General features: G+C 38.5%; 3 protein-coding genes and 1 pseudogene across 3 annotated transcripts; 1 reads left to right on the top strand and 3 right to left on the bottom strand.

Annotated features, from left to right (window-relative positions):
- Positions 1-8,900: 8,900 nt before the first annotated feature.
- Positions 8,901-10,436, bottom strand: LOC137738154 (uncharacterized). The gene has a single exon (XM_068477783.2). The coding sequence runs from the start codon at positions 10,180-10,182 to the stop codon at positions 9,244-9,246; it is 939 nt and encodes a 312-aa protein (XP_068333884.2). The 5' UTR covers positions 10,183-10,436; the 3' UTR covers positions 8,901-9,243.
- A 10,221-nt stretch (positions 10,437-20,657) lies between these two features.
- Positions 20,658-25,346, bottom strand: LOC148691733 (uncharacterized; annotated as a pseudogene).
- Positions 25,347-34,808: 9,462 nt separating this feature from the next.
- LOC148691732 (uncharacterized) lies at positions 34,809-46,446 on the top strand. Its single transcript, XM_088683401.1, has 2 exons — positions 34,809-35,895; positions 46,427-46,446. Exons 1-2 carry the CDS (start codon positions 34,809-34,811, stop codon positions 46,444-46,446), a joined length of 1,107 nt encoding a protein of 368 aa, XP_088539527.1.
- A 5,241-nt stretch (positions 46,447-51,687) lies between these two features.
- Positions 51,688-53,900, bottom strand: LOC137738296 (RING-H2 finger protein ATL13). The gene has a single exon (XM_068477935.2). The coding sequence runs from the start codon at positions 53,374-53,376 to the stop codon at positions 51,895-51,897; it is 1,482 nt and encodes a 493-aa protein (XP_068334036.2). The 5' UTR covers positions 53,377-53,900; the 3' UTR covers positions 51,688-51,894.
- Between the last annotated feature and the right edge of the window lie 18,189 nt (positions 53,901-72,089).

Genomic DNA, 72,089 nt, shown 5'->3' with positions numbered 1-72,089 from the left:
AATTAGTAAATGTTGCCGAAAATGAGCGGTCTTGCCCCCTTGTTAGTGAACCTAACAATTAGAGCATTGACATTTAAGTCTGTAGCCTGTAACACCGATAACTTATCATCATCTCAACAACTAGTGAAAAGTTCCCGAGGATACCAAAATATCATTTTGTGCCTCCTGAGCAAATATGCCTAAATTGTCTGACTCGTAACTCGATCACGATACCGTACTGTCCCAAGGTGCACCAATTCGGCTGCTAAAAGTGTTTTGGCGTTCACATTCCCACAACTCAAAGTTGTTTAGAATTCTTTTTGGTAAGTCTGGTAAACTCGCAAAAAGATTATATTTCAATGGTTTCCTGATAGTGTCAATATGAAAGTGGCACAAGCACCCGCCAAGTTGATCTATCATGAATTCCTCACTAACCGAGCGAAAAACCATGTCAAGAAGGTTAAAAGAATACTCAAGAATTTGAGGGTCAAAACAAGTTCATGAAATCTAGAGTACAAGATAGATGGACTAAATGTACAATTTCCATGTTTAAGTGGTCCTCCTAGATAGTTTGTCCCAAGTCAAATATAGAAAGGTAGAATTTAAGAATGAGCTAACAAGAATTCTTGCTGATCGAAAAGTAACAACACAAGATATTAAAACTACCAAGGACCAAAAGTAATTTCCCAACATGTTCTTCTGTCGAGTGCTACCACTTTAACACCACATTACCACATGAGATATTTCTAGAGTCTAAACAAAAGTAGACTTCGCAAGAATTCAAATAAGTGATATTCTAACAAATACTATCAAGGAATCAAAACTAGCTAGGACTTCCAATCTCAAAAGGATCAACACTAACGGTGGAAGAATGGTGATGGAATTTGGTTGGTATACTCTCCATTGATACACGGTTATCAATACATTAACTTAGGCCACCAACTTGCTTCAAATCTACACAGTTCTTCCACAAGGAATAACTTTGTTTTAATTCTAAGGACAAACACCAAAATGATTTTCAAAAATGTCGTCAAGACCACAAAACTACCCAAAACTGGAGAAAAAAAAAAAAAAAAAAAAAAAAACTAACATATTTTTCTGTATTCGACGAGGTGGCAAGATTCGAACATTAGACACAAAACCAAGAATGCTCACATCACGCATGTGAAGAACACAATACTACCCAACATATACTCTAATACCAACTGACACACCCCAACCTGGAATGTCCATTAGGACCCCGAATCAAGCTGTGCTGGCCGACACCAGGAAGGTGACAAAGCCATAAAGTTTGATAATGTATAAAATGTGAATAAATTAAAATCTAAAAATGCCTAAGTACATGAGTGCGCGATGAGCGGTCTGGACCCATTGCACGCGTGATACAGAGTATAAGTATAGTACAGTAAGGTAAGATAATGATTATACCATCATAAGAAGACATTTGTAATGAAAAGTGCCACGAATCCTCGTCGATACAGAACTCTGCTACTAGAACCTGGAGGGGTGCAAAAATAGAAAGTGTGAGTGAGTGAAACAAAACTTTCCAAACCAATTTCAATTACCAAAGGCAGTAGCCCCTCACCATAACACCTTTATATTTCCCAGAAAATAGAATACATATCTATCTCAATCCCAAACACGGCATAACAAAGTCCACATGAATATCATGCCATAGATCTCAATAAACATATATATCTCAACAAGAATAAGTAACCAAGATGAAATAAATCAATATGAAATAGTATATCAACCGGATCCACCTATTGTGGCCTGTACGGCTGAATCAATAGCTCATCAACATACTAGTTTGAGTCACCTCACGTGACCTGTACGACTTATCCATATCTCATTAATCAATGCTAGCACATAAGTCGAAGTCACCTATAGTGACATGTACGACTTAATCAATATCTCATCACATATATCATCAATCAATGCTAGCATATAAGTCGGAGTCACCTATAGTAACCTGTATGACTTAATCAATATCTCATCAACCAATGCTAGTGTGACATCCCACATCGCCCAGGGGAGTGATGCTTATATGTATATTCCTATCCCTACCTAGCACGAGGCCTTTTGGGAGCTTACTGGTTTCGGGTTCCATGGGAACTCCGAAGTTAAGCGAGTAGCGCACGAGAGCATTCCCAGGATGGGTGAACCATCGGGAAGTTCTCATGTGAGTTCCCAAAAACAAAACCGTGAGGGCATGGTCGGGGCCCAAAGCGGACAATATCGTGCTACGGTGGTGGAGCGGGCTCGGGAAGTGATCCCCCCCGGGCCGGGATGTGACAGCTAGCATATAAGTTGGAGTCACATATAGTGACCTGTACGACTTATCCATAGCTCATCAAACATACCTACACACGAGTCGAAACCACCTCTAGTGGTCTGTACGACAAGACTAAGTGTAAATAAATACGCTCAAGTGCTACGATCATGTGAAGACTGTGCGAATAATCGTAGGTCACCTACGAGTCGGAACCATGAATGACAATGCCCCAAATTAACTGTAAACAGCACTAATTAATTCTCAAATTTTCCTAAGTTCATTGAATTGGACTCAGCGACGCAACCAAATTATTCTTCTCAAGTTCCCTAACTATGAAAAGCATGACAGAGATACATCTCAAAGATCATGAAGTTTTGTGAAAATCATAAGCATTGACAAAGCATTCGTAACTATGGAAAGCATGATACTCCTACCAAGAATTTACTTAACTTAATCATGACTAGTGACTTTTACTACTTGCAAATATAAGTTCATAACGATTAGGTGAAATTCCCTTATATTCTAGCATCAAATCCCTGCATGCAAACTAAGTTTGCATCCTTAATAAACATACAAGAGTAAGTTCTCTATAAAGCAGATAAGTAAATTGCATTCATGTTTTACGAAACAATAACTAGATGTAATCAATTTATATAAACCATATGATCATGACTTCGAATTCACCTCTAGCTAAAAAGAAACGTAGTTACACATGTTCATCATAATTGAAAAGCAATCTAAAATAAACATTGAACTTAAAACAAAGATAGAATGAACTCTGAAAATTCCAGCAACTTCAATGGATGAATGGTAGGCATGGCACACTCTTAAATCTCTGCAGGAATTTCATATATATAGGGGAAAATGGCTGAATCCAAGGAGGAAATGGTTTTGGTGTTTTTGAGTTATTTTAGGACTCTAAAAATCAGGTAGAAGTGTTGGAATGTGATTAGGATTCCTCCTTGCAGCTGGAGATAAGATAAGATAATGTTGGATAAGAAAAGATAATATAAGATAAGATAAGATAAGGTAATGTTCCTCTCCAATTAGGATTCCTCTTTCTTGTGTAATTCCTTGCCTTCCAAGCCTCAACTTTAATTTCTACAGATTTTAGCACATGTCTAGCACCATTTAAACACCAAAAACGTTCAGCCCATATGCTATCCACCCATGCTATCCAATCCAAGTCCAAAACTGCTCCAAATTGCTCCATTTGACTATTTATTATCATCTTTACCAACTGGACCTACAATAATACAAAAATAACATAAACTACCAAAATAAATGGAAATTAACGAAGTAAATGCAAAGAAATAAAATAACAAACTCGCATAAATATGCTCCTATCAGAGGAGGACAGAAGATTAGAGGAACACAGAGATAATGAGATAGAGAAAACCACCCAGGAAAAAGGCCAAAAAGCTCCATTTAGCCCACAAGCATACTCCAAGCCCCAAGCATCACCATCTATGCGACCTTAGTAATTTCCATAGCTTTGCATCAAATATCCTAGCCATTAGAAACCTTACTATCACCCTAGGAAAGGCAAATTATCCAATAAAGAATGCTATGCAACCATGCAAATCCCTTCTCTCTTATGTAAATTGATAATCTTCTAGTTTCCACATCATGCTTCACTTGAGCAAGTAATTATCTTGATCTTTCACATTATCTTCGAGTCGTTAATGTTACCAGGGTATTTCCTAAGACAAACTAACTCTTTAGAGATATCCCGGGACTTGTTATGAATCCATACCAAGGAAGACAATATGATGTTCTCAAAGCCTAGACCTTGACCTAAAAGTCCCCCAACAAACCCCACCTAAACCAATAACTTCATTCTCCCCAAACCTGCAGCTGTCATTATTCAACTTAACCCACCCATTAGGAGGTCTTAGCCAGCAAATGAAAGTTTCAGATTTCAACCCCACAGTAACATCATACTTCTCAACATTAGTCCACTCTTTATTAGCAATTTACTAACACTCTCAAGCTCAGGTTCAAACACGTGGCACCAGTGAGGGTGGAATGTGCTCGTGCACATTGAGGCTTGGGCTCACTGCTACTCGCATGTTACTTCCTAGAACGTTGGCCTTTTGGATCCTCTCTTGAGCCTGTATGGATTGGAGATTGGGCCCGTTCTTGGATTTGCTTCTGGACGCTACATCTGGGCTCCTGATTGGGCAGCATGTGGCACCAGAACGGTCTGGTTTTGATTTTGGAAGGCCAGGCTTTCTCTTGATGCCATGGCCTAGTGTAGCTGTTGTCCCTGGAGTTTTTCCTAAGCATTCACACCATGGGCTAGGCTTCTTCATCAGCTACTGTGGCTCCAGTTCATGCAATGGTCCGTATATATGTTCTTTGCGGTGGTGGCTTGTAGAGGTCGTATATGTTCTTGTTCCATTGATTGGTCCGTATATATGTACATGGGATGTTCTATTCGTCTTGGTTTTAGAATTTTCCATTCTCGTATCCTTCTCCAAGGACTGGTCAAAGAATTTTACAGAGTTTAGTGACTCTTTGTGGACCTACTCATTTAATGAGAGCATTCTTATCTTCGGAAAAAATCCACGTGTCATCTTCAGGATTTTTGAAATTATTTTTTGCTCCACAATGGGGATCATAGGAGAGCAAACTACTGGACAAGAGCAGCGAACCGATCTAATTAACCAGTTTGCTTCGATTTGACACACACACACACATGTGTGTGTGTGTGTGTGTGTGTACAGGCCCCTTCACAAGAGGGATCCCCATTTTTCAAAAAAATGGGGATACCCTCTTGACCGTTAGATTTGACTTTAATGAAATTTTGTGGTTAAGATTAAATCACAGACCACGGAATCTCAACCACAGAATTTCATTAAAGCCAAATTTAAAGGTCAAGAGGGAATCCCCTTTTCTTTTTTTTTTTGAAAAATGGGGATCCCTCTTGGGAAGGGATTCCTATATATATATATTCAAGTTGTAAGTTCATAAGCCAACTCAAACCGGCTAAGAGCTATAAATATGCTTTCAACTTTTGAAAACGACATTGTATATCTTGTTCTTTTGCTTCGACTTCTGTAGATAACGAATTTAATATCAAATTATTATGATGAGTCCATTGTATGACTTAGTTAAAATCTTCCACACATTAGTGGAAACAGATCATCTTTGAATCTCTTCCACCAAGGCTATCAGATCAAGTGATCCGGACCTTTGAAATTTCATCCAACGCCCAAAAATTATTATAGCTTTTAAGGGATCAAAACAGGTGGGCCGTTGAATGAAATTTCAAAGGTCCGGATCACTTAATTTGATGGTCTTGGTGGAAGAGATCCGGAGAGGATCTCTTTCCCGCCTTAGTATGTATTAAAAAAAACTTATATTATTGAAACTAACCACATTTTACTTTTAGCACCTTATCAAATAATCGGGCTTATCTAAGTGATTGGGCCATACCGTATGAGACATTGTTGGTAGAACTAACTAGACGGATCATTAAGTGAAAGGGACCCCTAAGAAACAAGTTGTAAATCAATTTTGATGGTTCTCTCTTAAATCAACACATTGTTTGTGGTATTGTCATTCGTGATGAGAGAGGAAGTCCTACTATCGTAGTCTTGTGGGTGACATATTTCGGAAGCAGTTTGCTTTGAGAGATGCTTTAAAATTTGCACTGCAAAAGATTTATAAGGATGTTCTTGTTTAAGACAACTCCAAACTAGTTAATGATTTGATTTTGGGATGGTGTGCGACTTTATGGGGGATAAATTTATAATCGAGGATATTAGGATTTTGTTTCAAAATTTCAACACGATTTCTTGAAACCACGTATATAGAGAGAGACAGAGGTTAAATGTTTTTCGTTGTTCTAAAGGACCTCGCCTAGCGCTGCTAGGCCCTACCTAGGCATTGCCACTAGTCACCGTCTCGATTAGTCTTTAAGCATTTGAAAATTAAGAAAATGCGTCTAGACCTGCTTAGGCGTCCACCTAGCCCGCCTAAACTCACCTAGGTCGTGACTTTCACTTAGATAGAAAATCCGATAGCTCTTATTCTTTTAATTTTATTTTGTCAATAAAATGTAATAGGCTTATTGAATATTTGGATGAGCACTCATTGTCTGCTTATTTCCCATGTTTTCAATATGTCCTAATATTTTATAATCTATATGTCATTTTCTTTTGCAATTTATGTATCACAATACAATTATGTGTTTCTTTATGTATAAATAGATTTATACAACATATAATAAATTTATTTGAATTAGATTAGTCCGCTTAGGCCCCTGCCTAGCCGCTAGGTCCCAACTCGTCACCCGACTAGTACCTAACGTCTTTTAAAACCTTAATTTTATTGCAGATGCAATTACGCTTTGTATATGTTTTATTTTGCGTTTATGTGACTAAACAATTCAAATTTATAAGGAACAAGGCCAACAAGGCAAAACATAAATTAGGACCCAAAAGGCAAACCCACAATATATATGGAAAACATTAAAAATACGATACGCACTGCTTTATCCTTTCGTCATTCTCTTTAGTCAGCTTAAGCTGCTTGACAGCTTCCGAGAACCCAACTAGTCATTGGGTTGGGTGAGACATGTGGGATTGGCTTGGGACTTGGGAACGAATCAAAACATAGGAATTGCATGTGCTTGTGCGGTCAAACCAAACACTGATCATAATTAAACGGAGTAATCTTATACTTACCATCTAGTTATATCATTATTTATGTCATTTATTTAATAGAGATGGAACCCACTATCTTTCAAATACAGATAGGACCCATCAACATATGTGAGTCTCATCTTTATTAGAAAGATGATACAAATTATGATACAACTAGATAATAAGAATATCATTTTTGAATCAAAATATTACACAGATTAGATTTCTTCATTAAGACTTGTTTGGGATCATCATTTCGAATAGGCTTGGCAAATTTTTAGGTAGGGAATTTTCAAACCAAGTTACAGTCCTAATCTTGTTCCAGGGACTTATGTACGACAAAAACTTCATATGGCGGGTCCAAAACCGATAATGCAACGTTGTGCGAGAAAATTCTAAAAAGCGGGGATGCGTGATAGGGTTAGGTTTGGACCACCACTACTATTTCGTAAGTTCTTGTTGATGTGTCATCTAATATTTATTCAAAATTGGACACACTCCATACCTCATTTATTTCTAACACCATTTGGCATTGACAAACACATCAAACAAAGTGAAAAACGCCTCTAGTAAGAGAGAAACTTTGATAATGTTGTTACTATTAAAACAACTTTCGCACTAGATAAGACATGCGTAAGTTTGAGTAGGAACAAAATACATGGAAATGTCATACTTTGCAGGAAGTGCTCTGTAGATGCAGTGGTCGGTTTGTCCTTACCCACGTTTTTATTCTATGGGTACAATGATGAAGCAAGAATAGTACCGGCGGCTCAAAAGGACTAGTAATGCTTAAAATTAATTTTTGACATTAGTGTTAAAACTAATGGTAATTATGTTGAAGGTTATTTGGTACGCATTAGCAAAAGTTCATGCGCGGTGTTGCGGGTGTTTAAAATGCTTTGGAAATATGTACATGCATAAAAGATTTGTAGTATTAAATTGCGCATTATTATCAACATATTCATAGTCCGACAACAAATTAATTACAAATTTTTTCTTATAAAAATTTGATAAAACAGCTGGATCCAAAATTGGCTATATAAAAAACACACTACAAAATTATTAAGTCTCCTCGATCATATCTATGAAACTAAAAGCTGACCTCTAAACAATTACATAGGCTATTAAGAAGATCCACTGTCATATAGCCTAAATTTACAATAGACCAACTTTTGAGGTCAAATTTGTAAACCGTATGATATGTCACCAATGGACAATAAATACGTTCATCAAAACTTAAGTAATAATCTATTATCAACAACCTCTTGATCCGCAATAAGCGTATGATGTGTCCTTCATGGCTGCTCGTTTAAGGAGGTCCACCTCTCGATCCATGGTAAGCAGGACCCCGCAGTCGTCCTCTCAGTAGACCCCTCATACTCCACACTGGTTAACATAATGGCTTTGCAACGAGGGTTCTCAAATATTATCATTGAATCTAATTCCTTGAAGGTTATCTCGTGCCTAAGATTGATGATAGCGGCTGGGAGGTGCTCCCCATCATTTTCCGCGTTTATGCCTTGGGGAACTCCTTTCATGCTTGCGATTGGTCTTGGGTTCCAAGATCAGCTAATTTTGCAACGGACTATGTGATGTCTCATCAGGGCACGAAGATGTGCAATAATGTCTAGGTCGAAAGACCCCCATCTTCGCTTGTTGGTATTTTAAACAAAGACGGATTTCCTTGTCCCCCAAATTAGTGTTTTGTTGTAGTGGGCTTGGGCACGTCATTTGTATTCCCTCTCTCACTTTGTATTTTTTTCTCCGCTTGTTTGCCCTTGCTGGTTTTTTACCCCTCATGGCTTGGCCCTGGTTTAATATATTAATTAATTTCAAAAAAAAATTATTATCAACAACCACGTCATATAGTTTATAGAATTGATCTCATATAGTTTATAGAATTGATCTAAAATATTGGTATTCGTAGCATTACCCATACAATTCCAAGGCTAGCTTTTCAATAAACAATGAGAGTGGGTGACAAATCTCATCCATCATCCAATCTTGTATTTACATTTATTGAAATAGTTTTCCCATTACTTGTTGAATCGCATTAGGAAAAGAAAAACAATACATGTGGATGTGAGGATGATCTATAAATTGGATTCAAATGCAAAACATCTCAACCCAAAAGAATATAGTCTGCCTGTCAGCTTCTTCAACTTGATCAACAAACCAAATCAAAACATTATTTCAATCCTATACCATTACATTTAAAAATGACAAACAAACTATGTATCTCCCAAAAAGAAATTTCAAAAAAGAAAAACCAAAAACCAAAAAAAAAAAAAAAAAAAAAAAAACCTCATGTGGAGTTGGACATGAAGAGCAGAGAATTCAGTCAGGGCCGTCCTCATTTTCACCACCTCCACTTACGTGGCGTTTCCTACTGTCGCAGTAAAAAACCGTGGTAACAACGTACCCCCAAAGCACCACTAACCCATACAAAATTACCCAACCCAATTTATCCTCAATGCCCACCACCACCCTCGTCAGCGTCGCCGTCGATGATCCCTCCATCAAATCCTCACCATCCATCACTTCCTCCAGCTTCCTCGCAACCGCCCACGTAAACAACACGAACATGCCCGACATCACCCACCCGCATAGCTTCTTACCCGCCATCAACTCCCACCCGACCCGAATCGCGTCCCACCCGTACCTCTCTTCCAAAATCGATGCCACTAGCCCCAGGCCCATCATCCCCATCAGGTATATTTCCAGACCCGACCCGAGAACCATGATGACCAATCTGGACCAGGACGAGTTGAATACAGTAGACAAAGTGCGGGGCACTAGCGCGGACGCGATCGACAGCGCGTAGATACAGATGGATGTGACTAACGGCCTTTTCCAAGTGATCTTGACGGCGTTAAGGGATGAGCGGAGAGTGGGGCGTTTTCCATGGATGGATGTCGAGGCGGCTGTCACGGCGGCGATGGAAGCGAGGAGTGAGAGGGCGTAGGAGGGGAAGAAGAAGAGGACCTTGATGCGGAGGAGCGAGATGGCGTCATCGCGGGACTCCTTCCAGACCTGGCGGGCCTCGAATCGCGTGGGGGCGAGGCGTGCGAGGGATTCAAGGTGGTAGATGTGGGATTTGAGGGGGTGCGAGGAGAGGGAGAGGGAGAAGAGGAGGAGGGAAAGCGGGAGGGTCGTAAGGGCAAAAATGAAAACGAAAGTCTGTTTGTTTTTATGGAAAATCTTGAGGGAATCGAGGAGAACCTTGACAATCATTGATCGGTGATCGTGGGAGAAGACGCCGTCTGTTTCCGACATTTTCTCTCGACGGAGGACTCCACCTTCACTGCCCTTCGAAGTTTATGAGGAGTTCAAGGAACGCTATCGACTGCCGTCTGGAAATATGGAATTTACGGTAATACCCATTTCGGCCTGGCTGGCCCTTGAAGGGGGTTTTTATTTAGGAACACTAATAAAAAAAAGTATTGTTATAAAATCAACGGTGTGTGCAGTGGAATAAATAAAATAAGACATAAAATTTACAAGGTTCCTCTACAGTCAGTGTGACTAGAGTACTTCCTCGGGACAGCGGTAGTGCTTCCATTATAACTTAGAATAATAGGAGTATAAAAGTAACTCTCTCTGTTATCTCTTCTCATTTTCCTTTCTTTTCTCTCTTCCTCTTCTTCTCTTTTCTCTCTTTCTCTTTCTTCTTTCACAATCTATTTCGTGAACCTCTTCTTCATTTCTCATCCATTTTATAAGCAAATAAAACACTATTAACTTTACAAATTTTCCACAAATAAATAGTGAAAATACTGTACATAAATAGTAACAAATTATTCATGTGGGCCATCCACATTATTCATAACACTCCTCTTGGATGACCACAAGTCTTTGATTGACTTGTTAAAATCTTGATCTGTTTTGGATGCTCCCCCTGATGAGTATCTCCCCTTGATTTCAAATCATTTAGGCTGATCGTTGATCCTTCTGCTTTAGTCTCTTAGCGAAAAGAGTTGCCGAAGGAGGCGCTTTACTTGTTGTTAACTTTCCACAGGCTCGTTCTTGAACTAGGCTAGAGGGTCTTCTGATTTCCTCCAAAGGTCTGAATTTACTCCTTTTATCTGGAGCTGAATTTGATTCAAGGGTGGTGGACACTTGATCTTGAATCAGACTTGTGATTTCTTCAAGGACCTTCGAGGCTTGATCTTGAATGAAATTGGACCATGAGGAGCTTCACGTGGCAAGTGATATTCAGCTTTGTCAGGGGATAAATCAGCACATGTTTGTTACGCTTGTCTCCACATGCTTCAATGTATCGTTTTTACTTGTCTTACTTGTTCCCCTTGCATAAGTGGTATTTTCCTTGGTTTTCCCTCATGCATGTGTGGCATCTTCTCTTGTAGTATTTGTTCACTGATGCAGGAGTGGAATGCAAACCTTGCATTTGAAATGTCCTTCACTTCTTAGTGACTCATCCATGCGTGGCAGCTTCAATGTAAAAAGCCATCAATGGGCCAATTATTTTGCGGTGTTGATGACTTGAGACCCAGCTCCACCAGCAATTGAAGATGAGTACTCGAGAGCAATTCTAGATAAGCAATCAGGAAAGGTTCCAAGCAGTCGGTTCCTTACCGGAAGTTTGAGTGGAGGTTCCGACATATTGCTTTCTATATCCTTGTTTTTGCAGGTAAGAACAAGGACAAAGGAAATGATAAGGAGATTGCATGATATGACACTCTTGCTCTCGTCCCTAATGATATGAGATAATGTTAGTCTGGTGTGATTTTTTTTTTAAGAGGTATTCTCGGAGAGGAAGAAAACTGAGTATTTCGAGATGCTTTGTTGAAGATGCATTCTCGAAGATGAGGAAGAGTTAGGTATTCTTACAAGTCTGCCTTGTTATGGAGAACGAAGGTCGACATATATAGAGATTTTTCAATAGCATGTAGTGGTGTTGTGTCTTTACTCTTGTCAGCAACTGTGGTGTAATTAGAACAGTAAGATTTACACATTTTCAACTTTGTCAGAGATCTTCGACAAAGTTGCACGCGATATCCGAAAAAGCTGAGATTGCGTCTGAAAAATGCCAACGAACTTTATTCAGGAAAATCTGGCTTTTGAAATTCGGATAGCGATGCCTCTTCGATCTCTGAACAAGTGGCTATGTTGCCTCTTCTTTTATAGAGACATCAATTGTGTTCAAGAGTATGCTCAGAAAGTTGTTGGCTATAGAAATTTTCCCCTTTCTTACACTTCTGAGATTTTATTTGACCTTATTTTTCCTTCATCATTTCTGAAAATGGCATGCCCATCTAACATTTGCTTAGATTTGAGTCTTATGAGTGATACAGACGAGTAGCGTCAGGATAATATATGACGCCCATCCTTCTTATCTTCTAATGGTCTTCTTACAATTGGGGACTCAGTGATGAAGAATAACATAACCGCTACTGTGGTAGCTAGGAATCTTCTCACTCCAAGGGATAACATAATCCTTTCAAAACTGTCTGATGAGTTGGCTGCTCAAGACTCCTTGGCTCTTAGTGTTAGTGTGTCAGCTCTGTTTCCAATATGGACCAATGTTTACTTGCTCGAACTCACCAAGTTGAATCATTGATGGTTTAGGTGGCAAGTCTTAAACAAGAAATCAGAGGGCTCAAGCACGAGAATAGAGTGTTACGCGTGCTTGCAAATAATTACTCAACGAGCATGAAAAGAGATCTCGACCAGATACAAGAATCCGAAAGTCATATTCAAAGTGAACACCAGAGGTTCGTTGGTAGATTCCGAAGGCAACTGATGCTTTCCCCTTCTAGTGTTTTGTCAAATACTGGGGTGCCACATGATCAATCTCCAATGCCTCCCCCTTTTAGGGTATTGTCAAGTATTGAGGCTTTACATGAGCAACCTTTGTGAATGCTTCATCCTGTTTGTTTGTTTTAACTCATGTGTATGTACATGTCTGTAATTTCTCGGAGATATCAATATATAAGCTTTATTTCATTCAATGTATTGTGCTAAATACAATAAAGCATATACTTCACTAAGATGTGGTACTTCTGGACCAAATATCAATTTATCTTTACCCTCACGAAGATAAATGATCATTCTTAGTGTCTAAATCATTTGAGTATTCAACGCATAATCTTCAATCCATATGATTCTTTAATATCATAAACATCATGGATAAGATTCGTGTTGGCATATTCTTCGATCTGCAGTTTAAGACAATATTTCTCTCAACACTTTATAATCTTTCTTGACTCTTCAGGAGTCCATACCATCCATTGGTATTGAGTACATATTTTATGCTTCACCTTTTCAGGACTTTCTTCAAGCAATATGAATCCTTCAAGGATTTTCTGCACTTCATGACACATTTTCCTTTGGAATTTATACCGAGCAACTTTCTTCCTTGTATATTTGAGGGATTTACTTATGGAGATATGATGTGTGCGACTCATAAGCCTTCGTATATAATTCTTCATTCATATGAACTCGTTTACAACCTTGTGTCGTATCATGTGAGTGTATTTCACTGTATTACAAATGCCCAATGTAACCTTCTTGGTTCAACATCTTTTGGCTATTTGTATTATATTCAAGTATATAGGTCTATTTTTCCACGTTCTTACAAAATTATAATGGAATTGCCTTTCTCCATTTTTGCCAATAATTTTGTTGACAAAAAAAGAACGGGACTCAATATCAACAGAGCTCATTAATGAATTTAGTAGCTACTTGTAAAAACCAAAATTACCATTGGTTATCATCAATCTGTGATCCCATATTCTCAAGCACATGCGCATGCATAATTTTTTTTCTTCTTCATTTCTTTGGATATCCATTGCCTCTTCAAGGGCATTACACTATCTCTTCTAGGATAGTCATAATTTAGAGAATGCTGATCATAACCTCTTCTTGAGCATTATAGAGCTTGGATTGTAATCTCAACTTCCGGGAGTTGAGTCATTGGAAAGACATCAAAATTTCCATGTCTGCGGATTGTCCTTTCTGGGACATGTATCTATGCGGCGACTGTCATGCTTCTAGCATGCAACAATTGTGCTTCGGGAATGCAATAGTTCGGTAGTGTCATATTCTTCTTCTTTCGAATGACTGAACCTTTTGAGTCTGAGGGTCTGCCACGCTTTAGGTGTGCAACAGATAAATCATTTGCTGCCTCACTATATTGTCCAACAAGGACATTAATTCTTGTAGGCACATTTGCAACAACTATATGTGATTTCATCACTTTCGTGGTATCATTCAATTATTCTTACTTCATTTTTTCATTGATCACTTCGTGAATCAAAATAAGACAAATTCTATTCGTTTTTCTGGAATGATCTTTTCTCATCATTCTTCTGGAATGATATTTTCTCATCGTTCTTCTGAAACGATGTTATTTTCTCCCCCTAACGGTGGGAAAATTGTCTTATCAAAATGACAATCCGCAAACCACGCGGTAAACATATCCTTAGTCAAGCATTCCAAATATTAAATTATAGATGGTGTTCAATGTCAATGCCCAATCCGCGATGATACCTCATTTCAGTACATTGTTTTAAAAGAAACAACATGGTAACAAAGCGACTAATGAACTTTGCGATATTCAATTTACCAGGCTTATCTAGACTTCTCTCAGTTGAAATTTGATTTTGAGTATCTATTATTTCCCAACTTATTGTGATAGCTTTTAGAAGCTCCAGTATTTTTTTTTTTTTTAATGACACTCTAGTGCTCGGTCTCCTCATTGTTCTTCATATTGCTTCTGATTACAGTGTTAATTTTGCTTCATGAAATAAAAGAATCATGCAGTCACATGTGGAACAATGAACTATTCCATTAACGAAAATTGCCAAATGGAAGAGAGCCAATATAATTAATACAAGGAAAATGGGTGTTCAAAGAAAATGAAAAATGGGTGTGCAAAGAAAAATCAATTCATAACAAGTAAAATAAGGGTATTCTTAAAAGTGTAGTAAATTATTTTTTATGTCAAAAAAAAAGTGCGACAGAAAATTTGGTATCTAGAAAAATAAGGATGTTCAGAGACGAAACTTGGATGTACACAGTCAGGATTGCACAATATCAGTGTTATTTAGGGTAAGTATTCAAGCTCAGTTTTGGAATCCTAATCTGTGTTTTTAAAATGGCCGGTTAGGGGTAGGCCGTAACATATTAGGGTCGGAAAGAGGAGCCCTTACTAAGTTGTCATGATGAGTTGGATCCCAAGTCAAAAAGCCGACAACCATCAAAGATGTGATAAACTCGACGCAAATCGAGAGTGAGGAGATGACGAGCACCATCTGAGCCTGAAAGTCATCAGTTTCTGAGTATTGCGAGGAGACATTATTGAGGGACTTAGCCAGTTTGACCATGGACACGGCCCAACCCATTATTTTGGGCCAAACAAACTCTAATAAAAATAAAAAAGAAATTGAAAATTGACATGGAGTTTCTTATTAGCCCATTTAAAAATCGAGAATCCGTCCATGGAGTTTCGGCTATCTAGTGTAAATCATCAGTTTCTGAGAATTGAGAGGAGACATCTTGTTGGTTAATTAATGGACGTAGCTAATGGTGGTTAGCTAAGCTACAACATGCAAGATATGGTAGCTGATATGGCTCTGCGTAGATTTTGTTTTGCTAATTTGGCTTCTTCTTTTGATGTGCGCCCTTGTGCCGGCTTATCCTCTCCTTTTTTTTTACGACATTGTGCAAAATACAAAAACCCGACTAAGAACCGGCAAATAAAAAACATAAACCCAAATAAGCGTGCATGATAAATTATATTTGTGTGGCTTTCTTGTTTTCACCTAATACAATCATACAAAAATGTGGCAACCAATGAGCTTTCTTCATTGAAAAGTTAAAAACTACGTACGGAATCCTGTCACTGATCTTAATCTCCTTATGCAGATCACTTTTGAAAATTTATCCCTTTCTCTTTTGTTTTCTGTTAAAATAGAGCTGATAACTAGTAGCGTGTAACCGATGTTGTATTTTTTGTCGTTCATTGGCACTAAATTTTTCATAATTAGAACTGTTTAATTTCTTAATCTTCATATGAAGATCATCTTTACAAAAGATCTCTCGAATTTGAAACCATGTAGTATTTAAATGCATCAAATAAGTCAACGGTTCATCACTAATAAGCTACTTGGCACCTACACTGTTGATTTATCTGAAACATATAGATGACTAAACGATGTTCATTTTGAAAGATTTTTTGAAGAAGTGATCTTTAAACGAAAATTAAGAGATGAAACAGTTCCGATTATAAATCTTTTACATTTTTAAAGAATGTTAATAAGTTTTGACAAATGTTAATACATTCAAAGGACAGTATACTGATGCATCACATTATACACAAATCCAGTGACTACCTTTCACAGATTCAGATCAAGAAACAACGGAATAAGTTTGGGGGTTGTCGGCTATTTACCTTCCTTTTGGATCTGAAAATCATGGACTCTGCCAAAACTTTTCTCCCTCAAATCGGTGCTTAAGTTTTCTTTTTCACTCGAGTTTTCTTGGGCACAGCTTTGGACATGCATGAGTTAGAATTTCAAATATCGCCAAGTGGAGACCATAAAAGCAGAGAAAATGCACAACGGTACAATCTGGGCTGGAATCAATGATCGCCATGGCTGGGTTCGGCTTTTGACAGAGATGGAAATGAATAGAGATACAGCTATGGAGGCACGATTGGGTATCTATGTTTGGGTTCGAGAAATCCAGGACAATTGGAAGATTTTGAATGACTAGAGAGCTAGGTAGGAATTGTTCGAGTCTTTGGTTAGAGAGAGGGCCGCGAGAAATGAGAGAGAGAGAGGCCTCTGCTATTCTTGGGAGATATCTCTCATCTTCTAGAGGGAGAAAAGGGAGAGAGGGCTGAGAAAAATGAGAAATGGCTCTGGGCTCGAGGCAAGAGAGAAGGTGCCGCAGATGCTATGGTTTTTCAATTGAAACATGAAGCTGCTAAATTAGCTTATATCGTAGCTGTTGGACTCATACGTGTTGGTTCGCGCATCTTCCCAAACTCCCTGGTCATGAGTTTCGATCCTGGCGCCTGGCAATTTTCTGTCTCATTTTTCTGTTCTATTTCCAATGCCTTTCCCTAGCTTCAGGTCCTGTCTTCGAAGCCCAGGTGTGTCAGTTTCTTTGTCTTTTGTTTTCTGTTTTCTTTCTTATTTTATAGGGTAAAGTACAAAACACTACCTCAACTATTGGTGTCACGACACTTTTATACCTTATCTTTTAAAATTGACAATGTCATACCTCATCTTTAGAATTTGTGTCAATGTTATACCTTCCGTTAGCTTGGCCGTTTATTTCTCGTTTAAATGCTAACGTGGCTTGATCCGGGACCCATTTTTTATTAAAAAATTAATAAAATATTATTAAAAACAAAAAATATCATGTAATATTATTTAAATATTAAAATAATAAAATAATAAAAATAAAAAATAAACCTCCCTTTCGCCCTCCCTTCTCTCTCTCTTCCCCATCTTCCTGCAACCCCAGAAAGAAGAAAGAGGAAGAAGAAGAGGAAGAAGAAGAAGAGGAGGGAAAAAAAAAAACCCCAAACCAAACCCAATTCGTCCCCCCCACCACAAACCCAACCTCCTGCAACCCAGAAAGCAAGAGGAGGAAGAAGAAGGAAAAAAAAAAAAAGAAAAAAAAAACAACCCCAACCCAACCCGAAGGAAGAAGAAGAAGAAGAAAAAAGAAGAAGGGAAAAAAAAAATTAAATGATTTTTTTTTTAATATTTAAAAAATATTAAATGATTTTTTTTAGTTTTTAATAATTTTTTAATAAAAAATGGGTCCCGGATCAAGACACATCAGCATTTAACTGAGAAATAAACGACCAAGCTAATGAAAGGTATAACATTGACACAAATTCGTAAGATGAGGTATGACATTGTCAATTTTAAAAGATGAGGTATGAAAGTGTTGTGACACCAATAGTTGTGGTAGTTTTTTGTACTTTACCCTATTTTATACTTTCTTTTATTGTTTTCTTTATTTTATTTTCTATTTATATTTTCTTCATTTATTTTCTTTGTCTTTGTTAGCTATTTCTTTGTCTTTCTTTATTTTCCACACCTTGAGGACAATGTGTGATTTAAGTATGGGGGTGGGAATTAGAATTTTAGGATTTTAATTTTTGGGTCAAGTTAAAATTTTTTGTTTTTAAGTTAATATCCATAGATTACTTTAAAAGTTAGAACAAATGGACATGGTAAAGATTAATCCCATATTATAGTCTTTTCTATTTATCGTTGCTTAGATATTAATTCATGAATTATATTTTGAAAATTTGCACATTCACATCAACATGGTTTGTAAAGAGTAAGATTGAAACACTTACTTTCAGTCTAAGTTTATTTTTAATTTTTGTTTTAAGTAAAGTAAAGTTGTTTTTTTATAAAAAATAAAGTAATAATTGTTCCACCCAAGGCTTTGCCTAGTAACCGTGACACACCCCGACCGAGATCAGGGCATGCTGGCCGTCACGTGGAAGTGACGTAGCCATGTGCACAGTGCGGAAGCTAAAAACAGTAATGTAAAAGTACGAATAATTTAAAAACTAGCATACAATAAGTGACAATATGAGTGCTAGCGTAAGTGAAACGCTGAATTCAGAGCATAAAGACTACAGCAGTCCAAAGAAAATGATACGACAAAGTCCACCCGAAGGTGACCCTACACTGGTGAGTATCTGTCAGAAAAGCCGGGACGCCCTCTGGGAAAACCACCGAATCCGCTAAGCTACTAGAACCTGGAGGGGCGCAAAACAAAAGCGTGAGTGGGCAAAAACAAAGCTCTTTGAAAACCATTTCATAAAATACATTCTAACCCCTCGCCGTAAAACCTGTATACCTCCCAGAAAATAACATAGATACGTATGTATAAATATGCCAGTCATGCTCAAAGGTATGCCATGTCAAAGCCTCATAATAATATGCAAGTGCTCAGGTATAAACCATATCAATAGCATATAATCTGGCAGCCGGAGTCCCCTAAGTGACCTGTACGGCTGAATATAGAGCTCAAATCTCAATCTCAACAACTAAACCTGCCCACGAGTCGGAACCACCTAAAGTGGTCTGTACGACAGGCCTGGGTGTAATACGTCTAAACGCTCTAGTGCTACGATCACGTGAAGGCTGTGCGAATAATCGCGGGTCACCTACAAGTCGGAACCACCTATAATGGTCTGTACGACAGGACTGTGCACCTAACTTGGATTCCAAGCTGAGCGTATGGTGCGGGAGGTGAACGACACGTGAAGGACTGTGCCCTACTCTGGGCGGGAGCACTAACACCGGGGGTGCAGGTTATGAGCTCTCTAAGCATCTCTAACCGCTATTTAATGCAATCGTTAAATAACGCTTACCTGACACTTACCTATGCCTCCACAGCACCAACATATATATATATGACATATGCATAAATGAATATGTAATTAAACATATGTGCCAATAATCATGCATAACCATCAATCATATAAAAAGAATGGCATAAAACGAAGCATTTATACTAATTTCTGGGAATTTATATGTATATAGGTGTATACGGAAACAAAAGCCCACTCACTGGTATGTGGAAGGGTCGTAGCCCCCCTGCCTCGAGTGTGCACACTTGTCCTCGGGATACGTGTCACCTATATGCGAATTAACTATAAAAACGTTAACTTTAAAGCACATAACCGTCCGTTCAAAATAACTTCTCATACATTGCTCAAAATGGACAAATGAATATACCAACGTGATCTACACAACCTCACGATCACACCCATATTTTTAAAATAATTTTTGGACTTCCCACGCGCCCTCACGCGCCAAAACAGGCACGGACCCACGCGCCCCCACGCGCGGCCACGTGCCAGGCACACTGACGGTGTCAATAGACGCCGTCAGGAATATTCCGTTAAACTGACGGAATATTCCGTTAAACCTAACTGACGCCGTCACTGCCGTTAGGAATATTCCGTTAAACTTAACGGAATATTCTCCTTTCTTCTCCGATCTACCCTCGCCGGACTCCGGCCACCGGAAAACTGGGAAAGTTTAAAACTCACTATTCTCCGTCGTTTTTCATCCATTTTTCACGTATTTTATACCAAAATGAAGCCCTAAACCTCATCTACCACGTTGGACTAGTTTTAGAGCCTAAAAACAACGGAATCAAACTTTCTAAAAATATGAAAATCCGGCCAAACTTACAGTTCGTGATTTCGACGTCCAAATCCGTCCAACGATGCACTCCCAAGCTCCTTGGGACCTCACCAACACATCTACAAGCTTCAAATGTCCAAAAACTAAGTAAATTAATGTTGCATGAACAGTACTCAAATTGGAGTTTAAGAAATCGACGTGAAAACGTCGATGTTCTTACCTGAAAATGGTACCACTGGACTCCTCATAGCCTCACAAACACGATGGTGGTCTTGGATCCCTCGATCTGTCCAGGTTTGAGGGGTTGTGTGAGTGTCCGTACGTTTTTGAAGAAGAAGAAGAAGAATAGAGGACTCGGGGGGAGAGGGAGAGAGAGAGAAAATGACAGAGGGTGAGGGAGAGTGAGACAGTGTGGGTGTGTGGCCCAACACATGTCCACACCACACAAAACATCCAATAAACGTACACGAAACGAACTAGGGGCAAAGTTGTAATTTCACACGTACTTTTCCGATAATTCCGGGACGGGATGTCACAACCTACCCACCTTAAAAAAATTTCGTCCCAAAATTCAAAACAACCAAATAACAACCCCTAGTAGCCAAAGAACAATCTAGGATACAAATCCCTCATCCGCTCCTCCGTCTCCCACGTAGCTTCCTCGACCGAATGATTCCTCCACAAAACTTTCACTAAATTCACCGTTTTGTTCCTCAGAACTTTCTCTTTCCAATCGATGATCTTCACCGGTTCCTCGTCATACGTCAAATCTGGATTAATTTCTAACGGTTGAGGAGGTATCACATGAGATGGATCAGCAACATAATGTCGGAGCATAGACACGTGGAAAACGTTATGCACCCTGGCTAGCTCCGGAGGCAACTCCAACCTATAAGCTACCTCACCAACCCGCTCTGTGACCATGTATGGTCCGATGTACCTGGGACTCAACTTCCCCTTCTTTCCAAATCTCACTACACCTCTCCACGGCGAAAGTTTCAAAAATACCCAATCTCCGATCTCGTACACTCTGTCCGTAGCATGCCGATCCGCTAAGCTCTTTTGTCTATCCTGTGCTGCTTTCAGATTAGTCTTGATTACCTGAACGTTCTGAGTAGTCTCCTCAACAATCTCCGGACCCACTAAAACTCTTTCTCCTACCTCTGACCAACACAACGGTGTGCGACAAGCTCTACCATACAATGCCTCAAATGGTGCCATGCCAATGCTCGAATGAAAACTATTATTATAGGCAAATTCCATCAAATCCAACTGTTGATGCCAAGCATCACCAAATTGCAACACCGAAGTTCGCAACATATCCTCCAACGTCTGAATAGTCCTCTCTGACTGTCCATCCGTCTGAGGATGATACGCCGTGCTATAGAGTAGTCTTGTACCCAAAGCTTCCTGGAAAGCCACCCAAAACTTAGATGTGAACCGTGGATCACGATCCGAGACAATACTCACCGGGACACCATGGTACTTCACTACCTTCGAGATGAACAACTCCGCTAAACGACTCAAAGAATACTTCTCTCTCACTGGAATAAAATGTGCGGACTTAGTGAGTCGATCAACGATCACCCAAATGCCGTCAAAACCGTTATGTGTACGCGGGAGCTTGTACACAAAATCCATGGTGATATTTTCCCATTTCCACTCGGGAACGGGAAGCGGCTGCAACAACCCAAACGGCTTCTTCCTTTCTGCCTTAACCTGCTGACAAATGGTACACCTACTCACATACTCGGCTATCTCCCTCTTCATACCCGGCCAATAGTAAAATGGTCGAATGGTATGATACATTTTAGTAGCCCCTGGATGCATGGCGTAAGCCGAGATATGTGCTTCATCAAGAATTTCCTTCTTCAAATCCACATCATTTGGCACGAACATTCTTCCCTCTTGCATCAACATACCATCCGATTCACGTACCCTGAGGTCTCTCCTCCTACCTTGTTCTCGAGCTTGGATTAGTTCTTGAGTCTGCTCATCAGCTACTTGAGCTGCAAGCACTCGATCAATCAAGATTGGCCTAACTTGAAAATTAGCAAGTAAAGCCACATCTCGATCTTCTGCTTCTAACCTCACTCCCGTAGCACGTAAGTCCGCCAAAAGAGGAATACGGCTTGCATACAACGCATTAATGCGGCCTTGAGACTTCCGACTAAGTGCATCAGCAACTACATTCGCACGACCAGGGTGATAATCAATCGTGCAGTCGTAATCGCTGAGCAACTCCATCCACCTCCTCTGGCGAAGATTAAGTTCCTTCTGAGTAAAAAGATACTGGAGACTCTTATGATCAGTAAAGATCCTACACTTCTCACCGTAAAGATAGTGTCTCCACAACTTCAACGCAAAAATGATAGCAGCCAACTCCAAATCATGAGTAGGGTAATTCAACTCATGGGGTTTCAACTGACGTGAAGCATAAGCAATCACCTTACCATGCTGCATCAATACACATCCCAGACCATTCAAGGAAGCATCGCTATAAACCTCGAAATCACCACTATCGTCCAGGAGTGCCAAAACCGGTGCATGAGTGAGACAATGCTTCAACTGCTGGAAACTCTGCTCACACCTATCGTCCCACTCAAATTTAACGTCCTTCCTCGTTAATCTCGTCAATGGTAAGGCAATAACCGAGAAATCCTTAACAAATCTCCGATAATACCCCGCCAAACCAAGGAAACTCCTCACCTCGGTGACGGTTCGCGGTTGCTCCCAATTCTCCACCGCTGCGACCTTCTGAGGGTCAACCAGAATACCCTGAGCAGAAATAACGTGCCCCAGAAACGCTACTTGGTTTAGCCAAAACTGGCACTTGCTAAACTTAGCATATAATTGATGTTCCCTCAACCTTTTCAGCACCAAAGTAAGATGTCGAACATGCTCCGCCTTCGACTTAGAATACACCAGAATATCATTGATAAAAACAATGACGAACCTATCCAAGTAAGGCTGGAACACCCGATTCATTAAATCCATAAAAGCTGCTGGTGCATTCGTTAACCCAAATGGCATAACCAGAAACTCGTAATGACCATAACGAGTCCTGAACGCCGTCTTAGGAACGTCATCCTGATTAATCTTCAGCTGATAGTACCCGGACCTCAAGTCAATCTTAGAAAACACACAAGCACCTCTAAGCTGATCAAACAAATCATCGATACGCGGCAACGGATAACGGTTTTTAATCGTCACCCGATTCAATTGCCTGTAATCGATACACAGCCTCAAAGTTCCGTCTTTCTTCCTAACAAACAATACTGGAGCTCCCCACGGAGAAGTACTAGGCTGAATAAAACCCTTATCCACTAATTCCTGCAGCTGCATCTTCAATTCCCTTAATTCAGCAGGTGCCATACGATAAGGAGTCAAAGAAATAGGATTAGTACCTGGAAGCAACTCAATAGTAAACTCCATGTCTCGATCTGGTGGTAAACCAGGCAAATCCTCGGGGAAAACATCTGGAAAGTGTCGGACTACCCTCACATCCTCAACACTACTAGGAGGAGCCTCATCCAACACCACATGGGCTAAGTACCCTTGACAACCTTTAGTCAACAACTTTTTCGCTCTCACAGCAGAGATAACGCCATGTCTCACCCCACTCTGCTCACCCACGAAAGTAACCACAGGTAGTCCAGGACGGCGAAACGTAACTATTTTCCCGTAACAATCAATATTGGCACGATTGGGGTGCAACCAATCCGCGCCCAAAATCACATCGAAATCAACAATATCTAACGGGATAAGATCAGCTGGCATAACAACACCCTCAACTATCACTGGACACCCTGGGTACACACGATCTACAATACATCTCTCCCCTCTAGGCATAGCGAACTCTAAATCATACCCTAGAGGTGTGGGGCGAGGTTGCGTCACTTGAGCAAATGTATGAGAAATCACAGAATGTGTAGCTCCACAATCAATTAAGACTCTAGCAAAATAACCAAGAATATTTAACGTACCCATGATCAGATCCGGGTTGTTCTGAGCATCCTGCAAAGAAATGTTGTGAATACGCCCCTGGCCCTGCTGCCGTCCGCCACGACCTCTACTCGCTTGAGCACCACGACCCTGCGTATCACGCCCCTGACTGGGCTGACCGGTCTGTCTCGAAGACCCTGCACTGCTAGTAGCAATCTCTCCTGGCTGAAACTGTCATCCCTGATACCATTGAGAACCACCGGCTGGAGCTGGAGGATACGGCATATAGCCGCCCGAATACTGAGGGTAACCACCTTGGGAGTAGGGGTCCTGAGGGTACTGATACTGTCCCGGGGCATATGGAACAGCATCACCCTGGTAGTGGTAAGCACCACCCCGACCTGCCTGTCCATAACCACTCGGACCTTGAATCTGCTGGATAGGGGCAGGTGGTGGCAGGAAAGTCTGCTGCGGTCTCTGCTGCTGACTCTGGGGACATTGCGCAGCTCGATGTCCCATCTGCCCGCAAGTGAAACAACCACTACTGCCCCGCCTACACTCGCCAGTGTGCCGATTATTACACCTTCGGCAAAGTGGGGCCCTACCTCGACCACCATCACCCTGTCTCTGACCTCGAGCGCCACCAGTAAATCTACCTCCTCGTCCCTGGCCAGTGGCACTGAAACCACCACTAGAAGAGCTAGAGCTATTACCACCCCTTTTGAAGTTTTGAGTCTGACGAGGCCCGAGCGATGCTTGACCTTTACCTTTGTCGTCCTTCTTCTAATTACCATTCTTCTCATTCTCATCACTCTTGCTCGTCATGTTCTCAGAGTCCTCGACTCTCAGCAAAACCTCGTAGAACTCCTGGTAGGTATCACAATGTGTAGAGGTCGACATCGAACGCCACTTCTTCTTAGTGCCGATGCGAAAACGACGAAGCATCTCTGCTGGATTATTAGCAATCTCAGGGTGGTAGCGAGATAAGTCGATGAACTTCCGATAGTACTCGTTCGCAGTCATCTTTCGCTGTTTCAACTCAGTGAATTCCTGTTTTTTGCGATCGATGTACTCAGGGGGCACAAATCTCCTTTTAAATAACCTAATGAAAACATTCCAGTCAGTCTTCTCGGCTGGAGTCAAACTACGAAGCTCCTGCTCCCACCAGGATGCAGACTCCGTACCCAGAAACCATGAGGTCGTCTCAACCCATCTCTCAACAGGAAGATTCCCCTGATTATTCAATACTCGGAAAGTCTTCTCAATATGTTCTAACCAACGCTCTGCGCCCTCGTGCCCCTCGTGACCGTAGAACTTATCCAATTTCAGATTGTACATAGTCTCCAGAGGAGTCCTCTGGGGAGGGCGGAGAGCTGACTGGATAGCGGTAGCAATAGCTTCCCCCAGCTGAGTGATATCGAGGAAACTAGACTCATCTGAACGACGTGGTTCCCGACGAGGCGGCATAATTCTGACAGAAGGCACCAAAACCATTAGAATACTCACAAAAGACACAGGACTGCCAAACCTAGGCTCTGATACCAAACTGACACACCCCGACCGAGATCAGGGCATGCTGGCCGTCACGTGGAAGTGACGTAGCCATGTGCAAAGTGCGGAAGCTAAAAACAGTAATGTAAAAGTACGAATAATTTAAAAACTAGCATACAATAAGTGACAATATGAGTGCTAGCGTAAGTGAAACGCTGAATTCTGAGCATAAAGACTACAGCAGTCCAAAGAAAATGATACGGCAAAGTCCACCCGAAGGTGACCCTACACTGGTGAGTATCTGTCAGAAAAGCCGGGACGCCCTCTGGGAAAACCACCGAATCCGCTAAGCTACTAGAACCTGGAGGGGCGCAAAACAAAAGCGTGAGTGGGCAAAAACAAAGCTCTTTGAAAACCATTTCATAAAATACATTCTAACCCCTCGCCGTAAAACCTGTATACCTCCCAGAAAATAACATATATACGTATGTATAAATATGCCAGTCATGCTCAAAGGTATGCCATGTCAAAGCCTCATAATAATATGCAAGTGCTCAAGTATAAACCATATCAATAGCATATAATCTGGCAGCCGGAGTCCCCTAAGTGACCTGTACGGCTGAATATAGAGCTCAAATCTCAATCTCAACAACTAAACCTGCCCACGAGTCGGAACCACCTAAAGTGGTCTGTACGACAGGCCTGGGTGTAATACATATAAACGCTCTAGTGCTACGATCACGTGAAGGCTGTGCGAATAATCGCGGGTCACCTACGAGTCGGAACCACCTATAGTGGTCTGTACGACAGGACTGTGCACCTAATTTGGATTCCAAGCTGAGCGTATGGTGCGGGAGGTGAACGACACGTGAAGGACTGTGCCCTACTCTGGGCGGGAGCACTAACACCGGGGGTGCAGGTTATGAGCTCTCTAAGCATCTCTAACCGCTATTTAATTCAATCGTTAAATAACGCTTACCTGGCACTTACCTATGCCTCCACAGCACCAACATATATATATATGACATATGCATAAATGAATATGTAATTAAACATATATGCCAATAATCATGCATAACCATCAATCATATAAAAAGAATGGCATAAAACGAAGCATTTATACTAATTTCTGGGAATTTATATGTATATAGGTGTATACGGAAACAAAAGCCCACTCACTGGTATGTGGAAGGGTCGTAGCCCCCCTGCCTCGAGTGTGCACGCTCGTCCTCGGGATACGTGTCACCTATATGCGAATTAACTATAAAAACGTTAACTTTAAAGCACATAACCGTCCGTTCAAAATAACTTCTCATACATTGCTCAAAATGGACAAATGAATATACCAACGTGATCTACACAACCTCACGATCACACCCATATTTTTAAAATAATGTTTGGACTTCCCACGCGCCCCCACGCTCCAAAACAGGCATGGACCCACGCGCCCCCACGCGCGGCCACGTGCCAGGCACACTGACGGTGTCAATAGACGCTGTCAGGAATATTCCGTTAAACTGACGGAATATTCCGTTAAACCTAACTGACGCCGTCACTGCCGTTAGGAATATTCCGTTAAACTTAACGGAATATTCTCCTTTCTTCTCCGATCTACCCTCGCCGGACTCCGGCCACCGGAAAACTGGGAAAGTTTAAAACTCACTATTCTCCGTCGTTTTTCATCCATTTTTCACGTATTTTATACCAAAATGAAGCCCTAAACCTCATCTACCACGTTGGACTAGTTTTAGAGCCTAAAAACAACGGAATCAAACTTTCTAAAAATATGAAAATCCGGCCAAACTTACAGTTCGTGATTTCGACGTCCAAATCCGTCCAACGATGCACTCCCAAGCTCCTTGGGACCTCACCAACACATCTACAAGCTTCAAATGTCCAAAAACTAAGTAAATTAATGTTGCATGAACAGTACTCAAATTGGAGTTTAAGAAATCGACGTGAAAACGTCGATGTTCTTACCTGAAAATGGTACCACTGGACTCCTCACAGCCTCACAAACACGATGGGGGTCTTGGATCCCTCGATCTGTCCAGGTTTGAGGGGTTGTGTGAGTGTCCGTACGTTTTTGAAGAAGAAGAAGAAGAATAGAGGACTCGGGGGGAGAGGGAGAGAGAGAGAAAATGACAGAGGGTGAGGGAGAGTGAGACAGTGTGGGTGTGTGGCCCAACACATGTCCACACCACACAAAACATCCAATAAACGTACACGAAATGAACTAGGGGCAAAGTTGTAATTTCACACGTACTTTTCCGATAATTCCGGGACGGGATGTCACAAACCGGGCCAATCCTGCCTGATCAACAGTGATTCTCGCGTCAAACAGCAGAGTCTTGGCATGGGGCAGGGTCATTAGTTGGTTTCGTAGCCTTTTCAACTCGTGTTAGTGAGTCCTCAGGGGTGTTCTACACCTAGTGCCCTAAAGCTTTTGTGGTTTGGGAGTCATTGACCTAAAGCTCGCTACATGGGTTGGATCGAAAGCTTAAGGGAACTGGCATTGCACGATCACCACTGTTACTATAAAAAAAAAAGAATGCAAAAGAAAAGGAAAAAAGAAGAAAAAAAGAAAAAAAAAATATATATCAAGTTATTATGTGTGTGAAGTGTTAAATAAAGAGGATGAGAGGTAAGAGTTTTAGTCGAGTCTCCTTAGCCATGTTGGTTCACTTTACACCAAAGGAAGTTCATGAATTATTTTCTAATTGATTCTAAATGGCTTAGACTATGCAGTGGGATTAGTTGAACTTTTGGAAAGATGTTTTAATTTTTAACGTTTTCTATGGATTGTAACTTGAAGATGAAAATTTTGTCTTAGTTGAGTTTTAATAAAGTTTTCAAGTTTGCTAGTTTTTATCTTTATTTTTGAGTTTTGTTTTGCTTGAGGACAAGTAAAAAGCTAAGTTTGGGGGTATTTGATGAGTCCATATTATACCATATATTTTACCTTATTCCTAGTATTAATTTATTGATTATTTTAGTAGAACTTTGATACTTTGTTATATATTTTCAATGTAGGACATTCAACTTCTCTGGAGCAAAAAGTATTCAAACAGATGAATTTTAGAGTGATTCCAATTGGAGGATGTTTGTGATTCTTTCAAGATGAATTCCATATTTTTCTACTAGGCCGTTTGACCGTGGCAATGAAATTAAGGCCCAGCGGGCAGCTTTTCCAGATTGATGTTTCTGGACATTTTGGGTATTTTGAAGGTCAAGAAGTCATATTTTGAGGAAAATTCCTTCTGAGAATTTGTAAGGGACATCTTCAACTTTCAAACGAGACCTTTTGGGACCAAATCGGAGTTGATTTGGTCGGTTAAAAGTATGATTTTCTGAGAACTTCCGAATTCTAGTTCAAATATGAAACTTTTTATTTTTTGTTTTATCATTTAATTATGTTTCCTAGTTTTATTCTAAGACCTTTTGAAGGTAGGGTTTTATTTTCTAGTAGTATAAATAAGACTTTTTAGCCATTAGAAGAAGGGGGGAACGTACGTGGAGAATTTAGCTAGGCTTTGACACTTTATATTTTGAAGGTGTTTTCTATCCTTTTTCTATTTCAATAAATTCCTTTTGTTTTATGGTTGTTCGTAGCTAATTTTCGTAAATTGATAGGAGCATATTTATACGACTTAGTTAGCTTGTTTTATTGCATTTAATTAGCTAAACTATGTTAATTATAGTGATTAAAGTTATTTTCGTGCAATTTCAGGTTTTAGTGTCAAAGTATGCAAAAAGAAGCAATTTGGAGCATTCTAGAGCATTTTTGGGCCAAGATTGGATAGTGCAAGCATGGAGGCATGAGGATGGACGAATTTGAAAGGCTTGAATTCAGTTAGGGAGCTGCAAGGGGGCCTAAAAACCTGATTTCTAGAAGGCTACATTAGTGCCACATGTTTTTAGACCTTGTTCTTCTAGAAATCAGCCATATAAGCATTCCTTCTAGAAGGCTTTATCTATTCACACATGGTGCCTAATTTCTGCCTAATTTCTGCCTAATTTATGGTACAAAACCTTTTGGTTTCAACTAAGTTCTAAACCTTTCCTAGCCCTATAAATAAGGCTTTGCAGTGATGTGAGAATTACTTGACACACAAATTAAACCCTCTTTTTATCAATTGTAGTGAAGAATGTAAGTAGGGATCGTTCTGGACCGGGGATTAGGAGGGATTGTTAATCACTTGGATTTGACTCAAAAACGTAAAAACACAATATAAAACACTATACTGGACTCAAAGAATGCAAAACTAAACTTTAAAACACTAAAACAAACCAAAGAACTCAAAATAGCCCCAAAACACTCAAAACTGCCTTAAAAACACAATCTGGGCAGTTTTGAGCACTTTGGTGAATTTGGACGAATTTGTGTAATAAATTGAATCAAAACACTTATAAACACAAACTAAGACACTTTCTAACTAAATTGGACACTAAAGTAAAGGGGGATTGAGGTTTTGACGAAATTAAACTAAATGCACAGATTGTAATAAATGGCAGATTCTAAAGATGAATTTGATGGAATTGAATGGATGGGAAGCTAGCTAAGGGGTTCATCTCCACACATGTTATACTTGCACACAAAACGATTTCTAATTGCTTTTCAATAAACCATGAATTCTCAACGTCCCAGATTAACCGTGAATTGCACTAATTAACCCTCAGATTTTCGTAACGTTATTGAATTGGATGATTGCATACGACAACCCAAAACATTCCCCACAAGTCCCCTACATGATTGCATAATAGAGATACAAGCAAGAATCATTAAGTTCTATGAAAACCATAAGCATTGACGAAGCACTTGTTACTATGATTGCATGAAACTTATGCCAAGAATTTACTTAACGCGATTGAGATCATCAACCTTTACTACTTGTGAATATAATTCCATAACAATTAGGTGAAATTTCCTTATATCCTAGCATCCAATTTATGCATGATAATTAAGCGTGCACTCTCAACCAACACACACAAATCAATGTAATTCACATATATAAGTAAATTGAATTCACAACTTATGAAACGCAATTAGAAGTAATCAAATCATATCGCAAGCATAAACATGTATTTCGAATCCCCCCTAGCCAAGGGGGGGGTTTAGTTCCTCATACGCACAAAACAAAGAGAATTGAAATTAAACATTGAAATCAAAGGAAAAGAAACACCTAGAAATTCCAGCGACGCGAACTCGAATTGCATGAACTTCCGAGCTTCCTTCTCCTCCTCCTTGGTGCGGCAAAGGTCTAGGGACAGGTTGAGGGCCTTAGGTGTATGGATGCATGGTTATGGAGGGATGTAGTAGTGTTTAGGGGAAGGGGATGGTGCGGCAAAGCTTAAAACTAAGGAGAAAGGTGTTTGGTGGCTGCGGCAAGGGTGTGGAAAGGGTTGGACGAATTTCTGGAATGAATGAATGTGTATGAGAGGTCCTCCTCTGATCTAGGGGTTAATATGAGTATATATAGGCACTTAAAACCCTAGGGTAATCAGATATGGACTTGAATAACCCAAATCCACAAGGAAATAGGCTTAGAAATCAGAAATAAAAAGGGATAATGCTTCCTAGGTGCGGCAAGTAAGGAGACAAGGTAGGACGGCTTGTGACAAGGTAGGACGGCTAGGAGACAAGGTAGGACGGCTAGGAGACAAGGTAGGACGGCTTGTGACAAGCTAGGACGGCTTGTTCTTCCAATACAGAAATTAGGCAGAAATTAGGCACCATGTGTGAATAGATAAAGCCTTCTAGAAATAAGGTTTTTAGGCCCCCTTGCAGCTCCCTAACTGAATTCAAGCCTTCAAATTCGTCCATCCTCATGCCTCCATGCATATGATGTCCATTCCAAGCTCTAATTTGCTCCAAAAGGCTCCAAAATGCATCCTTTTGCATACTTTTCCCTTAAAACCTGAAAACACATAGAACTAGCTTAAAAGACTACTTTACTAAGGAAAAACACTATAAATGCACAAGAACAAGCTAACTAAGGTGCGTAAATATGCTCCTATCATGCAGCAAGGCACTAGGGGGATCACTCATTCACCCAATTTTCGTCCATTCATCTAGCCACACCACTCTACACATCCTAAAATCCTAGAAACACAATTCCAGCCACTTTTACCACCTTTGTCGTAACCTTCCATCCAAGCAACCATTCAACCACCATAACCACCTTGTGCCTGAAGGAAAATTTGTGAAAAACAAGTTCATTTGAGCAACATCAACAACATGCAATTAACAATTAAAAGGCGGAATCATGTTTATATGCACTCAAAAACAAAACTTAACCCATGAACTTCAAAGCCTAGTAGATAGGTGAACCAAGACTCAACTCAAAACAAAGTGAGTTGAGAAATCAATACCTTTGTAGATTCCTCTTTGCATAAGCAAAGGCTAATCACCCAAAGAGAGGGCCTTCATTCCTTGCATCTTAGATCCATGGATTTGGATGGATGAAAAGGTTTCTCCAAAGTTCCCAAAATTGAGAACCTCTAATGATTCATCACCAAGGCATAATGAAGAAGAAATGAGTGACCTTGGAGGAGTTTGATTGCTAGATGATCCCTCCAAGGTGGCCGAAATTTTAGAGAGAAAGGAGAGCTTGTGTTCTCATCCTTTCCCCAAAAATAACCCTTAATGAATTTTAGGCTATAAAGTCCTTTATATAGTCCCTTCAAATAAGTGACCTAATGGACCAAAAGCCCTATTCTTCTAACATGGCCGGCCTATAGGTTTATTGGGCTTTCAAGCCCTTTGTTTATTCAAGTTGTCATACAACTTGAGTTAATGGGCTTGACATTCAAATCCCATTGGGCCTTGCGGCCCAAAACTAACCCGAGGTCTTTAACAAACTTATTCGTTTGATTAATTAACATATTAATTAATCCTAGCCTTAAATAAATAATTAAACCATTTAATTATTCTTACTCATCTCCGTTGTTTCTTCAAACTCTACCTTACTCGGTGAACGATCCATTAGGTTCCTTTTAGCGAGGCAGTGGGCGATTAAAACTCTTTCTAATCGATTGTGAATTGAAACTTACTTTCAATTCTCCCGTTAGTGATAATACACTTTTAGGGCTTCCACAAACCATGGTTGACGCCTAGCAGCATGTCATGGTTACCCAAGCTAATCAGAAGAGGTGGAGAACCTATTCAGTTTTAGGATTACAAATGCAATACAGTCTTTCTCTAATACAATACTCTTGACCACATTGTTTGATTTGATAGTTTATTCATGTCTACTATCCAATGTGAGTCTTGTGCTTATATGATTACCTTGAATGTGATTTGGAACACATTCCTAAATCTCATTCATACTTTGGCCAAAGATTCTTAATCATATCATAGAGTATTCTCCCTCAAACAGTTTGAAGGTTAGAGATCCCTTGTTGCGCATTCACTTGCCTCCATGGCTAAGTGGCTTAACCCCAACGATGCCGTGGACACCCTCCTGATGGAGTGACTTTGACATAATCAAAGATTAAGGACCTAACCACAAGACAACTGTGATGCCTCAGGTCAAAAGACTAATTTGCATTATCCCAACCATGAGTTCTCATGTGACATGAATATGAGAACTCTTCGTTGATCGTGTTCAGTGAACTCATTCTCTATTGAGCACCTACGTACTTGTCTTGATGTCACACACACCAATGACTCGAGACTAGTCACTATCCCTGAGAGAAGACATAGCACGTACTGATCTTAACGGACTGTCAATGCCCAATTGACAATCCTATGATCAGGAACGTTTAGGATGTGTCAACGAAAGAATGGTCTCATGAATCTAACTTCTTTAGATCGCATTCTTCCAATCACATATTCCTTGGACTTATCGTTTAAGCATATAACATTTATATGAGACGGCTCAAACAATAATCTTTGCCCTTTACATTTAAACTACATTAGTTTGAAATGTCCGTAAAGTATCATCATATGATTGGTTTTAGGGCACATTTCCAACAGTGCCGCCACCATTGAAGGAGAGGAGGAGTAGTGCCGTGCAGTCCAAAGGAAGGAAGAAACCTTGCACATGCAATCTGTAACTATTGGAGTGTTTGGAGTTCTTTCTTCTTTTGGTTCTGTTTTCATGTTTAATTTAACTTGCTGTTCAATTATTTTAAACATGTGGAACTAATTTCTTTTTAGTTAGAGGCAAATTTGAAGCCATGGACATATGTTGGTTATGATTTGATTTACTCCAGTTATGAATTCATGAACTTTAGATGTGGTTTACTTTTCTGTTTTGATTAAGAACTTGTTTATGTATGTGGGTTGAGGGTCGACACTTAATTTGCATGCCTAAACTTGATGCTAGGATATAAGGGAATTTCACCTAATCGTTATGAACTTATATTCATGAGTAGTAAAGATCGCTAGTCACGATTGTGTTGAAGTAAACCCTAGGCTGGATTAACATGCGTATTCCATAGTTATGAATGCCTGGTCGATGTTTATGATTTCCGTTGAACTTAATGATCTTTGTTGAATGTCTCTATCATGCGTATTCCATAGTTAGGGACTTTGATGAGGAATAATTTGGTTGTAATGCGTATTCCATTCAATCCAATGAATCTATGGAAATCTGAAAGTTAATTTAAGCGGACCTAATTAACTTGGAGGATTGTCATTCATCGTTTGTTGAAGTCATAACTGGGAATCAAATTATATGCATATGTTCATGTGTGGATAAGGAACCCTCTAACTAGTTTCTCATCATTCTATTTCATCACAATCTGTTTTGTTTGAAGTTTGTTTACAAGTCTCTGTTTTAAATTCAATTTCGTCAAAATCAATCCCCCATTTATTTTGAAATGTTAGAATAGTTAGAAATCAAGTTAATTTGTGTTTTTAAATGTCTTGAGTCAAGTGACAACATGTTTTCGTCCAAACTAGTGTTTGTGCTCAAAACTGCCCAGAAAGTGATTTTAAGGCAGTTTTGAGTGCTTCTGTGTTGTTTTGAGTCTTTTGGTTTGTTTAAGTGTTTCAAACTCTAGTTTTGCATTCTTTGAGTCTAGTTTAGTGTTCTACATTATGTTTTTACGTATTTGAGTCAGTTTCACATTGATTAGCATCCCTAGTTAATCCCCGGTCTAGAACGATCCCTACTTGCATCATTACTATAATTGTCATCAATAGGGTTTAATTTGTGTGTCAAGTAATTCTCACATCAAATTTTGGCGCCGTTGCCGGGGATTAGCAAAATTGCTAATCCCTTGTGTTTTTGCCGCGTGTTTTTAGTGTAATTTACCTAGTTTTCTTATTTTGTTTTGTCTTCTTGGTTTAGGTACTAGTGCATGACGCGGAGTTCTCAAACTGTGCATGCACATATCTTGGACTTTAACAACGATTTTGAACGTGATTTGAGAAGAAAGAGGAGGCATCCCGAACCTAGTGAACCTAGTTCAAGTTCAGAGGTCGAATCTGAGTTTGAAGAAGTGGAAGAAGAAGTTATGGCAGCGGACAATCGGACCATTAAAGAGCTTTCGGCCTCGGGGTTGGCCAATGCCGCACCATTATGCATTCAATACCCCGCGGCTGCCCAAGGCAAGACCGATGAATTCGAGTTGAAGTTAAGCTTGTTGCACCACATTCCGAAATACCATGGGCTTTCCATGGAAGATCCCAACAAGCATCTCAAGGAGTTCGAGGTTGTTTGTTCGAGCATGACACCCATAAATGTCAACGGGAACATTCTGATGATGAAGGCTTTTCCATTCTCACTTTTGGAAAAGGCGAAGGATTGGCTTTACGAGTTAGCACCCGGAACGGTTACATCTTGGGATAGTATGAAAAGAGCTTTCTTGGAGAAGTTTTTCCCAACTTCAAGAGTCATTCTCTTGAGGAAACGGATTAGTGGCATCCAACAAAATCAAGGTGAATCGTTTCCTTCTTATTATGAACGTTTTAAATCACTTGTTGCTTCTTGTCCACAGCATCAAATGAAGGAGGAGCTGCTCATTCAATACTTCTACGAAGGACTCCTTCCCATGGAACGCCAAATGCTTGATGCCTCGGCGGGAGGTGCGTTGGTGGATAAAACTCCGGGGGCTGCAAAAGTTCTAATTGCCAACCGAGCACATAATGCACAACAATACGAAGGTGTTAGACAAAGAGACCCCCCACAGCCACAAGTGAATGAGGTAAGTTCTATGCCCGAAATTCAATCCCAATTAGCTAACCTTACTTCTATTGTTTCTCAGTTGGCCGAGGGAATGAAGATTCATGGACCAAGTGTGTGTGGCGTGTGCTCTATGCAAGGACATGCCAACGATCAATGCCCTCAATTGATTGAGAATGGGGGTTGGGAATCTGCCAATGCCGTGGGTTTTGGGAACCAAAATCAACCACGCCATGATCCATACTCTAATACCTACAATCCGGGTGGAGGGACCATCCAAATTTCAAATGGCGGGATCCTCAACAACCCCAACAACAAGGAGGATTTAGGCAGCAACCACCGGGCTTTTATACAAAGCCATTCGTCCCCAATCAAAACCAAGTGCAATCTGCCCCAACAACCTCAGGTATGTCTTTGGATAATGATCAAGTTGTTAAGTTACTTACTACTTTGACGCAGGAAGTACAAACTCAAAATAAGGAGAGACAAATCCAAGACAAACGGGTGGACAATTTGGAGAAGCAAATGGGTCAAATTGCCGAATTTATGGGGCAAATTAGAGAACAAGGCAGATTGCCTAGTTCAACCGTTATGAACCCGAAGGGAGGATTTGAAACCGCTAAGGCCATCATGTTGAGAAGTGGTAAACAGGTTGAAACGGACTCAAATACATCCAAATCAAGTCAAGACGAGGAGGACATTCTAGAGACCTTTCGGAAAGTTCAAGTCAATATCCCGCTCCTTGATGCGATTAAGTAAGTCCCGAGGTATGCTAAGTTTTTAAAAGAACTTTGTACAACAAGGAGAAGGATTTCGAACAAAGAGGTGGTTCAAGTAAGTGAAAATGTCTCTGCTGTGTTACAAAGGAAATTACCCCCTAAATGCAAAGATCCGGGTAGTTTTACAATTCTGTGCGTTATTGGTAATACTAAGTTTGAACAATGCATGTTAGACTTAGGGGCTTCGATTAATGTTATGCCATACTCTATTTATGCATCTATGAACTTAGGTGAGCTTAAAAATGATGGTGTGATAATTCAATTAGCCGATCGTTCTAATGCATATCCAAAGGGTGTTTTGGAAGATGTTTTGGTGCAGGTTGGTAACTTGATTTTTCCAGCGGATTTCTACGTGCTTGACATGGAAGATTCACCCCATTCCACCCCATTACCGATTCTATTAGGGAGGCCCTTCATGAAAACAGCCCGCACCAAGATAGATGTGTTTAAAGGAACTTTAACGATGAAATTTGATGGGGAAGTCATTGATTTCAATCTTTCTGAAAGTATTAAATTTCCTAAGGACGGTCATTCTTGCTTTTCTATTGATATAATTGATGATTTGGCACAGGATTTTCTCGATTCTTTGGAGAGGGATACACTTGAAACAACAATTGCACAAGGAATTGGGCAAAAATCTGGTTTTGCCGTGTCTAGAAGTGTGGAGGAGGCCGAGATAGTGGCTGCCCTTGAGTCACTACCTCAACACCATGGTAAGCCTTCTAACCCAATTTCAATTTCAGTTTCCACTAATAAGTTGTTACCCTCAGTGATTCAGGCACCCGTACTTGAGCTTAAACCGTTGCCCGATCATTTAAAGTACGTCTTTCTGGGAGACAACGAGACATTGCCCGTCATTGTCTCCTCATCACTCACAGCCATAGAGGAGGAAAAGTTGATCCGAGTGTTGAAAGAGCACAAGACGGCCATTGGGTGGACTTTGGCCGATATTAGGGGAATTAGCCCGACTACATGCATGCATCGCATACTTCTAGAGGAGGGGGCTAAACCAACTCGAGAGGCTCAGCGCCGTCTCAACCCTCCAATGATGGAAGTTGTGAAAAAGGAGATTATCAAACTTCTTGATTGTGGAGTGATTTATCCGATCTCTGATAGTCGTTGGGTATCACCGGTGCAATGTGTTCCAAAGAAGTCCGGAGTGACAGTGGTGAAGAATGCCGAGAATGAGCTTGTGCCAACCCGTATCCAAACATGTTGGAGAGTGTGCATTGATTATAGGAAGCTCAGCGCCACCACAAGGAAGGACCACTTCCCTTTGCCGTTCATTGATCAAATGCTTGAAAGGTTAGCCGGTCATTCTTTTTATTGTTTCCTTGATGGTTATTCTGGATATAATCAGATTGTCATAGTGTCGGATGACCAAGAAAAGACAACTTTCACATGCCCCTTTGGTACTTTTGCTTATCGTCGCATGCCTTTTGAATTATGCAATGCTCCGGCCACGTTTCAAAGGTGATAGTAAGTATCTTTTCAGATTTTGTGGAAAAGATTATTGAGGTATTTATGGATGATTTCAGTGTGTTTGGTGATTCATTTGATGGTTGTTTGGAAAATCTCACAATAATTTTGAAACGATGTGTAGAAACTAACCTTGTGCTTAATTGAGAAAAATGTCACTTTATGGTTAGACAAGGCATAGTTCTAGGGCATATTGTTTCAGAAAGAGGAATTGAAGTGGATAAATCGAAAATAGATCTTGTACGCTACTTACCCTCTCCTACTTCGGTTCGAGAGGTTCGTTCGTTTCTTGGTCATGCAGGATTTTATAGGCGATTTATCAAGGACTTCTCCAAGATCTCAAACCCTCTTTGCCGTCTCCTCCAGAAAGATGTGGCATTTGACTTCAACGAGGAGTGTGAGAAGGCGTTCAATCACCTCAAAGAAATGCTAACTTCGGCCCCTATCATAGTTCCACCGGATTGGAGCCTTCCTTTTGAGCTTATGTGCGATGCTTCTGATTATGCATTAGGAGCTGTTTTGGGGCAAAGGAAGGAAAAGAGGCCGCATGTTATCTATTATGCCTCTCGGACTTTAAATGATGCACAATTGAATTATTCTACCACTGAAAAAGAACTTCTTGCTGTTGTATTTGCTTTAGATAAATTCCGTTCTTATTTGCTTGGTACTAAAGTTATTATTTATACTGACCATGCAGCATTGAAGTATTTGTTCACCAAGAAGGAAGCCAAACCACGACTCATTCGTTGGATGCTTCTTCTCCAAGAGTTCGATATCGAAATCCGGGACAAGAAGGGAAGTGAAAACATGGTGGCTGACCACTTGAGCCGTATGGTGCAAGAGGAGGATGCCGTGCCTATCATAGAGACATTCCCAGATGAGCAACTGATGTCCGTCAAGGTAAGTGAACCGTGGTATGCTGATTTGGTGAATTATTTGGTGTCTAAACATGTTCCTAGTGAATTACTTAAACACCAATGTGATAAATTGAAGAAAGAGGCACGGTTGTATGTGTGGGATGACCCGTATTTATGGAAATATTGCCCTGACCAAGTTATACGTAGGTGTGTGCACGATTCTGAGTTTAATGCTATTCTAACCTTTTGTCACACTTATGCTTGTGGGGGACACTTTGGCACTCAAAGAACAGCACTTAAGGTGTTAGAATGTGGTTTCTATTGGCCTACCATCTTTAGGGATGCTAGAACATTTTGCATGTCTTATGATAGATGCCAAAGAACGGGCAATATTGGTCCTAAACAACAAATGCCGCAAACCCCCATTTTTAGTGTTGAAATCTTTGATGTTTGGGGTATTGATTTTATGGGTCCCTTTCCTTCGTCACATGGGTTTCTTTATATATTGCTTGCTATGGACTATGTGTCGAAATGGGTGGAAGCAAAAGCCACCCGAACTAATGATTCTCGAGTGGTTGCAGATTTTGTGAAAACTAACATTTTTGCAAGGTTTGGAATGCCACGAGTGCTAATCAGTGATGGAGGTTCCCATTTTTGTAATCGAACCATCGAGGCGTTGCTCAAGAAATACAATGTCACGCATAAGGTGGCCACACCTTATCATCCTCAAACGAGCGGGCAAGCCGAGGTTTCGAATAGGGAAATCAAGCAGATTCTTGAGAAGACCGTGGGGCCTACAAGGAAGGATTGGAATTTGCGCTTAAACGATGCATTGTGGGCGTATCGCACTGCCTACAAAACCCCCATTGGGATGTCACATTTTCGGCTCATCTATGGGAAGCCATGCCATCTTCCTGTCGAGTTAGAGCATCGTGCACATTGGACCGTCAAAACGTTCAATATGGACCTTGATGCCGCAGGTTTACATAGAAAGCTTCAATTGTGTGAGCTTGATGAAATCCGAAATGAAGCATATGAGAATGCCCGGATTTACAAGGAGAAAACGAAGGCATTCCATGACAAGATGATTCATGCCAAGACGTTCTCTATTGGGCAGAAAGTGTTGTTGTTCAATTCTCGCCTTTGGTTGTTTCCGGGTAAGTTGCGTTCCAAATGGGTTGGTCCTTTTATTGTCACTAATGTTTTCCCTCATGGTGCAGTGCAAATCAAAAGTTCAAGGACGCAGCAAGAATTCAAAGTGAATGGGCATCGATTGAAGCCCTATTACGAGACGTTTGAGGAGCATGTCGTGGAGGAGGTACCCCTCCATGCCGTGGAACCTAGTCAAGCTTAAACGGAGGTACCGTCCGGCTGGAAGACGTTAAAGCAAGCGCTTCTTGGGAGGCAACCCATGTGTTGAAACACGAGAAGAAGGAACTTTCACTCCAAACCCAAATTTGCGTCCCTAACCTATCTCTTTATTGCTATTACTTTGCCATTTGTGTTATGTTTGCTAGTTGTGTTAGTTGATTGTTTTTGTGTTAATCTATGTTTGAAACATTGAGGACAATGTTTGGTTTAAGTGTGGGGGGGGGGGGGGGTAAACAAGCTATTTTTGCATGAAATTCGTGGGATTTTATCACCTATCACTTCACATGTTGTTTCTCACTGTTTTAAAGTGTTTTTAGTGTGTTTTGATGTGTTTTAGTGTTATATAACAGAAAACCCTAGAAAAATTCGAAAAAGTGTGAAAAATACCAAAAAGAGTCGTTTTTGAGTCATTTTTGTGTTTTAGGGTACCTTCCAACACAATGATGAGGATTTGGTTTTTAATTGCATAACTATTGAAGTAAGTTACAAACATGGATGAAAGTTTGATATGCTCTTTGGTTTATGCTTAGTTGTAATTATAGTTCATGAATTCACATGTAATCAAAAGAAAAATTAGTTTTTGTAACATGCTTGAAGGAAGAAACTCAAACTAACGCTACAACCCTGAGAGACTTGAGCTTTTAACGTTCTTTGGAGAGTTAATAATCTGTGCATTTGTTGTCTTCTAAAGTCGTTGCATGATCTCATTATTCTTTGCTTGGTTACTACTTAGAAGGTGTTTCATCATTTAGTTCCAAATACTAGAACTCATGCCCGTTTCATTCAAAGCATAAAATTGATTAGCATAACACATAACAAGATGAAGTTGTTAGTAAACCAAGAGCCAAATAGCCGTACCCCATGTTCATTTGTTTTGTAGGTTTAAGCCCCGTTGAGCCTTGTTTAGCCTTTGTTCTTTGTTAACCCACGTTATCCTTACCTAGCCTAGGATAGGACCATCCATGCCTTTGTTCTTAAAGCATAGTGAACATGACTTAGAATGAATTCCTTTTGATTACTCTTGTGCAGAAAAACAAGTGTGGGGGAAGGAATTTATGTGTGGGAATTTGTGCCAAAAACAAGAATTGGGTACGAGAAAAAAAGAAAAAAAAATGTGAAAAGAATGAAAAAGAGGTCAAAATAAGTAAGAAAGAACTCACAAGTGTTGGTTGTTGAAGAAAGGGTCCAAAAAGTTAAATTAGACCCTAAGTATTGTGTATTTCATCCCCTTGTGTGTCTAAGTGATTTTCTGCACGCAAAAGTGAATTCGAAGTGTCAAGTTCATTACTTGTTTGCTATCGCTTTAAGAACTTTTGTTTATCCTTAACCTTTCTTTGTTAGCCAATACCCCTTAGCCCCGTTACAATCCTTAACTTCTATCTTGAGTGTTATGTATTTCAATATGTGGAGTTTGGGATTGGTTTGAGCATATGGTGTCCCTGGTTCTCGTATCTAAGTAGTAGCATTCCATTCATGAGATCATATCTATAAATGCTTAATCATTCCAGAAAAGTGCTTCTTTTGTTATAACATGTGTGAGTGTTCGTTTTCATGTTTACATCAATCTTCTCACATATACTTAGTATAGGGAGTGTAGTTAGAAAATCTGTGTGAAAATAAGAGTGTATCCAGTAAGGAATTGAGTGGATTCTATAAGGCATGTTACTACGTCCATAATGTTGTTTTAAACGATTAAATGTGAGCTAGTGAATGGTAACTATGATTAAGTATATGCTCAAAAGTAGGGAAATATGTGGGAATAATGATCTTTGGCATGTTATGTATCGTTGGAAATCCCTGTAGCAAATGTTGGAAGGTTAGGTTATGTTTTATTTGTTTTATTTTGCTCGAGGACTAGCAAAAGCTAAGTGTGGGGGAAATTGATAGGAGCATATTTATACGACTTAGTTAGCTTGTTTTCTTGCATTTAATTAGCTAAACTATGTTAATTATAGTGATTAAAGTTATTTTCGTGCAATTTCAGGTTTTAGTGTCAAAGTATGCAAAAAGAAGCAATTTGGAGCATTCTAGAGCATTTTTGGGCCAAGATTGGATAGTGCAAGCATGGAGGCATGAGGATGGACGAATTTGAAAGGCTTGAATTCAGTTAGGGAGCTGCAAGGGGGCCTAAAAACCTGATTTCTAGAAGGCTACATTAGTGCCACATGTTTTTAGACCTTGTTCTTCTAGAAATCAGCCATATAAGCATTCCTTCTAGAAGGCTTTATCTATTCACACATGGTGCCTAATTTCTGCCTAATTTCTGCCTAATTTCTGGTACAAAACCTTTTGGTTTCAACTAAGTTCTAAACCTTTCCTAGCCCTATAAATAAGGCTTTGCAGCAAGGCACTAGGGGGGATCATTCATTCACCCAATTTTCGTCCATTCATCTAGCCACACCACTCTACACATCCTAAAATCCTAGAAACATAATTCCAGCCACTTTTACCACCTTTGTCGTAACCTTCCATCCAAGCATCCATTCAACCACCATAACCACCTTGTGCCGCCACCATTGAAGGAGAGGAGGAGTAGTGCCGTGCAGTCCAAAGGAAGGAAGAAACCTTGCACATGCAATCTGCAACTATTGGAGTGTTTGGAGTTCTTTCTTCTTTTGGTTATGTTTTCATGTTTAATTTAACTTGCTGTTCAATTATTTTAAACATGTGGAACTAATTTCTTTTTAGTTAGAGGCAAATTTGAAGCCATGGACATATGTTGGTTATGATTTGATTTACTCCAGTTATGAATTCATGAACTTTAGATGTGGTTTACTTTTCTGTTTTGATTAAGAACTTGTTTATGTATGTGGGTTGAGGGTCGACACTTAATTTGCATGCCTAAACTTGATGCTAGGATATAAGGGAATTTCACCTAATCGTTATGAACTTATATTCATGAGTAGTAAAGATCGCTAGTCACGATTGTGTTGAAGTAAACCCTAGGCTGGATTAACATGCGTATTCCATAGTTATGAATGCCTAGTCGATGTTTATGATTTCCGTTGAACTTAATGATCTTTGTTGAATGTCTCTATCTTGCGTATGAAGGAAGATTTGTGAAAAACAAGTTCATTTGAGCAACATCAACAACATGCAATTAACAATTAAAAGGCGGAATCATGTTTATATGCACTCAAAAACAAAACTTAACCCATGAACTTCAAAGCCTAGTAGATAGGTGAACCAAGACTCAACTCAAAACAAAGTGAGTTGAGAAATCAATACCTTTGTAGATTATTCTTTGCATAAGCAAAGACTAATTACCCAAAGAGAGGGCCTTCATTCCTTGCATCTTAGATCCATGGATTTGGATGGATGAAAAGGTTTCTCCAAGTTCCCAAAATTGAGAACCTCTAAGTCTCCACACCAAGGCATATTGTAGAAGAAATGAGTGACCTTGAGGAAGTAAGATTGCTAGATGTTTTCCTCAAGGGTGGCCGGCCATTTCTAGAGAGAAAGGAGAGTTTGTGTTCTCATCTTTACTCCTTAGAAAACCCTAAAGATGAAATGGCTATAAAGATGTCTTTATACCACCTCACAATGGAGTGGCAAACTTGCAATTAAGCCAAGTTCACTACCCTCCTCTAAATGGCCGGCCATATGGGATTTATTGGGCTATTTGGGCCTTTGTGAATCATTATTCATTAAGTTGTCATACAACTTAAGTCAATGGACTTGACGTTCGAAGCCCATTGGGCCTTAAGGTCCAAAACTATCCCGAGGTCTTTTAACGAACTTATTCGTTTGATTAATAATCATATTAATTAATCCTTGCCATAAACAATTAAACCATTTAATTATTCTTACTCATCTCCGTTGAATCTTCAATCTCTACCTTACACGGTGTACGATCCATTAGGTTCCTTTTAGCGAGGCAGTGGGCGATTCAAACTCTTTCAAATCGATTGTGAATTGAAACTTACTTTCAATTCTCCCGTTAGTGATAATACACTTTTAGGGCTTCCACAAACCATGGTTGACGCCTAGCAGCATGTCATGGTTACCCAAGCTAATCAGAAGAGGTGGAGAACCTATTCAGTTTTAGGATTACAAATGCAATACGGTCTTTCTCTAATACAATACTCTTGACCACATTGTTTGGTTTGATAGTTTATTCATGTCTACTATCCAATGTGAGTCTTGTGCTTATATGATTACCTTGAATGTGATTTGGAACACATTCCTAAATCTCATTCATACTTTGGCCAAAGATTCTTAATCATATCATAGAGTATTCTCCCTCAAACAGTTTGAAGGTTAGAGATCCCTTGTTGCGCATTCACTTGCCTCCATGGCTAAGTGGCTTAACCCCAACGATGCCGTGGACACCCTCCTGATGGAGTGACTTTGACATAATCAAAGATTAAGGACCTAACCACAAGACAACTGTGATGCCTCAGGTCAAAAGACTAATTTGCATTATCCCAACCATGAGTTCTCATGTGACATGAATATGAGAACTCTTCGTTGATCGTGTTCAGTGAACTCATTCTCTATTGAGCACCTACGTACTTGTCTTGATGTCACACACACCAATGACTCGAGACTAGTCACTATCCCTGAGAGAAGACATAGCACGTACTGATCTTAACGGACTGTCAATGCCCAATTGACAATCCTATGATCAGGAACGTTTAGGATGTGTCAACGAAAGAATGGTCTCATGAATCTAACTTCTTTAGATCGCATTCTTCCAATCACATATTCCTTGGACTTATCGTTTAAGCATATAACATTTATATGAGACGGCTCAAACAATAATCTTTGCCCTTTACATTTAAACTACATTAGTTTGAAATGTCCGTAAAGTATCATCATATGATTGGTTTTAGGGCACATTTCCAACAGCGTATTCCATAGTTAGGGACTTTGATGAGGAATAATTTGGTTGTAATGCGTATTCCATTCAATCCAATGAATCTAGGGAAATCTGAAAGTTAATTTAAGCGGACCTAATTAACTTGGAGCATTGTCATTCATCGTTTGTTGAAGTCATAACTAGGAATCAAATTATATGCATATGTTCATGTGTGGATAAGGAACCCTCTAACTAGTTTCTCATCATTCTATTTCATCACTATCTGTTTTGTTTGAAGTTTGTTTACAAGTCTCTGTTTTAAATTCAATTTCGTCAAAATCAATCCCCCATTTATTTTGAAATGTTAGAATAGTTAGAAATCACGTTAATTTTTGTTTTTAAATGTCTTAAGTCAAGTGACAACATGTTTTCGTCCAAACTAGTGTTTGTGCTCAAAAATGCCCAGAAAGTGATTTTAAGGCAGTTTTGAGTGCTTCTGTGTTGTTTTGAGTCTTTTGGTTTGTTTAAGTGTTTTAAACTCTAGTTTTGCATTCTTTGAGTCTAGTTTAGTGTTCTACATTATGTTTTTACGTTTTTGAGTCAGTTTCACATTGATTAGCATCCCTAGTTAATCCCCGGTCTAGAACGATCCCTACTTGCATCATTACGACAATTGTCATCAATAGGGTTTAATTTGTGTGTCAAGTAATTCTCACATCATAAATTCCTTTTGTTTTATGGTTGTTCGTAGCTAATTTTCGTTTGCTAGGGCGATGCCTTGAGCCTTAGCATGAATATGTAGTTTTTATTTAATTGCGTATGATATTATACATACATATTTTGAATTATTAATCATTGTGTTTTAAACTGTTTCTGTATCTTAATGTTTAGCTACCATTAGGATGTTTAGATAAGTAATTAGATGCAATTTGGTCGGATTACCATTGGGGAATTGAGTATTGCTTCTTGTGATTGATAGTTGTAATTTCACCTAGGATGAATAACATGTCTTAGGGGTTGCATGGTTTTTCAAAGGATTTTTAGAAAGCATAATGAGTCATGCATGTTTATATTTGATCTGAATACCACGGACGGATTGCATGTTTGTTATACGTTCTAGCTTGAATATCACGAGTAGAATATGCATTAGGAAAACCTAACCTTCAAAGTTGCATGGGTAATTCATAAGTAATTGATAAATCTACATAGGATTGTTAAGGGGACGGCGGAACCCTAGGCTTTTACAATTTGGTTTTCAAAACGTTTTCCTTTGTTTTCTTTACTTTGCTAATTTCTTTAACCTTTTTAATTAAATTTGTTTTTATTATTTTTAAATTCAAAACCAGACTCTTCCAATCTTTGTTTTCAAATAATTAATTAAGATTTGATATTTACATAAATTATTCATTCAATCCCTGCGGAAAATGACATTGCTTGAGCCGTTTGTACTACAACTACCTTGTTCTCTTGAAAGTATTTTTAAGTGTTTTTATCCCTACTTTTGCAGGTGGTAAAAATCTTTATTAGATACATATAATAATATTAAGCGGAAAATTATCGTTTCCATAAATTTTTTAGGGGTGTGATATCCACACACCCCATTTTACTTCTCACACACCCTTTAATTTTCGGCCGTTGGATCAGATGAATTAAAGAAGATCAACGAATATAAATTATCAAGGGGTCTGTGAGAAGTAAAATGGGGTGTGTGGATAGCATACCCTTTTTTTATGTGAGAAGTGTCACGGAGATAATAGTTGCTTACATTGTATAGATGCACCACCTTATTCGCCTACTTGTGATACATGTATATTTACACGGTAGAAATTTCATAATTAAACTATTTAATTTCAAAATTGTTTATTAAATATTGTGTGTATGTGTAGAAAAATAATCAAATTTGAAATTGTTTAGTTGTTAAGCGGGTGGAAAAGGTAGTGTGTAGATGCAAGCATTGTTCATGTTATGGGCCCTTGTAGACCTTTCATACTACAATTTTGGTGCAATCACAGAAGATATCATACAATCAATTGGCAGATGACGATTGACGCATGGAACATGACGATTGACTTTCCAGGTTTCCGCTATAAAATGGAGCAAAGCATTTACGTTTTTTTTCCCACAGAAACCAAATCAGAAACCTTTAATTTCGCCCTACAAAGTTTTGCACTAGAAGCAAAGTACACTAGCAATTTGTTTTATAGGAGATAAAATGGGAATGGAGACGCGAGTTCTCATTGTGGTGGAAGTGGTGGCTATGTTTATACGCCTTCCCTCCGCAGCATACACAACCGAGGGAACAACCACTTTTTATACATCTCCTTATGTTCGTAAGTACATATTTTACCATTTTCAATGTATGATCACAATCTAAATTAGTTCCTCATTGGGAAATTGGTGTTCTGTACACTGCCATTTAGCCATGGTGAGGAGACTTGGTGGCTACTTAACTTATGATGTCGATGCTCCTACTGGTATTAATTCTTATGTAAGTACCAGTCGGCCTTCGGAGCTCATTCTTAACTTTAAACCGATCAATCTGAAAAAACGTACAATTGTTAGGGTCCAAGAATAAGATAAAATTATATTCTAGTCTGTCTAGAACCATAAACATCTTATGCTCAACAAACATTTTGGAACATAATCTATATGTATGTATAGAAGATTTCAAATTCTGAGTAGTGCTACATTTACAATCTATTTGTACCATTTCTCCAATAGAGGTAGGGCGCATTAACAAATGTGAATCTCATCACATTGAGAGAGATGATACAAATAGATGGTAAGAATAACATTTTCATTGCGATATAAACATTTATCTAATGTTTGTATTGTGAGAATTTTAATTTGTCTATTATTCAATCATAAGTATTTTACCTTTGTGTATATGTAGTCATTTCATATTGTAATCGTGTATATAAATAGTCAATGTTAACCTGGCTTATTCAACTAATCATGTCGAAGGACTCAACTCGTTTATAAATATGGTGTGCGATAACTATGGAAGAATCATGGAAATCAAAGATTATAGAAATCAGGAAAATATAGAACTCGTGAAAATGGAGAACTTAGAAAATATGGAACAGAGAGAAAATGGCAGCTTGAAGAAGAAGTTGACTTTTTCACTATATTGAGAATTAATGAATTACAAACAGTTATACACATATTTATAGTAGCTGCCAAAACTTAATAACTAAGCTAACCTAATTGCTGAGGTTTACATACTAAGCTAGCTTAATTGCAGAGGTGTACATTCTGTTATTACTTCCCCTCAATCTCAGCTGGGATATCCCAGTCTGAGATTGGAACAATGATGAACAAATAGAGGGTTGTGTAACCCTTTAGTTAGAACATCTGCAACCTGAGCTTCTGTGGAAATATATTGAACCTCCAAATCTTTTTTCTGCACTCTTTCACGAAAAAAATGAAAATCTGTGTGTCACACCCCAAATTCAAAAATAAGGATAATAATCGAATTAGGGCATGAATAGTATAAAAAAAAATTAAATTTACAACATTTGTTTAATAATTTCAACGATTCAATTATCCTGGCCGTTTGACTTTTCTTGTTATTGAATATGACACTCCAGAACGTGCCACGTGGCACAAGAATAACTTTTGGATCAGAATTTCATCAGGCCTTTGGAAATTAAACGGCTTTAATCAAGCCATGTCTCCCAAATGTTGGGCTCTTTTTTGAAACTGCAGCAGCAGAGCCCATGACAGTAGAGATTGTTAGCTAACTTGCCCAATGTGTGTGTTTGACACACGACTAAAAAAAAAGAAAAAAAAAAAAAAAAAAAAAAACGTGGCTGACATTAGCCTTGCCTGCAGGCCCAAGGTCGGGCTTAAGATGCTCGAGCATTTGTGCAGGCTTCTATTGGCCCACCACCTGCCCTCCTCAAAATGGATCGCTGGAGTTGGCTTTTGGGCTAAGGGGCAAGTTCAAAGTCCTTACCTTGCCTTTTGGGGCATGGTTGACTTGCTCTTAATGTGAGATTCATTCTCAAAACACGTCATCACGTGTAGTGAACTTTCAATTCAAACACGTGGACAAGACAAATGGGGTGACGTGAAACACATGTAGCCATTGGGCTTACATGTAGGACAACCTGTTTTGATACTATAAAGAAGTTAAGGTTCCACTATAAAACCAATCGGTAAATGGGGTGTAGCTCAACTTACTTACAAGCCCATGCACGGTCTCTCCTTCTATTAATGTGACATTGATAAGAATTATCAAATAAATAGAGGGTTCATCATTAAAATATGTTACTTAGTACTCATACTGCAAATTTGAGATTAAACGATGTGATTTGAATTATTCTTGATAAGAATTATCTCAAATGAATATTATGAAACTGAACAGTTCTGATTATAAAATTTATATAGTAAGGATACATTATTTGTAAAGGGTGAGATCATTAGCGGACTCATGAAGGTCAAAGTGTAAACATGCCCCACAAGTTAACGCGTGGCTCACTAAATGACAAAGAAACCTTACCATTCAGGCCAAGACATCTATTAATTTATATCCATCATGCATGCAAAATCATATCTCAAAACACAAGTTACAAGTTTATATTATTATATCTTCCAATAACATTTGAACTTTGAAGGGTTTATAGCTAACTAGGCTTAAATGTTAAAATGATCCCTGTGTTTTAGTCATTGGGTCAATTTAGTACCTGTGTTTTTAATTTGACCAATTTGGTCTTTGTGTTTATCTCTGTTAGCCAATTAAGAATATTCCCCCTCCCTCTTAATGTGAATAATATCATTTGTTAAAAAAAAATTTTTGTAAATAAAATAATAAATTATTACAAACTTATTTATAAAATTATATATTTTTTGATTTAAAATATTTAAAATGAAATAAACTAAAAATTAAAGAAAACTTATTCTCCACTCAATTCTCTAACATTAACCCCTCTCTTTCTATGTCACAACCTTAATCATTTTTCAGGTTGGAAATTTTATTTCTTATATGTATTTTTTATCATTGATTTATATTTTTCTGTAAAGAGAAAGGGTAATTATTTCTTATATGATTTTTTTTATGAATTTTTTAAAAGAGATTGAATGAAATGTCCTTAATTGGCTAATAGAGACAAACATGAGGACTGTATTAGTCAAATTGAAAACACGGGAACTAAATTGACCATATGACTATAACACAGGGACCATTTTGACCTTTAAGGCTAAAATTTAGTTGAAAATCATAACGGAATACAAAACTACAAGTATCCTTTATTAATTGCAGAACGAACAAACACTACAAGATTACCAAAAAATAAAACGTAACTCGTAGATACTACATCTTGACTGACTCAAACTTAATTGAAATAAATATAACATCCTATTTATAGATAACTGACTCTAATCCCTAATTGGCAAGAGAAACCCTAATTCTAATGAGTTACACCCAAAATCCAAGCATTAAAATAAACCTACATACTATTATTTTTCGACAAATTATGGGTCTATCACTGGGTGAGATATGTGCATTCTCCATATGCGGATGGATTATCCAACAAGAAGTGCTCTCCAATATTGAAGGTGTAGATGGAATGCAATACTCAGAGGCATGCAAGTGATTATATGTAAAATTTGTTTTCATAAGTTACTTGTTTCTGTGGTTTCCTGTTGCACGTTTCATGAAAATGTTGTTTAACCCTAACCCAAAATGCAGCAGATTTTGTGAGTTTCTAATAATTGGATCTTCAGGAATAGCAATATAAGCATGACATACATCTATAGTTTTCAGTAATTGTAAAGTGTAGAAATAACCCTTCATAACACGTGAATGATAACGGCAGGCAAGCCCCTTTTTTCAAATTATTATTATTACGGAGAGATGGAAGGGGATGAAAAATGTTCAAAACTATTACAATAATTTAGAAGAGAGAGTTTCATACCCGGGACACATAGGTGGATACTCAACACCCTATCTACTAGAATATTAGACGGTAGATACACCCTTTATCTCTTTGTACATATTATTGTTTAATTATATATGTTGTTTTTGTTTGATGTTCCGTTTTTTATTGAACAATTGATACTATCTACACTAAAGAGGTGGGGTAGTGCGCTAAACTTCATAATGGGTTAGCCATAATAATAGTTCAAATTCATTTTTGATGAGAATCGAACCTAAGATTTCTCATTTACAAATAAAGAGAAATACCACTACATCGTAGTACTAAGTGGCTGATTTTCGGCTTTTAGTTCTTGTGCGTTGGTTCGTTGTTGCCTTGTTGGCTGATGAGGCTCACACCGAAAGACTCCACCGTATGAACGTAAGTGCATACAATGATGGCGTGGGTTAGGTGCCAACTTATATCACTAGACAATGGCCTCCAACCGTTCCCGTGAACTTATTGCATCACCATTAATATGTCTACCCACTCCGTCCCACACACCCCCAAGTCCTTTACTCTTCAAAATTGACTCTCTTTAATGCTACAGCCTGTAACACAGTCACTCAACGACTTTGCCTGGGTATTTCTGCACCTACGTTTTCAAAATTTATACCAAATTTGAAAGACAATTAAACATTCTCCATTTTTACATTTACTATGAGTGGGTAAATAGCTACATTATTCATATTTTGAGATTGATCATTTTCAGTAACCATGATGTATTGATCATGTATCGACGACAAAATGATAATATAACAATTACAAATAATAATATAACATCGATATAATAAATACTAATCATTCTGTAACAAAATATGATTGTTGTGGCTAATTGCCCTTACTTAAATGAAAGGAAACCAACAATTTGCTCATATATTTAATTTAAAAATACATATGTGCATGTAGTAGGCATTGGCAATAGCCAAAATTGCTCTATTCCGCATCTAAGTTCGAATGTGCCTCCAGTTACATATACTATGAGAGGAAGCAATCAAAGATTATAATTGATCTAGAGATAAATCAAAATCAAATAAATTAAATAATAAAAACCTAATTAAACACTAGGATCAAGTGATGAATGAACAACTTTGTTCTGTTGTCTTCCCATAAGCCAAAGGAGCGTTCTCCTAGTAAAAGATGGTGGATTTGCTTGTGAATCCAAACTGTTACAGCTAACATTCTCCTCATCACAACCCATTTCACTCCCTCCATTTTCCCACCTCCTTATGTCAATCTCTGAGATTGTCCTCCCACTCTCGCTCCCAACATTCTTGCCCTTCACTTCCTGCCCTGCAACCACCGCACTCCGATGCACTGGAAACCGGAAAGAAAAGGCCCTTCTTGACGAATCCGACGCCCCATTTGGCTTCTCCTTCTTCCCCCTAAGCCAAATCTTCGATATCGAGAAGCTCTCCCTCTTGCTCCACTCAATGCCGTTACTGCCACTGTCATTAGTAATACTAGCACTAGTACTAGTCCCTTGAGTTTCAAGGCTTCCGATTGCTTCAATGCCACTGAACTTGAATTCTGTCCTTGACTCACAATCGCATTCTGACATTGCTTGCCTGTGACCTGGAGCCAACGGCAGAGTAGGCTTCTTGGTCGACTGCTTTTTCATCGATGCTCTAATCGGTACTTGCAGTTCAGATTTTTCATCCAACACATACGCAAATGATCCCATAGAAAAGCACCTCCTTGCATCCGCATTGCTTTCACTACTCCCCTCACCACCCCCGTCCACATTTCTGAACTTCCCTAGCTTCACGGGCACTACCTTCTCCCCCAAATCCACCGTTACCGCCGGGTTAGCCTCATCTTTCGCCACAATTTCACAAGATTTGTTCGACACATCGGCGCGGGGCTGCCCCAATTCCATGTCTCCATGAAATCCCAGATGGGAATTGTGTCCATCTCTATCAGAGATCATCTCTCTAGAGCTGTCACTCCCAGATTCAAGAACAAAAACACTGGGTGAGCAGCCATTGTTGGAAGAGAAGTCAGGGAGCAAAGTAGCTCTACAGAGAGGGCAAGTGGAGTGAGACAAGAGCCAAGTGTCAATGCAGTCCACGTGGAAGGCATGGCTGCATTTGGGCAGCAACCTGAGCTTATCCTCACCCTCAAACTCACATAAACAGACAGCACAATCAAAAGGGTTTTTCAATCCAATGATGGCTTTGTAGTGGAAGACAGGGAGGGTGTCGATGAAGGACTGGTCAACCCCTGCATCATGGAGGTGGAACAGTTGCTGCAGTTGGCCTTGAAGAACTGTCACACTCTCCAAGTCCTCTGAATCTCCGGCAGAAGGCCTCATGAGGAATCTAACAAGGAGGTGGAGCAGGCCAGAAACAAAGAAAATTATGGCTAAAATTACGATTATTAGCAGTATGCTTGGACTGACCTTGTTCCCAAAACTCAAATTATCTGACTGGAGATTTGGAGGTGGAGGAGGAAGCTGAGGAACAATGTTTGGTGGGAATGTGGGAAATGCAGACACCCTATTTTCTTTGATTTCAAGGAGCTTCCACATCCACACCATTTTTTGTTTTTTTTTCAAGAACAAAAGATTGGGTTTGGAAAAATGAACTCACCAAGATTGCAGCTTTGAGCTTCAAGCAGCTAACCAAAGAACCCCATCTGGTATGCAAAGTTGCAAGTCAGTCCAACTCCAAAACTCCCAAATCCCAGAAAGTTGTTGGGGCTTGGTGTCATGTGCTTGCGTTGGATTATAAACAGGGTTTCTGATTAAGCCTGTCAGTCAACGGAGTACCTTACCCGCAATTTTGTTTTTACAGTAGGAAGATAGGAAATTGCAAATAGAAAATTTTTCTAGCGAGAGAGAGAGAGAGAGAGAGAGAGAGAGAGGAAATATTGAATGTGAAAGATGGAAATAAATGGTGACACAGGCAACATTGGGCAAGCCAATAAATCTATTAACCTGCAAAATTATAAAATGGCACATTGGCTGGACTAGCTTAAATTTAATTTAAAATTTTGAGAACATGAAGTCATGCTCTTCATCAAATGCAAGGCTCTTTTTCTTCTACTTGTTCTGGCTGACTTCAAGCAAGCCTGCATCAACCCCAATGCAACTTACCTAAAAATATTGCTAAAACTCTTCAACGCTGCATCGGGTAGTTTATAAAAGGTTTAATTTTAGTTTCGATTTTAATATTACTTTGTTTTTTGTAATACAAACAAAGGGTGTCACTTTATTTTTTGAAATTAAAAATTTGTTTAACTTTGATATTTGAAACTCGATTTTGATCTTATTTTGCCTTCTGAAACTTAAAAGTCTTCTATGTAAATCTTAAAATTCACTCCATAGTATCTTAAATCTGTTAATTTCTTGTATAGTTTTGATTTGAGTACACAAGCTAATCAATTTCTTTTTTTATTCTTTTCATTTCTTCGATTTCTTTTAAATTTAATATTTTCTAATTGTTGAATGTGAACGCATAATAAAAATTTGTAACTAAATTTATTGTATATATGCCATAATCTTTTGAGTGTTAAGTCTCACATATGTTTTATGAGGCAACTTTTGAATGCCAGGAAGAAGAGAGAGTAGACAACTTAAAATGAAACGAATTTTGTGCTTCATCGAGTAAAATAATAACTTTTAAATTACAGAAAGTAAAATGAAATCAAAATTAAATTCCAAATCATGCAGTTAAAAATAAACGTTTATAAAAAAAATAATCCTATTTAATAACCTTTGTTACTTCTGAACGCATTCTTTCCATTTTCTTCTATTCTATGTTCATCGTCTCTCCTGTCTGACGACTGTAAGTCTGTAATCCATTCAATCTGGATCACTTTTTTTTTTTTTTTTTTTTTTTTTCCGGGTAAAGGACAAGAAAGGTACGGTGATAAAAGTCAAAAGGTCAGAAGAGAGAGAGAGAGACAATGACAAACAGTAGTTACGTACTTAGAAATACTAGAAGGGGGAGCGTAGGATTTTGTGCACTTTTGTGATGCGGATGCAGTGGAGAGTTCTCTGATGGACCCCAAAAGGCCCAAGCAAATGCTCCATCCTACCACGGATTAGGATCCTTTTAAGATTCTCACATTTTATGTGTTTATTGTATATAGTACCGTTAGTTTTTATTAAATATTATTTATATTTAATTTTTAATAAAAATTTTAAAATCATTTCTAATCGCACAATATACAATAAATAAATAAAATGTGAGTATTCTTAAAATCCTAATAAAGAAGATCCAGATGGGATCCAAATCTCATCCTCACCTCTCACCAACAAAGAAATGCCAAAAACAATAGAAAAGTTGAGGGTTTGTTTGGTATCGTATTTGAAAATTTTTATAATTTCTTAAAACATTTCTTAAGAATTTTTCTTGAAAACAATTTTCTTTAAGACTTTAAAAATTGTTTGGTATGCGATTTAAAAGTTTTGAATCTTACAACTTAAATTGGACAAAGAGATCCAAAAAGTGCGGGTCAAGAGAGAAAGAGGAGAGAGGAGGAAATAAAGTAAAAAATGATTGGAGGAAAGAGAAAGAAGTGAGAGGATCAGAGAAGATGGAGAGAAAGAGGAGTGAGAGAAAGAACCGAGAGAATGAAGAGAGTGGATTGGAGGAGAGACAAAAAAGGTAAAAAAAAAAAAAAAAAGAGAGACAAGGGGGAGAGAGAAAGAAGAAAAGAGAGGTAGATTTGGAGTGAGAGGGGAGGAGGGAGAGAAAATAAATGAGTGAGTTTAAGTTTAAAAACTCACTTTTTGTGTTTTTAGAGAATATACTATATTTTTGAGTTAGTCTTGAGTTAATTTTTGAAAATAGTCATACCAAACAAGTTTTTAAGGCTTAAAACTTAAAAATTGATTTTAAATTTAAAAAGTTTGATTCAAGGAAAATATCAAACATGCTCTGATTATTTTGTTTTAACTTTTTATGTGGATTGTGGTAATGGCTCTTCGTGCCGCTTCAATGATGGAACCAAACACCCCTGCCCGCATACAGGGGTCGTTCCCCGTTCTGTTAATTATGTGACACGCATAGTTGGGTTTTGGATTTCGTTATTATAAATAACTATATAAACATTATCTTTGACAAATTAATTAAAAATTTCTCTCTTGCTTTTTTTTTCGTGATAATCATTTCAATAAATTTACAAGGAAATGTTTACATCTTCTGCACGGGCATTGAACAACTATTCAGAAAAATAAACATTATCCATTTGTGGATGAATATTTGCCACTTTAGCAAGTGAAAATGCGATATTGCAATGCAAGAATGGAGTAACAATATTTTGCTTCATAATAAATTGGGAATGATATTCCTCTGCAAAATCCTTCGAGGCCCACTCACGATATTTGGCGCTAATAAACATAATGTAAAGAATATTTTGATAAAAAATAAGTAATATGTGAGATTGTTTGGTCATAGGACTATAGAAAAGAAATTATTTGGTAAACATAATACAGACAATTTATCTATTTGCAATAATTTACTGGCTAAATGATCTTAGTTTTACTTGATTAATTTACAGAGAAAATATTTACAAAGTGTTTCATATTGTGAATGGTTTTGATCATAAGAATAAATTTCTAAATCGACAGCAAATGTTTTAAGAAGGATTTCCCCATTGGGAGAATGCACTTCCACACTTTGCTAGTGTATCTTCACTGTATAAATTTTACAATAGAAATCGTTCAATTTCTAATCTTCATTTAAAATCATCCCTACCAAAAAAAAAAAAAAAACATTCGAATTAAAGATGGTTTATGCATCCAAAAGTATTTAGAACAGTTCAACGGGTAAGTACTAATAACAAACATATTCATGAATCATGATGAACCATTTATTTTCTAATACTTTTAAATGACTAAATGATATTCGATTCAAATATTTTTCTTGTAGGTATGATCTTCAAATAAAAATTAAAAAAATTTAACAATTTTAATTAAATCTATACGATGAAGATACATTACTTAGAAGAGAAGAAATATGTACATTGCCTCGATGCAAGTATAATATCCCCCTATATACTAACATAACCGACAATGTTGGAGCTCAATATCCCACTACCAACTGAAAAAGTTTCCCGTCTTTTTCGACTTCATAAAACAATGTATTAATGAGATGTAATGTATCGAAGGATATAGAGGAAAAGAAAAACAAGACCCAAATATGGTCCTAAAACTGTGTGGACACGGCAACAACATTAATTCCTACTTAGTATGTCTACACCCGATGCCCATGGTCCTTAAAAAATGTGATGCAATACCTAAAGACTACTTGTCTAAATCGGAATTTCTTTATTAAGAGGTTTGTAATTCAAGTGATCGTCTAACTCAAATATTTGCTCATATAAAATCTATAAAAAAGAAATATTAAAATGGATATGTTAGATTTTGTTGGTGATGGTAAATAGTCAGATAATCTTCCTTTTGATCGAGTTGCATGCACTACATGTGACATCCCACATCACCCAGGAAAGTGATCCTTATATGTATATTCCCATCTCTACCTAGCATGAGGCCTTTTGGGAGCTCACTGGCTTCGGGTTTCGTGGGAACTCCGAAGTTAAGCGAGTAGCGCGCGAGAGCACTCCCAGGGTGGGTGACCCATCGGGAAGTTCTCGTGTGAGTTCCCAGAAACAAAACCGTGAGGGCGTGGTCGGAGCCTAAAGCGGACAATATCGTACTACGGTGGTGGAGCGGGCCAAGAAAGTGGTCTCACCCGGGCGGGGATGTGACACTACATGCATACCTTATAAAATTCAGAATTTTGAATACCTAAGGTGCAACGGTAAGATTATTTCTTTCTTTGTAGAAGCTTCGATGATAGGAGAAAAATATATCAATGCTAAAGGAACCAGAAGCAAGGAAAATATATCAATGCTAAAGGATTCAGAAAGTTCAACTTGGAAGGAAGATTCGCAAGCTAGGTTCCAACTGCTGACACTAGAAGACTGGGAAACCGTGCATGTCACTAAAACGAAATCTGAAACTGTTTGTGTCATATCATCTCTGTATCAGATCAGCTACTTAGTATCAAAATGTGAGACAAAAGTTGAATGTCTCCAGAATAGTTGTTTTCATCTTATGATTTGTAGATTTAACGGATCATATGATAATCATTTCATTTCAATTTCTAGTTTCATTTTTTTGAAACTAAAAAAATTAAAATCTTGTTTAACAATTACTTCTATTTTTTCAAAAAAATGATATCAAAATAAAAACTACTTCATTTTTGTTATAAAAACTAAAAACTGAAAGTAGTTATGAAATAAGATTTTAGTTTTCAATTTTCAATAACTTAAAAAATGAAATAGTTATCAAATGACCCTTAATAAAATGAAACAGCCATAGAGTTCGAGTACATCAATCCACCGTGGGAAGCAAACGTATTAATCGTCTGGGTTGAATAGAAATTTGAATTTGATTGGTTTTCACGCTCACTAACTATTGTTTGTTATAATATTATCAACTTTATGCTTAATACCTGTCACACCTTCACAGAAGTCATCATAAATCTTTTTTAGGTTATCAATATTATTCATTATATATAGTTAGTCAGCTCTGTCAACCTTAGCAGCCCAAGGACCACTTTTTTATATTTTGCATTTTATCAAAAATAATAGTTTAATATGGTTTGTTAGTCTAGCAACGTCTAATGCTGCATGATTTAGGTGTTGAATTAGTTAAATGTTTGTATGAAGAGGGACCATGCAATGCAACTATAGCATGGGATCGATATGATGGATCAGCGAAACCTCCTTCCATCCATGCATCTAGAAGACTAGAAAAACCGTGTTCGACTTCGATCAATAAGTCATATAATTACTTTTGGGGATTGGTGCGACAAAAGTTGGGCGCCTACAAAAGTAGAAGGATTTTTCAATATACAAGAGGAGCTAGTACATCACGTGTTATAATATAAATAGAAGAATATTTGAAAAAAAAAAATTTATATTCATTTATATTATGACACGTGATATAACAAATCGTGTTCCGATAATCCAGAAATATCTCTCACAAAGATGTTTAGGCTTTGCCAAACTGCAAGATAGTTTTAGAAACTTTTCGTTTCTAAAAAATTTTAGGTTCTGTTTTCTGTTTGAGGGGTCAGAAAAGGCTTTTAGCCTTAGCTTAAGTTTGAATTTGGTTTTTATACGTACGAGTCACCGACGGTTTGACAAGTTGAAGTATATTGTGGTCTGCCTTGGATCCTTTTCAAGATAGAAACTGATAACCAGACCCTGCCCACCGAAGACCAGAAAACTATAAATATATAGAATGTGTTTCAGAAGGAATTTTCTATTTTAGCATCACACATATATCGTTTTCTTTTACCAAAATGCGTGCTGACATTTTTTTAAGTTCCTTCCAAGGAGATTATAACCTAATGATTGTCAACGTTGGAACATATACTGGTTGTGAGGTGGAGTTTGTCAATTAAAAGGTAGTTTAGTTATTCTCTAGAAGGCATAGAGTTTCCCACTATGAACACTTATATGTCACCCTTTTTTTTTTTTTTTTTTTTTTTTTTTTTTTTTAAACTGAAGTAAATGACAACATGATCCATATCCTTATCCTATACAAGTATATTTAATTATAACCCAAGTAACACCATATTAGGGAAATTTCCAAACCAAACACATATGGATGATCATATACATGTGTTTGGGCTTGAAATAACGGTTTGATCCAAGATGGGTTGCCCCAAGGATCGCGGTTATCGGCCTAGTAAGTATCCTTCAAGCTAGTGGGCTTTTAGATCACGAATAGGATCAGTACGACCTAGTTCTTGTGAAGGTAGGACTGTGAAGAGATTAAGTATAGGGTGGCTCAGTCGAGTCTTATACAAATTAAAATTGCCAAATATTAGAATAGCTTGGATAAATACGAATTGTCCCAAGGATCAGAATGCCTATGTGATTAGATAAAGATGAATAAATCTCGTAATAGGGCTAGGTTTAGAGTCTTGGTGAGTATCAAAGAGGCCTAGACTCGATGAAGATGAAGTTTCGGCTGAGAAGGGATAAAGGAATATCGCTACAAAGATTTTCCGAGAACCCCAAAAAGCCATCGTAAAAAGCACATTTTGCGACCATAAAATATGGGTCATCGGTAACATGGCATGAAACAAAATTTTATTACCAACTTGGTTTGTTTGAAATGCACTTTTGTTTGGTAGGAAGACTTGGCTCCAGTTGTATTAATGACGAATAAAGTTCTTAGTGGAAATAGAATGGTTATTTCCAGGGTTTACTCCTGTTGACAAAATTGATTTAGTATTTTCCGGCAATGCTTTTATATTTTGAGGGTGATTAGTTGTTGTCAGAGGTGATCGTATTTTTTTTTGACAAAATTTTTTCTTTGTCAGAATAAAGTTTTAAAGACATATGGTTTTGTTGGACTCAATTATTTACCAATGATCACATGTGTCATTGGAATATTCTCGAAATAAGTTTCATGCTAAATTTAATATTCTACAATAAATAGATCATATAACTTAGTATACATATGGAGAAGATTGGACCATAAAAATAAAAATAAAACCATGGAGCAAAAAGACGTATAACTTAATATAGTATTTTATGATAAAGAAACAATTTGCATGCCTTTGTTAACTCATAACCATTGCCATGGACATTGAACAAATTATAATCACTCACATCATTTCCACAACTAAGTTTTTAGACAAAGAAAAAAAAAAACACAATCGCAATTGCGTGAGAGCTTATCCCACAATTTCATCATCTTCGACATCATTTTGGTTAGCTTGAATACCCCCATAAGCCTCTTCTTTCTAGTATGGCTTGTGGGACCATGATTTTCCAAGGCCGGAGTAAGGCTGATCCGAATACAGTTACCTCAAAAGTCTGGTCGTGGACTCACCAGTTCCGAGCAGAGTTATATTAAATGGAGTAGCAGTGCCACCATCACTCTACTTCAAGGCACTGGATGGCCATGCTTGTTCTGTCAGACATGCGATCTGATCAGGATATGGACACAATCAGATCCTATAAGTCTTGGAGTTCCTACAACTTAGGGAATGGCGTGTGCTGCAAGCAATCCCAACTCCAAAAAGGGTGCAATATCTACTTTTAGATATCCTCTAGGTTTCTCTCGGCTTAGATTGAGGATTCTCTCTTAAAAGGTCTCTCTCCCCACAGTATAAATACTCATGATAGGGGCATATTTATGCACCTTAGTTTAGCTTGTCTTGTGCATTTAAAGTGTTTTTCCTTAGTAAAGTAGTCTTTTAAGCTAGTTTTATGTATTTTCAGGATTTAAGGGCAAAGTATGCAAAAGGATGCATTTTGGAACCTTTTGGAGCAAATTAGAGATTGGAATGGATATCATACTTGGAGCTAAGAGGATGGACGGAATTGAAGACTTGAAGATGATGATTCCTACTTGAAGTAGGAAAGTTAAATCCTAAAAGACCTCATGTTTGAGCAACATTGAAGACTCCTATCTATTCTAAGTCACAAAACAAAGTCTCTTGCATCATCAAAGTCCTTGCCGTGTATCCCCTTTGTGTTTGCCTTCCTTGCCGTGCAAGGAAGGGCCTTGTTTCCCATTCTATCATTTCAACCACATGCACTCTTCATCATTAAACCATATATATTCTCCCATGGATTAATCACCCAAGCCATATAACAATCCCTAACCCATGCATAACCTACCAATTCAGCCACATGCACCCAAAACAATTCATTGCCGTGCACCCCCTTTCCACTTTCCAGCCTTCCCACTCCTTCATTTCAGCCACACTTCCACATGCATTCATCATCATTCACCATAATTATTCCCTCACATGCTTTCCCAACAAAGAATTCAGCCAACACATGCACCCATCACCTAACACAAATTCATTGCCGTGCACCCCCCCTTGCAATTCCAGCTTTCCACCAACCAACCTAGCTGTCATTCCACATGCATTCCCTCTTTAATCATTCAGCCACATTCTCTCACATTCTCTCCCATTCTCTCCCTATAAAACCATGCAATCCCATCACACATCGAACCATTCCACACCTCCATTCACCACAGAAATTCTCATTACCACAACACAAACACAAACACTTCCAGCTTTGTCGTGCACCCCACTTCCATTTCCAGCATCCCCTTCCATTTTCCAGCACCCCCCATCCCTCCAAAACACTATCCTACCATCACACAGCCATTCCTCCATACAAATACCACCCCAAAACCTATCTTTAGACCTTGTGCCGCAACAAAGAGGAAGAGAAGGGCCTAAACGTTCATACAATTCAAGTTTGAGTTGTTGGAATTTTTAGGTGTTTCTTTTCCTTGATTTCAATGGTTAAATTTACTTATCTTTGTTTTGTACGTATGAGGAACTAAACCCCCCATTAGCTAGGGGTGATTCGAAACCATGTTTATGCTTGCAATATGAATTGATTACCTTTGGTTGGAATTTCATGAGTTGTGGATTCAATTTGTTTAACTGTTTGATTGATAACTTATTTATGTATGTTTGTTGAGAGTGCACGCTTAATTTTCATGCATGAATATGACGCTAGAATATAAGTGAGTTTCACCTAATAGTTATGAACTTATATTCACAAGTAGTGGAGGTTGCTTATAAACAATCGCGTTAAATGAATTCTTGGCACTAGTTTCATGCTCATCATAGTAACGAATGCCTCGTCAACACTTATAGTTTTTAGGATGCTTAATGATTCTTGCTTGTATCTCTATTATGCAATTCATGTAGGGAACTTGTGGGGAATGCTTTGGGTTGTCGCATGCAATCATCCAATTCATTAACTTAAGGAAAACTTGACGGTTAATTTAAGCGGACCTAATTAACCCGGGGTGTTGAGTTTCATAATTCATCGAAAGACCAACCGAAAATCATCTTGTATACAAGTGTAACATGTGTGGAGAAGAACCTTCTAGCTAGCATTCATCCATATTTACATTTTGCCCTTAATTACAATATGTGCATTTTAGTTTAATTTCGTCAAAACCTCAATCCCCCCAATATTTTGTTTAGTCTTAATCTATCTTATTTTGTGTTTTTAAGTATTTGGAGTCTTGTGGACTTATTTTGAGTTTTCGTTAAGTGAATTAAGTGTTTAAAGATTAGTTTTATTTATTTGAGTTTTCGTTAAGGAGAAGATGGAATTTACACTCCATAACCAGATTTGCGTCCCTAAACTCTTCTCTTTGTTATATACATTCTGCCATGTTTAATGAGTTTAGTTGCTGTTTATGTGTTTACTTTTGTTTGGTGTGAATTTAGGCTTAAAACATTGAGGACAATGTTTGATTGAAGTGTGGGGGGGTAACTAAGTATGTTGATGCAAATTCGTTGGATTTTATCACCCATAACTTCAAGTGTTGTTCCTTGTTGTTTTAAAATGTTTTTAAGCTGATTTGGAGTGTTTTAGTGTGTTTTGTTTTATAACTCCGAAAATCACATAAAAATTTGAAAAACATGTTTTGAAAAGCCTAAAAAGAGTATTTTGAGTCGTTTTTGTGTGTTTGTGTCTTAGGCCTCGTTTGGCAGCTCGGACTGTACTGACTATTTCTGTCGGATAGGATAAATAGCCACCGGATAGTACTGACTAAATTAGTCGGGTGTTTGGTGCAGTATCGGACTAGTGACCGTATTATTTATACTGTGTTTGATATTATACTAGATAGGAGGCATCAAACTTTAAAAAAAAAAATTTTAAAAAATGAAATCATTGTTTTGTTCCCAGGTCTCTCCGCACCCCCCAAACACCCTCCCTCTCTCTCCCTTCTTCTTCCCCGACGATAGAAGAATCCCAAATAATTGTTTCCCAGCTCTCTCCGCCACACCCCCCAAACTCCCTCCCTTTCTCTCCCATATTCTTCTTCCCCGACTAAATAATCCGGACGTTTTGGTTGGTTTTATTAAGCGGGTGTATACCGTATTATCCTATCCGACCGGTTAAATTAATCCGGTGCTTATTTAGTACGAGTGAACGCCAAACACCCGGGTCCGTATAACTAATCCTATCCGATCCTTTATCCGATCTGCCAAACAGGGCCTTAGGGTACCTTCCAACACAATGATGAGGATTTGGTTTTTAATTGCATGACTGTTAAGAAAGAGTTATAAACATGGAGAAAAGTTTGATATACTCTTGGTATATGCTTGGCTATGGTTATAATGTATGACTTCACATGCAATCCTAAAAGAAAAATTAGTTTTTGTAACATGCTTGAAGGAAGGAACTCAAACAAACATTACAACCCTGCGAGACTTGAGCTTTAAACATTCTTTGGAGAGTATTAATCTGTGATTCTTGTTTTCAAACTCGTTGCATGATCTCATTATTCTTGCTTTGTTGCTAATTAGAAGGCGTTTCATCATTTAGTTCCAAATGCTAGAACTTGCATCCATTCCAGTCAAAGCATGATTGCATAATATATATCCAGATGAAGTGTGTAGTGAAGCCATCAACCAAACAGCCAACCCATGCAATATATATTTATTGTAGGTCATAACCCCCATTGAGCCATTGTTAGCCTTTGTTCTTTGTTTACCCATATCATCCCCACCTAGCCTAGATTAGGACCACCCATACCCTTGTTCTTGAAGCATAGTAAGCATGACTTAGAGGGAATCCTTTCGAATATGCAAAACAACAAGTGTGGGGGAATTTGTGTGTGTGTGTTGATATGCCACGAAAAGAAATAAGGCATAAAAAAAAAATTTATATTCGTCGAAAAAGAAAAAGAACAAAAAAAGTTGTGAAAAGAAAAAAAAAGAGGATGAAATAAGTGAAAATAAGCTCACATGTTTGTGGTAGTTGAAGAAAGGGTCCAAAACGTTGAATATGGCCCTAAGAGTTGTGTGAATTTTCCCCTTCTGTGTCTAAGTGAGTTTCTGCAATCATAAGTGATTCTAAGTATCAAATTTCATTACTTTGCTTGCTATTGCTTAAAGAACGTTTGTTATCCTTACCTTTCATTGTTAGCCAATCACCCTTACCCCGTTACAATCCTTATGCTTCAATCTTGATCATTATGTTTTCAATAATGTGGAGTTTGGAATTGATTTAAGCATATGATATCCTTGGTTCTCACATCTAATTGGTAACATTCCTTTCATGAGATCTTATTCATATACATTCCAGAAAAGTGCTTTCCTTGTTATAAACATATGTGAGTGTTTAGTTTCATATTTACATCAATCTTCTCACATATACTTAGTGTAGGGTGTGTAATCAGAAAGTCTGTGTGAAAATAAGATAGTATCTTGTAAGGAATTAAGTGATTTCTCTAAGGCATGTTACTACATTGAAAACATGGTTTTAAATGCTTAATTGTGAACTAGTATGTGGTGACTATGATTAAGAATGTACTTAAGTGTGAAGATGTGATGTGAGAATTATACGCACACAAATTAAAACCTTCTTGTGACAATTGTAGTATAAGTATAAGTAGGGATCGTTCTTAACCGGGGATTAGGAGGGATTGCAAAATCACTTGGAAACTGACTCAAAAACGTAAAATAAAGTTTAAAACACTAAACTAGACTCAAAGAATGCAAAACTAAACACTTAAAACACTAAAACAAACCAAAAGACTCAAACAGCACCCAAAACACTCAAAACAGCCTTAAAAACACTTTCTGGGCAGTTTTGAGCACTTTGACTACTTTGGACGAAATTGGGTAATAAAATGAATCAAAACACTTAAAAACACAAACTAAGACACTTTCTAACTAAGTTGGACATTAAAGCAAAGGGGGATTGAGTTTTTGACGAAATTAAATAAAATGCACAAAATGTAATTCAAACAGATTGTAAAGATGAATTTGATGAAAATATGGATGAAATGCTAGCTAGAGGGTTCTTCTCCACACATGTCACACTTGCACACAAAACGATTTCTAATTGCTTTTCAATAAACCATGAATTCTCAACGCCCCAGATGGTGAATTGCACTAATTAACCCTCAGATTTTCCTAACGTTATTGAATTGGATGATTGCATACGACAAGCCAAAACATTCCCCACAAGTCCCCTACATGATTGCATAATAGAGATACAAGCAAGAATCATTAAGTTCTATGAAAACCATAAGCATTGACAAAGCACTTGTTACTATGATTGCATGAAACTTATGCCAAGAATTTACTTAACGCGATTGAGATCATCAACCTTTACTACTTGTGAATATAATTCCATAACGATTAGGTGAAATTTCCTTATATCCTAGCATCCAATTTATGCATGATAATTAAGCGTGCACTCTCAACCAACACACACAAATCAATTTAATTCACATAGATAAGTAAATTGAATTCACAACTTATGAAACGCAATTGGAAGTAATCAAATCATATTGCAAGCATAAACATGTATTTCGAATCCCCCCCTAGCCAAGGGGGGTTTAGTTCCTCATACGCACAAAACAAAGAGAATTGAAATTAAACATTGAAATCAAGGAAAAGAAACACCTAAAAATTCCAACAACTCAAACTTGAATTGTATGAACGTTTAGGCCCTTCTCCTCCTCTTTGTTGCGGCACAAGGTCTAAGGATAGGTTTTGGGGGTTATGGATGGTGTAGAATGATGTGTTTAGGATAGGGATGGATGTAGGGGACTTCAAGGCTTATTTTTGGGCAGAAAATATGAAGAATGGTGAAGTATGAATGTGTTATAGAGAGGGGATGAATTTCTGACGTGAATGGTGAATGAATGAATGGTTGTTTTGTGGCTGCAATGGATGTTTATTTATAGGTGGATGAATGATTAAAGAGGGAATATGATAGCTAGGTTGGTTGGTGGCTGCCATCATGAAGAGTGCATGGATGTGGCTGAATGGGTTAAAGAGGGAATGATGATGGGAGAGCATGTGGGTGACAGCTAGGTTGGTTGGTGGCTGTAATGGAGGTGTGGAATGATGATGGGAGAGCATGTGAGTGAATTATGAAGAGTGAATGCATGTAGGGTGCTGCTATGGTGGGAAATATTGGGCAGAAAATATCCTAAGGCTTTATTACTTAGTTTAGGAAAGGATGTAACTCCAAATCCTCCTTTAGGTCTTCAATTTCGTCCATTCCTTTTGCTCCAAGCATATGCTATCCATTCCAAGCCCAATTTTGCTCCAAAATGCTCCAAACTGCATCCTTTTGCATACTTTGCCCTTAAATCCTGAAAATACATAAAACTAGCTTAAAAGACTACTTTACTAAGGAAAAACACTTTAAATGCACAAGACAAGCTAAACTAAGGTGCATAAATATGCTCCTATCAAATTCCCCCACACTTAGCTTTTGCTAGTCCTCGAGCAAAACAAAACGATAACAAACAAACAAAACGACACTAAACAAGTAAAACACAACCTAAACCTTCCAACAATCGTCTTAGGGATTTCCAATGCACATGACATGTTAAAAATCATTATTCCCACAGATTTTAGCCATCTTTACACTCGAGCACATGCTTAATCATAGTCACTACTTACTAGTTCACAAATAACCACTTAAAACGATGTTTTGAATGTAGTAACATGCCTTAGAGAATTTGCTCAATTCCTTACAAGATATGCACTCAATTTTCACTCAGATTTTCTACTACACACCTTAATCTAGTTATATGTGAGAAGATTAATGAAAACAAGCACTCACATATATATATATATATATATATATATATATATCACAAAGAAAGCAATTTCTGGAGTTAATAAGCATGTTTAGATATGATCTCATGAATGGAATGCTACGACTTAGATGCGAGAACCAGTGACACCATATGCTCATACCAACTTCAAACTCCACAAATTGAAATGCACAACACTCAAAATAGAAGTCAAGGGTTGTAATGGGGCTTGGGGTATTGGTTAACAATGGAATGATAAAGGAAAACAAAGGTTCTTAAAGCAATAGCAAGCAAAGTAATGAAATCGAAACTTAGAACTCACTTTAAAACACAAAAATCAACTTTTAACACAAAGGGAAGAACTAAGCAACACTCAGGGCCATATTCAACATTTTTGGACCCTTTCCTCAACTACCACAAACATGTGAACTTATTTTCATTTATTTCATACTCTTTCTTTTCACAACTTTTTCTTTTCTTTTTCTTTTTCCACGAAATTCTTTTTTTTTTTTTTTTTTCTTTCTTTATTTTCTTTTTCCTTTTCTCTTTTCCACCCGTGCCTATGGCACACTAATTCACATGAGAAATATTTCCCCCACACTTGGGTTTTGCCAAACATTAATCAAAGGGAGTTCAATTCAAATCATGCTTTGCTATGCTTCAAGAATAAGGGCATGGAAAGTCCTAATCTAGGCTAGGTGAGGATAGTGTGGGTTAACAAAGAATGTAAGCTTAACAAGGCTCAATGGGGTTAACTTAAACATATAATGAAGTAGGATACACGACAATTTGGCTTTGGTGGTGGTCACTACACAACTTCTTCTTGAATATGTGTTATGCAAATCAATAACATGCTTTGAATGAAATGGGCATGAGTTCTAGCATTTGGAACTATATGATGAAACGCCTTCTAAGTAGTAACTAAGCAAAGAATAATGAGATCATGCAACGACTTTTAGAAAACAATAATGCACAGATTTTAACTCTCCAAATAACGTTTAGGCTCAAGTCTCACAAGGTTGTAGCGTTTGTTTGAGTTCCTTCCTTCAAGCATGTTACAAAAACTAATTTTTCTTTTATGATTGCATGTGAAGTCATACATTATAACCATAACCAAGCATATACCAAGAGCAAATCAAACTTTTCTCCATGTTTATAACTCTTTTTAACAGTCATGCAATTTAAAAACCAAATCCTCATCATTGCGTTGGAAGGTACCCTAAGACACAAACACACAAAAATGACTCAAAACACTCTTTTTAGGCTTTTCAAAACATGTTTTTCAAATTTTTATGTGATTTTAGGAGTTATAAAACAAAACACACTAAAACACTCTAAATCAGCTTAAAAACATTTTAAAACAGCAAGGAACAACACTTGAAGTTATGGGTGATAAAATCCAACGAATTTGCATCAACATACTTAGTTACCCCCCCACACTTCAATCAAACATTGTCCTCAATGTTTTAAGCTTAAAACCACACTTAAACACAAGCAAACACAAAAACAGCAACTAAACTCATTAAACAGGGCAGAATGTAAATAACAAAGAGAAGAGGTTTAGGGACGCAAATCTGGTTATGGAGTGTAGATTCCTTCTTCTCCTTGGTGATCGCATTGAGGCTTGATCTTTAGTTTGACTGGAAGATTTTCTGGTTTCCTCCAATCGTTGATTTTCCACAGGCTACTCTTGAACTGGGCTGGAGGATTCTGACACATGGCAGGCAAGCACAAGGTGGAGGTGATGACTTGTTTCTTTGTTCAATCTTTCCAATTCGTATTGAAGAGGGTAAATCGGAAGACTGACTCCAAGTGCCGGCTGATTGCTCTCTTTCACTTTGCCATGCGAGTAATAACAAGGACAAAGGAAATGACAGGGAAAGAGCATGATATGAGATACCTTTGCTTTCGCCCTTGATGATATGAGATACTTTTGCTTTTGAAGAAGCAGCGAATGAATCAGCACATATATTTGTTGCGCTTGTCTCCACATGCTTCGATCTACCGTTTCCTCCTGCCTCATCTATACTCCAGGCATTTGGTATCTTCTTTGGGGGTACATCAATGGTTGAATAGGTGTTCTCAAGAGAAGAAGAAAGCATGTTGAGAGGTTTGGTTGCAGCTACATTCTCGGCCGAGAAGGAAAGTCATGCGTTTTTGGGTGTATGCCTTGCCATGAATGTTGATGTATATAGGAATTGTAATGGCAAGTAGTAGTGCGGATGCGGCAATGACCTCCACGCGTCTTCAACTTTGTCAGAGATCTTTTGACAAAGTTGCACGCGTTATCTGAAAAGCCGAGATTGCGGCTTTATCACCCACGCTTGTCGGCAACCTCCACGCGTCTTCAACTTTGTCAGAGATCTTTTGACAAAGTTGAACGCTTTATCTGAAAAGCCGAGATTGTGTCTGAAGAGTTGGTGAACTTTACGCAGGAAAATCCGGCTTTGAAGAGTGGTGTCTCTTCAATTCTGAATCGGTGATTGTGTCGCCTCTCCTTTTATAGAGGTGATCGATCACCTCTAACATGCACACTTTGAAGATTGCCCATTCGTGAAAATCATCTCAGGCCCGTTGAGATTTTACTCCATCCAACCCTTTTCTTTTAACTTCTTGAAAAATGGCTAACCCATCTAACCCATCTAAAATTTGCTTATATTTGAGTCTCAGCAGTGATCCGGTCGCGCCGCGTCAGGGTAAGGTATGGTGCCCGTCTTTCTTATCTTCTAATGGCCCTCTTACAGGTGAAGACTCTGTGATGACGGATGCAACAACAGCTACGATAGTAGCTCGGAACCTCCTCACTTCTAAAGATAGTCAACTGCTTTCAGGACGGTCCGATGAGTTGGCCGTTCAAGAGTCCCTAGCTCTCAGTGTTCAGTGCGCGGGCTCTGTGTCCAACATGGGCCAACGCTTACTTGCTTGATCCCGTCAGGTTGAATCACTGATGGCAGAGGTGGAAAATCTCAAGCAAGAGATCAAACAGCTTAAGCACGAGAATAGAAGTTTGCACGTGCTTGCAAATAATTATTCGACAGGCATGAAGAGGAAGCTTGATGAGATGCAAGAATCTCAAGGTCGAATTCAAAGTGACCGTCAAAGGCTTGCTGCTTTCTTCCAGAGGCACCTTTTTCCTGCGTCATCTAGCGTTCCACCAAGTATTGGGGCCTCGAATGATCTATTTTCGGTGCCTCCCGCTCCTATGCCTCTCGCTCCGATGCCTCTCGCTCCGATGCCTCCTGCTCCGATGCCTCCCGCTCCGATGCCTCCTGCTCCTAGAGTTTTGCCACGTAGTGGGGCTTCACGTAAACATCCTTTGTGAAGGCTCCATCTTTCTCTTTCTTTGTTAGATACATTTTTTTTTTCCGCACTTGTAATTTCTCGAAAATCAATGAACATGCTTTGTTTTATTCAGTGTATTGGGTTGCCTCCCAAGTAGCGCTTTCTTTTACGTCTTGCAGCCGGACGAGACCTTCTTAGGCTCAATTGGAACCCACGGCATGGAATATATCTTTGAATGGAAGGTGATACTTGAATTGATCCGGTAAAGGTTTAAATTCAAGATTGGGTGCCTGAATCATCAACAACCTGTTAGTATAAAAGGAAATTGAAATTCGGGGAAGTGGCTTACCTATGTGCTCCAATAAGAACTCAAGGATAAACACATCTTCTTTGAACGTTTCAGGGACTTTGCACTCGGCCAGATGTGGTGTGAGGATTGGTCCTTGTCCTATGTCATAAAATTCAACTTCTTTGGGGTTGTTTGCCTCAAGAACATCCTCTTTGACGAATTCTTGATATTCCATACTTTGCACCTTTGGAAGGGCTTCCAAGATGTCTTTTTCACTTTCTTCTTCCTTGGAATTCATGAACCTGCAAGGAATAGGGACATTGGGTGGAATGGGGTTAGAAAGAATTAAATTTGGAACAACCTTACCTGAATTGGATGGCGTAGGAGCAATAGGTGCCTGCGGCAAAGGTGTTTCCACCCTTGCCGTGTGTTGGGTGTGTTCCTCTTCCTCAAATTGCAATCTTTCATCTTCCTTGTGATTTGATTTTGATGGTTGAGGGTCCGTTCCAACCTCCTTGCCACTTCTTAACGTGATAGCATTGGTGGTTTCAAATCCTACCTTCGGATTTACAATGGTTGAACTAGGGAGTTTGCCTTGGTCACGAAATTGTCCTACGAACTCCGCTATCTGCCCAATTTGCTTCTCCAAGTTGTCCACCTTCTTGTCTTGGATTTGCCTCTCTTTGTTTTGAGTTTGGACTTCTTGCGTCAAAGTAGTAAGTAATTGAAAAATCTTATCATTATCACTTGAATTACCAACATTGCTTTGGGCAGGTTGTGGTGGCTGCATAGGTGTTGTATAGAACTCCTCATATGGTTGCCAATATTCTCCTTGTTGAGCCTCTTTGACTTGGTTTTGTGAGCCCTGCACCGAAGAAATTAATTCATTAAGAACTTTATCATAATCTATTGACAAACCTGAGTTTGGTTGGGCATATTGTATATGAGGTTGTGGTGGCTGTATAGACGTTGAATAGAACTCCTCATATGGCTGCCAATAACCTTCTTGTTGAACATGTTGAGGTTCCCACCACATAGAGTTTGAATGATCACTCCAATCCGAATTGTAAGTATTGGAAAACACGTCGTTCCT

Source organism: Pyrus communis, chromosome 13, assembly GCF_041283825.1.
Source record: "Pyrus communis isolate YQ-2024b chromosome 13, ASM4128382v1, whole genome shotgun sequence".
Lineage (NCBI taxonomy): Eukaryota > Viridiplantae > Streptophyta > Magnoliopsida > Rosales > Rosaceae > Pyrus > Pyrus communis.
This window is presented reverse-complemented; position numbering and strand designations above follow the sequence as displayed.

Bases quoted from the DNA above. Each gene is read 5' to 3' on its own strand.
- LOC137738154 (XM_068477783.2), bottom strand. From the start codon at position 10,182: ATGTCGGAAACAGACGGCGTCTTCTCCCACGATCACCGATCAATGATT.
- LOC148691732 (XM_088683401.1), top strand. From the start codon at position 34,809: ATGACGCGGAGTTCTCAAACTGTGCATGCACATATCTTGGACTTTAAC. The intron at 35,896-46,426 runs GTGGAGGGACCA...CTACTTTTGCAG, and splicing joins CTCTAATACCTACAATCCGG to GTGGTAAAAATCTTTATTAG.
- LOC137738296 (XM_068477935.2), bottom strand. From the start codon at position 53,376: ATGGTGTGGATGTGGAAGCTCCTTGAAATCAAAGAAAATAGGGTGTCT.